Below are 72,089 nucleotides of genomic sequence, written 5' to 3' on the forward strand. Positions count from 1 at the left end.
TTCCTATTTTATAGTACCTACCTTTCAAGGTACTGTGAATTGCCTCAATAGTTGTGCTTATCTCTTGCCCACAAGTTTTTTGATCTTTCCCTTTACAGCATTGTCATATTTCCATTATGATTTCTTCCCTGGCTCCCACATCATTTGGAAGCATCTTAATACATAGTCACATAGGGGTTTTGAGGTTATTATTATTGCTCAAGTTTTATTGCATAGAACATATACTATTTGGCTTCAACTTCGGTGTTAATCTAGAATGATTTTATTTTTTAATGTGTGCTTATTTTCCTTTTCTTGTATGTTCTACAAAAATGTGCATTATGTTGAGTATAGTATTCTAAGTATATTAGGTCTACGTTTATTTTTTTTGTCTTGTTTTTTGTTTGTTTGTTTTGGTACTGGGTGCTTCCTTACCACTGAGCTATATCCCCAGCCCCTACCTACCCCTTTTTAAGAAATGCTAAGTTCTCACTAAGTTTCATAGGACCTCACTAAGTTGCTGAGGCTGGCCTTGAACTTGCAATCCTCCTGCCTCCGCTTCCCCAGACGCTGGGATTACAGGTGTGTGCCAATGTGCTCATCGAGGTTCTTACTTTTGATGATACTGTATACTTTAAAACATACTTAGCTTACCAAAGTGTAAAGTTTATAAAATCTTTATTCTCCGCTCAGATAACACTATTATGTTTACCTTTAGCAAATATAAATAGAAGAAATGCCATTTGCCCCTTACTCATATATTAGTATTTTCTGGTATTTTAAACATGTCCTTATAGTTTAATCTTAGTACTTGGAATTATTACTACTTTCTATAAGCAATATCCAGTTACATTTGTTCACATATTCATGGCATTTCTTGATCTTAGTTCTTTCTTGCATCTTGTGCTGGTTTTTATTTTTTCCTATTTGGAGTTCATTCTTTTGTGTGTGTGTGGTGTTGGGATTGAACCCAGGCAAGCCCTCTCCCAACTGAGCGATATCCTCAGCCCGAGAGTTTATTCCTTATTATTCCTTTTATGCCCAAATAGGTCTTCAGGAGGTCGATTCAATTTTTTTCTACCTCTGAGATCCTTTATCTCTTTTTCTCAACTACATTCTTACAAGAATGGACAACAATGGGTGAGTGGTTGAAGGTTGTTTTTCTCAGCACACTGATGTCATTCTGCTGTCTCCTGACCCCTGTTGTCACTTGTTAGAAGTCAGCTGACATAGGAGTCACTTGACAATCTAGCTGTGTCTTCTTTTTCCACTTTGTAATTTCCATTGTCTCTTAATTTTTTTAGTTTTGCTTAAGATCACTGAGAACTGAACAGAAAGCATGAATTTAAAAACAACTATACTATGAACCAGCAAATTTACAAAATGCACCAAAGCATGATGTGTATAACCAGGTATCAGTTCCAGGTTTTATTTGAAGGCTTTTTAGAGTTTTATGGTAAAGATAAGGCAACAGTTTTTCCATGTCAATTCATGTTTTCCAAGAATAACACCATCGACTGGCCTTGTATACTCCCTAGTTTATAAATTCTAACCAGTTTTTAACCAGGTCTAGTGTTACTCTTCCTGAAAACTTCTTTATGAATAAATTCAGTTGATGAAACCCTGCAAGTACCCACTCTACTTTCCCCTGTTGCGCCCAAGATCCTAGGTTCTTGTCTTCTTCTGCATATTTAATAAACCCAGCATTGAACTGCTGTAGATTTCCCTGGTAGTCTCTGAGTGGGTGCTTGGTGGTTGTGGAGGCCTCAGGGAGGTCTAGCCAAGACCCCCCACCATTAGGGTCCTACTCCTGGAGCTCATTTAGCACCTGTTCTACCGAAGGCCCTTGAGTTTCCCTGTTGGGACTTGCATATCTATGCTGATGGGGCAAGTTCAGCACTTTCTGTCATTCAGGGTTTGTCCCCCCTGCCTCCCGCCCCCAGGAATCACATCTCCCGGAAGTTCTTCACTGTCTTCTCAGAGTTGTTCTTGTTTCGTTTTGACTCATGAAGGTCTGCTAAAGCATTGCCTCTACCCATCCTTTCTGTCTATGCCTTTGTGTATCTGAAAGAATAAGTTCCTGGGGCAGGAGTCAGGTGTCGATTTTATGATGCTGTTTTCTTAGCCAGGCACAAGGACCAATAAGTAAAATGCCTCCCAAACCAATATTCTTTCTAGAAGAAATAATGAGGCTATGCATTAAAACCTTACAGAAACTTTCCTCAGTCTTCTCTGTGTTTAAGAAATTGACTTTAGGAAAGACTCTTTTTCCCACATTCCACCTCTGAGGAGCTGCTGATTTCTCCGTCAGCAGGCATGGGACAATTTTTCAAGATCCTCACAATATTTAGTATCTTCCTATTTCCTTGTTAATCCTTGACTAAATCCATAGAAATTCTGCATTATATCATATCTCAATGCATGATTAGACTCTACCCTGTTCTGTTAACACTGATTAACATAAGAAATTTGTCAGTGTTTTCTGCTAATTGGTATGAACCATCTTCCTTTGCCTGTCATCTAATCTAATAAAACTTGGTGATGTTAGGCAAAAAATTGGCTATTTTGCATCAGAGGAAGACTGCACTGAGCCTTCATAGATGAGATCCTACTTACAAAAACACCACCATCACTACCACCACCACCACATCTCTTACAGACTTCAAGCTGAGGTCCTCAAGAAACTCTAGAAGCAGATATTTCAGAAGGTGGGACAGTGGGGTAAATGGCTCTGGCTCCTCAGAATTAGCAGCTACAATGCTTCCATTTAAAACTATTGGAACAAAAGTGCCTCCTCTGAAAAGGTCAGTTGCCATTGGTTGTGATGTGTTTAGTCTCTTGGCTATTTTATACCTTTTCTGCTCTACTAACATGGAACCTTCATGACAGTCTTTCTGAACAGTCAATATTGTCATAGTCTTTCATTCACTTATTTGGATAATAAGGGACACACTCTTAGAAACTGACTCAAGATGAAATAGAAAATTTGAATTCATATATACATCAAGGAATTAAAAACTTTTCACAAAGATAAGTCCAGGCTTATCTTGAATTTTACGAGATGTTTCTAGGCAATCTGATACCATTTTCTTTACAAAGCCTCCCAAAAAAACATGAGAAAGGAATACTTTACAACTAGTCTATAAAGCCAGTATTAACCACAAGCAAAACCACAAAGACACCACAAAAAAAAAACTATGTGTCAATATTCCTTGTGAATATAGATGCAAAAATCTTTAACAAAGTGTCAGCAAACTGAATCTCACAATATAACAACAAAGGATTGTGCACTAAACCAGGATGGGGTTTATCTTAGGGATACAAGGTTTATTTAAGTCAGGGGGAAAAAAACCAATTCATGTAATATGCCCTACTAAAAGATGAAGAAAAAGCATTTGAGTAAATTAAAAAATTATGGTAAAAATATGCAACAAACTGGAAATAGAAGAGAACTTCCTCAACTCGGTAAAGTCCACCTACAGAAACCCTCAGCTGATATCATACTTGGTGGTGAGAGACTGTATGCTTCCCCCTAAATTCAGTAATAAGACAAATATGCCTGCTTTTACAGCTTTGATTCTGGGTTGAGCTAGGTATTCTAACCAGAGAATAAAGATAGAAAAAGCAGGTAAAACCATCCAGTTTGGAAAGGAATAGGTCCAGCTATTTCTAGATTACATGCTCTTGTGTATAGAAAATTCGAAAGAATCTTCTAAAAAGAACTCTTAGGACTTATAAAGGAGAGCAAGATTTCAGGATGCAGTATCAATACAAAAAAATCAACTGTGCTTCTACACCTTAGCAATGAATATTCAGAAGACAAAATGAAGAAAACAACTCCAGCTATAATAACATCAAAAAGAATAAAATACTTGGGAATGAATTTACCAAAAGAACTGCAAGGCTTGTATACTGAAAATATAAAACATTGGTGAAACATATTTTAAAACTAAATGAAATAAAGAGATATCCCAGATTCATGATTTATGAAGTACAGCAACTTGTTATGCTAAGATGCTAATAACCCACAAAATTGTCTAAAAATTCAACACAACCTCTTAAAAAAAATGTCATCTGAAATTTTCTTTTGACAGAAATTGACAGGATGAGCCTAAAACTCATATAAAAATTTAGGGACCCACAATAGTCAAAAATAATCCTGAGAAGGAAGAATGAAGTTGTAGGACTTGCACTCTGTGTTTTCAGAACTTATTGCAAAGCTATGGGGATAGAGGCTCTGTGGTTCCAACGCAGGGTAGGCTATAGTGATAGAATGGAATTTAGAGCCCAGACATCAGCCCTTACAGTCATGCTCCATTGATATTCATCAATGTGGCTTGGAATAGAATAGGTTAAACAAGTTTTTTTAGCAAATGGTGCTTAGATGACATACAGAAGAATGAAATCGATCCCTTTCCTCACACCACACACACACACACACACACACACACACACACACACACACACCAACTCAAAGGACAAATGGAAGACCTAAACCAATAAAAACCTTAGAAGATGGTATAAGAGTACATCTTTGGTCAGGCAATGATGTCTTAGATACAACACAAAACAGCATAAGCAAGAAAAAACCAAATGAGTTGATTCCATGAAGATTAATAACTTGTTGAAAAGATTGAACTTTAATGTATGCAAGTTTAAAAAATGGTATATTTTAGGTGATTGGGTGATTCTAGAATGTAGATTGGTGACTCTAGAATGTAGACTGTGGCAAAGTCATTTAATTGTATGACAAGCAGATGAAATAAGCTCACTGAAGGGGTGAGGGAGAAAAAGGTGTTTAGCAGAGTTGTGTGGGAAGCTGAAGAAGTCCATTAGCATGAATGTAAAGGTGCTGCTTATCAGCACGGCACTGCGTCCAGCATGGAGATTCCAGTCAACAATTCTGACACCACTCTGCATGTACAGAACATAATCGGAAAAATAAGTGCACGGCTGGAGGATGGTGGGAGACAGGTTTCCCACTACTGGGAGGTAGTTTCCAAATAACCAGTAGGGGAGGCTAAAATGATCCACATGGTAATGCATCATTATGAACTCATGTCCAGCTCAATATAGATAGTTCTGAGCACATTAAGAAATATTTATAGATATGTGAATAAGTTGGGTTAATGCAGAGGTATTTCTTATCTGTCAGCTGAGAGAGTCTACAAAACAATAGTATTTCGGTAAAACAAGCACATCTAGTACCTGATCTTGGCTTCTAGTACCATTTATTGACAGAAGGAATGTGGGCTCCTCTGGATGAATGAGTGCTTCTAAGGCCTTGTGCAGGGAATATACAAGAAGAACCTAGAGAATCTTGTAGTGCCTGAAACTATGGAAATGTTAGAATAAATAAATCCTTTCACAAAACAGGGGAATGTACAAGGATCACAGGATCCAAAGAGTTCTCAGTGGCTGAAATTTTCTTAATTTGCACAATATTAAATTATAACTCAAAGTATTAAATAAACACTCATACAAGTCCATAATGATATAAATACACAATTGAGTGAATACATAAATAAATGGGAGAGAAATAGGCAAATCTGTCATTTAGAAAGATTTCAAACAATAAATGTAGACCCTCTGCTCTCAAGGACGTGGTACTTAACCCCCTACTCTTATTGGTGTTTGGACATAGTGATTTCAGTATAGAAAGAGAGAAAATAGTAACTTGGTATACAAATATGTTCATTTTAGGAAAATTCTTTAAGATCTACATATTTCAGTTTTAAAAGATGGTAAGATGTTGAGTGCTTCAACATTAGGTGAAGGTGAGCTTTTTAAACTTAAGCATCCAGGTCATTCCCTTGGTATAGAAGTCTGTGAAGCATTACGTGGGTCTGAATTAGCAAACGCCAGAATAGTTTGGGCTTAGTTTGTTTGGCACGTAAAGATGAAACAACACTCTGGAGACTCCAGCTCCCTTACTTTTCCTTCTAGTTACTATCTTCTCCAAGATAAAAAAAAAAAAATCACCTATCTTTTGAAAATAACTGGCCTTCTTTACTTGTTGCTTTGAAATTTTCTGTCCTTGTTGTTTACATTATCATTACGTGTCCAGGTGTCCAGAATTCACTAGGCTTCTAGGACTTGTGGGTTAATCATTTTATTTTTTATTGGTTCCAAAAATATTCCGTCATTATTTCCTCTTTCTCTCCTCTGTCTGTAATTCTTGCCTTGCCCCCTTGATGCCCTACCCGAAGTTAAAATCCCAGCTGGAGTGGGAGTGGATAGAGGCTGACAGGGCATTTAATCTATGGCTAAAATTTCCTTATGTACATTATGCAGTTAAGATTTCTCTGCCGTTATGGGACAGGGGACTTTGTTATGTCTTTTTATCCTTGATTGAAGAAGAGTATAGAATTCCATCAAGGGCTTAGTTCAACGTGGAGAAGGTCTCTTCCAGGTATTTCTACCTCGTGTGGACTTTGGGCCTTGACTTCTTTCTCTTTCCCTCTGCTTGTGCTGGGAATCAGATTCCAGATGGGCAGTGTTGACAAACCAGCGGGAAGACATGGCAGCTTTGGTGCTCTTTAACATACCATGGCTACAGAACTCGCCCTGTGGTTCCAGCTGACTTTTGGTTTTTTAATACCTTTAAGATGGTTTTTGTTTGGTTGCTTTTTGATGTTAGCATTTTTGTTGATACTAACAGCCCAATCCACCATTACCTGAACCAATCTCTCTATTTTCTGTTCTCTGCCCTGATGTCTGTGGTTGAAGTGCATCCACCAGCTCAGTATTCTTAGACTCTGCTATGTGAAATATCTAACTTCTCTTAGGACTTCCCTCAAGTAGCTTTTAGTGTCTTCAGCAGTTTTTTGGGGGGTACCATGAGTTGATTCCAGTGCCCCATATATGCTAAATGCTTCACTCCATCATGGACCTACATCTCTGTCCCTCTTCACCATTTTTTGATATGTTGACTACCTTTTTCTCTTCAGGTGGATTCACACCTTTTACATGCTTTTACACTAACTTTAGTAGTATTTTGGGAAGAGCAGAAATAAGTGCCCATTTTCAATCTACCATGCTCTATCAGAAGCCTAAGTTACTAAAGCCAAATCAAAAACTAGAAGAACATTTGGCTTAAAATTCTAATGTACTTCTAGGACTATGAACAGAAACCAAACTGCTGTGCCTGTATTTTTCTTTTAGTATATCACTTTTAGTACATCGCTCACTTGTCTAGATGTTTTACCTCTTTTCCACCTGTGTGAATTCCTAAAGGTGGGTGTTGTGATGTATTCATTGTTCTGTTCCATAATGCGTCATAGAATGTCTTATCAAATATTATGGATTTCCTGAATGTTTATGAGTAAAAGACAAGACATGTGTATCCACAGTATTATCTGGATGGTGCTAACTAGGTGCTAAGAAATCTTTTTTTACTCTAAAATTGAAGCATACTTACAACCAAGAGGGCAGTAATTTCACCGCACCGAATGCCTTCTGGAGAATAGCCACAAATGTAGTTTCGATCTAGAAGGAAACCAAATGTGAGGAGAATGATTCCAGCTGCTGCTGCCACGGCGCTAAGAAAATTCATTACCCGGCTCACTTTCGCCTGAAATAGAATCAGAGCATAACACAATGACTTAGGCCCGTCCTGTGCTATAGTCAAAGCAATGAGAGGGTGGCTGGAGAGCAAGATTCTAGTCAGTGTCACAGTGTCACAAGCTAGCTTCATTTCTTTGGGATTCAGCCCTCATCCACAGAATAAGAGGATCCAGTGAACTTTTAATACATTCCTCCTCCTCACATTCTGCACCCACGATGATTTCCATTTGAATGGGGAGGGGTGCACTTGGGACACAGGGCTATGTGGGGTCGCTGTGTTCCACTGCATTTAGACCTCAGGGTCCATTAGCATTTTCACTTCAAGACTCTTGTGTCAAACTGAACATTGCATTTCTCTGCAATTTTTGTTTCAAGCCACAAACTTATAGGAGGTATTATTTTTATATATTTACATTTACTCCTATTAATAAGTCAATAAGTGGTTCAGAAATATCATTTATTGGTTTATAATTAATATCTAATATCTCTGAATCTTTGGGTAGACCTATTCTAGATATAATGAATCTATAAGTTATAATTTCACATTCTTTAGCAACACTTTTGATTTCTAGATTCTACTTCTGACTTAATTAGGTTTTCTACAGTATGTCTTTCCTGTGGGTCAAATAAGTGTCTGTCAGAGTGTCTGGTATGCAGTAGGCATTAAATATCCAGAAAGACTGAGTGATGGACTAGCAGGAATATGGAGATGCATTCTACCATTAAGCGGCTGAGGAAATTGAACCAGTTGCTTAACATTTCTGTGCCTCAGCGTCTTCACATTTAGAATAAGAATTCGGCTTTGTGACCCAGAAAACACTATTCTGGCACTCCGAGCCTACGATTCCATGAAAGAAGGAAGCAAATGCCATTTTGTGGTATGAGTACTTGACCGTTTGTGGAATTGTGGTCACCTAGGGATTTTCAAAATTATTCGCTAGGATGAATAATTTCAAAGTTGTTAGTTTTTAGTCAAATGGAAACATCACTCACCATGGATTCGGTGGTTATCCTTTTTAACGCAATGAGAAAGGCTCCAGACGTAATGAACTGTGGGAGAGAATAAATATCTTAATGAGGGCCATGGTTAGCTGACACTGGAGAGTCCTCACGGGATGGGTGTCCACACATTCCCTTTGCATCCTCCTCCTGAGTTCACATGGTCTTCCCAGGCCTGAGAAGGGGAAGCTGTCTGGATGACTGTCCACACAGGACAAAGGACAAAAACACTGCACTGGACATTGGCTCCAGGCTTCGCTACTTATTTGAGCATGAGATTTTCTTTTAACCTTACGGGACATTAAGCTTTCTCACTCATCTTCCTTTTACGGCTATTGTGGACTCAGCTTTGCTGTCATGACACACTAGGTGTCACATCAACTTATCACCAATAAGATCCGATTCCATCTTTCTTATAACCTAATCTGGGGTTGGTAGCTAATATGCTGTTAATTCTGAACAAAAAAAAAAAATCCCAAGAATTTTCATGAAGGTGAGCCAAATATGGTAGCATTATTGTCCAGTGGAAACTTCCAATCCCATCACAGCCCACCCATGTTTAAGTTTCTAGTCTCCTTGCTGGCATTTCTCCACCCCCCTCCCTGCACTCTCACCCTCTGTGCTTAAACTCTTGCAGTTCATAGAATACACAATGCTCCCCACACCTCCAGCCTTTTGCATTTATTTCCCCCTTGGCATGCAACAAGACACTCCTGTCCCTTGCTCCCGAAGCCCTGGATATACCTTCATCATCCTTTAAAACTCAGACTGGAAGTGGCTCTGGACAATGTCCCTTATGCTTTTTAGATGCTTTTCCTATGACCTCTGTCTTCGCTCATCACTCCATGGTAATTTGTCTGACTCTCCACTCACCTGGGACCTTGAGATTGGGGACTGCCTGTATGAGCAACCCCTAGACTCCACCCATTCTCTGGTGCTAATTAGATGCTAAAGTAACGTTTATTGAATGTGGTTAAATAGATCCTCCGTGCTCCCCTCTCTGCCTCTCCATTTATCTAAGGAGGAAGTTGTTCCTCTGCCTCTGCTTACCCGAGTACTTCCTATACCTGCGTGAGATCATATATTCATACTACTTTCATATGATCGGTGGTCAAGTTTTCTCCCTGGCCTGGACTGGGAGCCCTTTGAAGGACTCTCATTGTACTAACCTTTGAATCCTTGTCTTGCTCTATGGATCTACATTATATTAGCAACAAATTTTGAATAAATTAATGAACAAATAAACAACTACAAGGCCCAAAGAAATTTTCCCAGAGGAATTTCAAGACTTCAAGCTGGGAAAACAGTAATTCTGGTAATTTAATGGGGAAGTAATTTCATAAAGGCTATTTTTTTTCTTGGTCATATTTTTCAAAGCTCACTATACTCCTGAATGTATTTTATTTCATAACTAGGAATTCCCTGCCATCCTGGGTGTCATGGCTTCAAATTGAACTTGATTGATTATACTCACCAAAGCAGAGCCCCAAAACGGGTATCCTGAAAGAAGTATAAAAGGAAACCTTGGGTAAGGAGGTACCAAGGTGAAAAGAAAAATAATTCCAAAAGAAAAGTTTATGATTCCAATCAGGATCTGAGTAGCCTGTAAATGAGGGAAAAATCATAGTGAGAAAAAAAACCAAAGTGATGGGTTTCCCTTCTACTTACATCTTCCTTTGATTAAAAAGATTTGGCAACTTCTTGGACTTTTCCCTGAAGACCTTAAAAGAGCGTACTACAGGGATACTGCTACATCGATGTTCATAGCAGCACAATTCACAATTGCTAGACTGTGGAACCAACCCAGAGGCCCTTCAATAGATGAATGGATAAAAAAAATGTGGCATTTATACACCATGGAGTATTACGCAGCACTAAAAAATGACAAAATCATAGAATTTGCAGGGAAATGGATGGCACTAGAGCAGATTATGCTTAGTGAAGCTAGCCAATCCCTAAAAAACAAATACCAAATGTCTTCTTTGATATAATGAGAGCAACTAAGAACAGAGCAGGGAGGAAGAGCAGGAAGAAAAGATTAACATTAAACAGATACATGAGGTGGGATGGAAAGGGAGAGAAAAGGGAAATTGCATGGTAATGGAGGGAGACCCTCATTGTTATACAAAATTACATATAAGAGGTTGTGAGGGGAATGGGAAAATAAACAAGGAGAGATATGAATTACAGTGGATGGGGTAGAGAGAGAAGATGGGAGGGGAGGGAGGGGGGATGGTAGAGGATAGGAAAGGTAGCAGAATACAACAGTTACTAATAGGGCATTATGTAAAAATGTGGATGTGTAACTGATGTGATTCTGCAATCTGTATTTGGGGTAAAATTGGGAGTTCATAACCAACTTGAATCTAATGTATGAAATATGATATGTCAAGAGCTTTATAATGTTTTGAACAACCAATAAAAAAAATTAAAAAAAAAAAGATTTGGCAATTTACCTTCTCTTATGAAAAAATAAAAGAATAGTCAAAGTCCCTTTATGATGCTCACAGGTATGTGCTTAATTCTTCTGTGATATTTGGCAATTAGGAAAATGATCTAAGTCAATGTTCCTGAAAATGTGACCTATGGATGGCAACCTCAGCATCTTTTGTGAGCCAGAAATGCAAAGTGTCAGTCTTATCCTGTACTTATCAGAATCCCCAGGAGGAAACCAAGAAACCTGTGTCTTCATAAGCTGTCCGACTCCTTATCACATATGAGTGAATGTTGGAGGAGCACTCATTCTAAACTGCAGCACCAGCCTGTTTCAGGGAGAAGTGGACTGTCAGAAAATCCCTGCCTATGACCCATGCTCAGCCTGATGACGTACTGTCCCCCTCCCAGGCCTACAGCTCTCTTGGACTCTGTATTTTGTTTTGTTTTCCCTCCTGTGCCACACTTGTGATGCAATGCAACACCAAGCAGCAGCTTGACAAGTGGTAGGGAAGACCGCGAAAGTGACATAAAGAACAGAAACTATGGCATAAAGAACAGGAGTCTGTGTCCTCTGCCCTCTTTTACTTTCAGTCCACCTTCTCAGTCTGAGTGATCTCACTTGCTGCCATAGCAACTATCACTTTTAGTAGAGCCCTAAGTGAGAACATTTTCATGAAGCCTGGACCCACACTTTTTAAAATCATAGCTTTATAGCCATACGCAGTAGTTGGGTTCATCCTGACAAACTCGTCCATGAATGGAATTAGACTTCAGTTCATGATGTCTCCATTTCCCTCCCCCTTCTCTCTCCCCTTCCTTGTTCCTTTTCCTCTACTAGACTAGATTTCTTTTCACTCATCTATTAATTTATATTTGGTTCTTTTTACTTATGCATAAAGGTGAAATTCCCTGTGGTATACTTATATGTGCACATATTAAGATTTTTAAAGAATTCTTTCTTCATTGCCTCCCCTTTCCCATCCCTCCACTCTGCTTCTCCATCTCCTTCTACATTACTGATCTGCCCTTCATCTTTATGTCATCTCCCTTCCTCTTTCCTTTATTTTACTCTAGCTTCTGCATATCAGAGAAAACATGCAACCTTTGAATTTCTGAGTTTGGCTAATTTTCCTTTAGCATGATATTCTCCACTTTCTTCCATTTACTGGTAAGTGGCATAATTTCATTCTTTGTTATGGCTGACTAGAACTCCATTGTATATGTATACCACAGTTTCTTAATTCATTCATTTATCGACAAGTACCTGGGTTGATTCCATAATTTAGCTATTGTAAATTGTGCTGTTATAAACATTGAGGTGGCTGTGTCACCATAGTATGCCACTTTCAGATCTTTTGGAAAGATATGAAGGAGTGGGGTAGCTGAGTCACCATGGTAGTTCCATCCCTAGGTTTTGAGAAATCTTCATCCTCCTTTCCAGAGTGGTCACAGTAATCTGCAGCCCTAAAAACAATGTAAAAGTGTACCTTTTCCCCCACAATACTGCCAGCACTTATTATTGTTTTTATTCTTGATCCTGACATTCTGACTGGAGAAAGATGAAATTTTAGTGCATTTTTTATTTGCATTTCCCTGGTGATAGAGATGTTGAATTTTCTTTTCTTTCTTTTTCTTCTTTTTCTTTTTTTTAAAATTTGTTAGCCATTTGTGTTTCTTCTTTTGAGAAGTTTCTCAAAAAGTTTAGTTCTTTTGCCCAGTTATTGATTGGGTTATTTGGTTTGTTTTTTGGTGTTAAGTTTTTTGAGTTCTTTATATATTCTGCCCATATTAATCCTCTATTAGAGGAGTAGCTGGCCAAGATTTTCTCCCATTCTGTAGGCTCTCTCTTCACACTCTTAATCATTTTCTTTGCTCTGCAGAAGCTTTGGTAAGTTTAAAAAAATACTGGGTAAAGAGAACCCCAGCCCTTTTATTCCATTTTTGGGAGTGAGCTCTTTTAGGAGGACACATTCTGACTTCTTAAGACCGTAAGTATTATAGAGGCAAATACTGCTCTTATTATAGGAATCTGGGAAGTTCATTCACCTCAATAGCCACCACTCATTCATCTCAATTATTAAGATTTTCTAACAGGCTTTCCTGCACCCATCTTCTTTTTCCACGTGTTGAGTCAGTGCTAAAATAAAATTCCAAAACAACTCCAAATTATATTACTCTTCAGAATTGTTTGAATAGTTAACTCCTGAATCCTGTGGGCATTAGATTCACTCAGAGAAATGTTTTAAAGATAACAGATTTCTAGTATTCTTCCTCTTCAAAAATGTGGGTCAATGGTTCCACAATGAGGCACAGGAACTTGTTATATACTTTATAAAAGAAGCACTTTTAGTAGTTTCAGTAATTTTATAGGTTGGAAACTAATTGTCTATATTATCAAATCTCATAAAGAGGGAACATATAATTATTGAATATTGGGTCTTCAAAGTACCTTCATGGTTGCTTTTGCTTTTTATTATTTTTTTTTATTTTTTTAAGTATTATTTCATGTCCAGCACAGTGGCTCATGCCTGTTATCCCAGTAGGTTGTGAGGCTGAGGCAGGAAGATGGTGAGTTCAAAGCCAGCCTCGCCAACTTAGCAAGGCCCTAAGCAATTCAGCAATTGTCTCCAAATAAAATAAGAAATAAAGAGCTGGGGATGTGGCTCAGTGGTAAGTGCCCCTGAGGTCAATCCCTGGTACCAAAATACACAAATATATTATCTCATGCTTTTTATTGTGGCAAAATATACACAACATTTACCATATTTAGCATTTCATTTAAATCAATAGACTTTATTTTTTAGAAAAGTTTTAGGTTCCAGTAAAATTGATTAGAAACTTAAGAGGTTTCCTACATCTCTTCCCCTTCCTCTTCCTGCCTCTTCCCCTTCATCCCGGCATTTCCCACCACCACCATCTCACATGATGGTGGGACATCTGACACAGCTGATGAACCAACATGGACACCTCATCAACTATAGTCCATAGAGATCACATTAGACTTCATTTTGTGTTGCACATTCTGTGAGTTCTGGCAAAAGTCTGCCATTATAGTGTTACAATTTTATACACAATCATTTTCTTGACCTTAAAATCCTCTGAGCTACCCTATTCATCCCTTTCTGTCTCCCCTAGAACCTCTGGCTGGCACTGACTGATCTTTTCATTATCTCATAGTTTTGTCTTTTTCAGAATGCCTTATAGTTGGAATCATACAATAGGTAGCTTTTATAAACTGTCCTCCTTCACTGAACCCTAATGTTTACAGTTTCCCTGCATCTCTTCTTGGGTGGACAGCTCATTTCTTTTACCAATGAATACTCTTGCATGGTGTGGATATCCTGTGGTTTTTATTTGTCCATCCTGGTTGTTTCCTATTTTTTAATCTTCTTGAGCCTTTGAAGCCTTGATTGACCTCTCCCAGCTCTCTTTTGCCATTCCTAACCTGCTACCATATGCATTTGTTTAGGATGTGTTTCCCATTTAGACTGTCCTGCGTCCTTCCTCTCTTTTTATTTCCACTTGTTGAAATTCCATTACTTCTTTAGAGTTCATGTTAAATGCCAAAATGGCCATAAAATTGTCTTGTCCTTTTGGTTGGAAGTAACTATTCTCTATCTGACTCGCCATCACTACCACCATTTATAGCTCCTATTAGATGCTCCATTGAAAAGTAATTTGAATTGTTTAGCACAATTTTGGACTTCATTATAATTGAATAGATCCTAAAGCAGTTTACATTGATGGTTCTCTTCTTCATTTTACTTGACCATCTTTTTCTACTTTTCTATTATATTTTTTCTGAAAAATTAATTTCTTTTTTTTTTTATTCTTGGAGGATGAGGCCTGAGAGGACAAATGTTTTCAGATATGGACAAATTATAATCTCAAACATAACTGAATCCTCACATTGTCCTAAAGAAGGATTGGTTAAAAAAAGAAAGAAAATTAATATTTATGGCATGGGTTAGTTAGGTGAATGGAGAGATGAGTATTAATAGTATTAAGAGGATATTCTGCAACAGCTGTATTCAAATATACATGTAATTTTCATGCCAGGCTTTGAATTCTGATTTTTGATTGGAAAAAAATATAAAACTGGGAAAATTGCAATAATCCAAGACATAGACTCTGTCCTGTTGACTTTTTGTTGATTTTCTTTCCCATTTCTTCTCTCAGAAATCAACTAGAAAAATTTAATAGTTGGTCAGTATGCAGAATGTGCATTTCAAGAGCCTAGGGACCTTGACTTATTCATCTTGTGTTCTCCTCTTTGCAGAATCTCATGCGTATTGCTATAGAAATGTAATTCATACTCTCTGAATTGAGTGGAAATAAAATTTGGAATTGACTCCTACCTTAAAACATGTGCCACCAGATATTTCTATTCTTTCCCTCTGCCCCTTTAGTAGAATACACACAGAGAGGCAAGTCTTACCCCTAAGATCTTCAGTTTTGAAGTAAGTAATTTCTGCAAGAGGTTTTGAGATGCATAGGTGGTAGCTGAGAGGACATTTTCATGATATTCTGGTTGGTTGATCTCTGGAGGAAATACCAGAAACACAGGACTGTGTGTATCCCTTGAGTTCATGATGGTACTGTTGGTGTTTTCAAATGAAAAAAAATATTTTAGTTGGTCTTTCAGTCTAGACCATGTTCTTTTCCTGTTCCAGGCCTGTCTGGAGAGCTGGCATTGTTTACTTGGATTTGGAATTATAGAATCATAGAGTCACAGAGTCATAGAATCTCAGGACTGGGCAAGATCCCAAGAAAGTTAGAAAGTAAGCTGCCCAGGACTGTGGATCCGAGGAATTCACTAGTAGTCTTGGTTTGATCAGAAACACATGTCACCATGGAAAAGTCATATTCCCCCTATGCTGATCTCAGCTTTCTCATGTTTCTCTAGACCAGATCAGACTAGATGACCTATAAAGACATCTTAGTTCCCAACTAAATGGCAAGTAGAATAAATTTCTCATTTTCTATATTCATGCAGGTGGAGGACCAAGTCTCATAGGCTATAGATCTAATTAGCCAATTTGGGGAACACACATAGCATCCTTGTAGCCTATCACTGTTTTTCTTTTTTTCACCTGATTTTAGTAGCTTTCCCTGGGTAAAAGTCTACCCCAAACCTAGTGGCTTCCAACAACTACTATTGTTACTTCATTGACACTTCTATGAGCCATACAGTTGGTTATTCTAGTCCTGTTCAAACCCGGCTCATCTCTACCAACTTCTCTCACACTTGAGTGGTCAACTGATGGAGTGTCCAGAGTTGGATGAATTAGGATATCCTCGGTCATGTGTCGGACAGTCAGCAGACTCCTGGTTCTCTTCCAATTCACAGATGCTTTTCATCTGAGTCATATGCTAGTGTTCCCTCGGCCTACACAACTGTGTAGATAGTCCAGGTTCAAATGTAAGGACATAGACTCCATGTCTGTGTGGAAGGATCTGCACTGTCAAATTGCAGGGATATGGATAAAATAAAAGGAAGAATTTTTTGTTTGTTTGTTTTTACATACTGTCTTGTCATCTCTGGTATTTCCCATAGAGATCAGATCTTTATTTGAATTTCCTACTGTCAGCAATGTAATCAACTTCGAGGCACTTACCAGTGAGAACATTTGTAAACACTGCTCATTCCCTTAAAATTTCTTTTCTTTGAATTTACCCTTTACTCACTCAATTTTCCATGGACATAGAATCCTCCTGGCAATGATCTTTCATAAAACTACCTGATGTTAGGCTAGTATTCTCTGAGTTTAGCAAACTCTCCTCCAAAACACTTCATAAGGTATTATTTTACCCTTACTACCCATGGCTTAGCTGTACTCTGTGTTATTGGCCAGGCTATATGGGCAATGACCAAACAGACTCCATTTTACCCTGAGACTTCATATCATGTCAGGAATACTTCTCCCATGGGAAAACCCCATCTTTGTACCCACTAATAGTTACCTACCATAGCATACTTGGCAACACAAAATGGCAATTTTTATACAATGTAAAAGTGTTCTCTCTTTGGTTCCCATTTTTCTTGGATAATGTACCCTGTCAGAGATTGGTTGTCTACACATTAGTAACCATTCTCTAATTTGTCCTCAACTAGGGTCATCTTGACCTACTTCCATTCTGCATGTTTGCTGCTATGCCAATCCGGAAAGTCCCGTGGGAAATGCCAATGTATCCATTGCATTGTTTCGCTAACTGCACGATTCTGCTTCTGTACTGCTTGCTTTCAGGTATGCCAACCCTGATGTGGTTTTTGCCTTTAAATACCCTAAAATGTTGATGCCCCAGACTGTTTTCTGCAGAGACAACTTGGTCCTGTAGGAAGCAGTCCTGGCCAGTCGAAATAAATACTCTTTAATTTGGACAAAAGTGGGACTTGGTGTGTTTTCTTGCCCCACACTTGCCCCACAACATTTTAGACGTTTTCTGGTTTATTTTCCCCCCTCCCTAAGCATGATGACTAGAATAACATTCTCATAGGATCTGACAAATGAAGAAAGATAGCTTATTTATTATGTTTTAATTCATACAGGCCAATTCTGGTGATGCAGTAAGACTCAAATTTGGGAGTAAAAAAAAAAGTCTAGACACAATTCCAAGTCCTTTTATTTTCTAGGTATAGTATTTAGGCTAAATTATCTATGAACTTGCATATTGATAATAACTTATGTATATATTACCTGTTACATTTCTTATATGGGATAATAATTGTCTTGTAACGTTATTCTGAGTGAATGATAAAGTACTTGGACTATAGTAGATGCTGAATAAATTCTACTAAAATAAAAATAAAACAATAAGTATTATTTCTATTATTACCATTCTAATCCTAGTGGCCAAATACTTCATCTTTCTTTGTATTTCCAAAGTTCATTTGGGTTGGCTTCTTTTATCAGCTACAGGTAGTTCCAGGAACTTAACTATAAGAACATTGAAAATATCACTATGCCAGCCTAGAAGCTATTTTACCCCATTTTTCTATTTGGGATTGACTGTAAAACTCTATAGGCTTCTGCTAATGAAACCTTAGATGTGTTTACAAATGGATGACATGAATTTGTTTACTATTTATCTTTATTCCTAAATCCTTAGACTCCTTCTTATTTTCCAACTTTCCAAAACCCACTCTTTATATGGGTATTACTCTACTCTGAAGGTGGTTTATGGAAAAGTGTAAAATATCTTTGTATTTCTTTTAAAAATTTCCCAAATCAAGGTTTTATTTCAAGCTTCTTACTACTAGCTATTCTAGGGAAGTTATGATGTCCCAAATGATCAGACCACAGTCTCTGATTCACAGTCAACCAAATTAGTCTTTCTCATAGTTCCAAGAAAGGCTCTTTGTATTCTTTCTCTCCTATCTTACTGCAGCTGGAGTTCATTTTTTTTAAGTTTCTCATCTTTCTCTGTTTTGCAAAAGATCTCCCCTTTAAAAAGATCCATCTCCATACTGAAGAGTTCTGGAGGACCAACTGTCACTTGCTTAGGAGTCCCCAAATCCTCTAGGTTTTTTTTCTTTTAATTTAAATTACAAATAAATCTAGATCTTCTCCTCTGAATGATAATGATACAACCTGGCAAATCTCTGGATATTTCCAGATATTTATTGGAAAGGGCAGGTAGATCTGAGAGGAGGAAAGAGAAAAAAATGGAGGATAGTTGATGGCTTTTGATAACAATCTCTTCACAGAAATGAAATTATGTTGGGCTGAGAAATTAGGAGTGAATACAGGTGTATGAAAGGGACCTAGAGCAACACTCAGGACATTACAGGTGATTGTATTTTATCACAGCTGTACCTCTGCCCTTCCCTTACCCCTACCTTCCTGTCTCTAGGTGTGTGTTGTTCACCCCCCTCCACACATCCTGTCTTAATTGTCACCTTCCATCTGGTTGAACACTGAGTCAACCTAGGGACTATATCCTTGACACAAGTTCAGGGAAGGAGAATAAATGGGAGAACCGGAAACATCAAAACAGGAAGGATGGGGGTGAGTTTTATTCCTGACTCTTCTGATTCTTGAACACCTCTAGATCCTGAAAACTTTTTTCTAGTTGACTTTCTGACTCTCTCTAGGACACAAAGGAGGAGGCCAAAAAATGTTGGCTCCGCAGGAAAGTAGTCTATTAAGTGTTAAGTTCTAAAATGAATTGGCGATTTTAAATTGAAACACTAAATATGACGACAAAAGTTGACATGCTATTTATTCCTTCACTCCCAGAAAATTCTGATATAGTATTAACATGTCATTTGTTGTCATTTTATTCTAATAAGAATGAATTCTTTGGAGTTTTCTGCGTGCTCTTCATCTTCTGGTGAGCGAATTAGATGGCAACCACAGTTGAGAACATAGGAAAGACTCTGTTCTTCTCCTTCATTTAGCTTCTCTTATTGGGGGCAGTGTGATAGTTGGGTAGATTCTGCCTGTTAGTCAGACTCTTCAGATTGCAGTTGATCTTTTGACCAACATGAGCTAGAAGTTATATTCAAATCTTTGTATGAGTTTGAGCTAGCTGAAGCATAATGCTGTACCTCTTGTTCTGAATCTATGTTGGACAAATAGTTTAAATCTGTGTCTTGTACTAAACTGTGGCTAGAAGAAGGTTGGAAATCTGGGTTCATTTCTTCTAGTTGCAGATTCGTTGGTTTCCCTTCTTTGATGTCTTTTATTGGCTTATCTTCTTCTAGTGCAACTTTGGACTGAGTCTCTTTTTGGTCTTTACCTTGAAATTGCCTGCTTAGGTTATATTGGGCTGGAGTGCCCTGGGATGGGATTTCCTGGCACAGACCTTTCTGCTTTAGAGATTGTTTCTCTAAAATCTCTAGGGTCTTCTGGTGTAGGGCATGCTGCTTTTCTGATTGCCAGTCTCGTGCTATCCAATCTTTGTTTCTCCTACCTTGACCTCTCCAGTCTTCAGATTGCTGGTTAAAGTTTTGCCAATTCTGTTTTCTACATTGCAGAGATGGCTTTGGGAGGAATTGCCCATCTTTGTGTTCCTGGCTTGAGGTGTCCGAATCTTGGTACATCTGCTTTAAAGTTTTCCTTATTTGAACTTTCAGGGTATTGGCTTGCCTATTTTGAGATTGTTCCTTTGGGGATTCTTCCTCTTGAACCTGCTGATCTTCAGCTTGTTTGACTTGAGTTTGTTTCTTAGGGATTTGCTCCATAGCCACCTGCTGTTCTTTATCTTCTCTATGTTTGGATTGTTCCTTCGGGAATGGCTTCCCTTCTGTCTGAAGATGTTCAGCTGACTCCTCTGAGAATTGCTCTGTGGTTTGGGTATATTTAGCTTGCTTTTTTAGAGACTGTCTCCTTGCAGATAGCCAGGCTTTGATTTTCTGGTCTAGAGATTTCCGTTTTAGAGACTGTCTACCTTTGCTTTGTAGGTCTAAAGAATATCTCCTTGGGGATTGCTTGCTTTTTCCTGGCAGTTCTAAGGAAAATCTCTTTCGGTGCTTCCCATCTTTGGGTTTATGGAATGAGAAAAAGTGTCTTGGGTGTTGGTCCTGAGATTTCCATTCCCGGATCTGTTCCATGACTTCTGCTCGAATGTCTCTATATAGCATTTCTAAAGATTGTTGGCGTTGAGGGGGAATGCCTTGTGGTTCAAGATCTTGGGATGGCTGTTTTATCTTAGAGGACCTTATGGAGTAGGATGGGGTGGCTTGCGCTGACAGAGCATTGTAGACCATGTCTTGCGATGTTGTTTGTGTGGATGTTATCTCTTGGAAAATTGTGTCTTGGGATGGTCTTTCTTCGGTGAGTACATCTTGAGAGGGCATGTCTTCAAATGTCAGATCGAGAGATTGGCTGATATGTGATGGTGGGGTTGCATATAGCATAACTGGCTCAGGAGGGGCTTCTATTAGTAGAGCCTGAGATGGCAAGTCATCAGCAGGCAAAGCTTGGACTGTTTGCACGGGCGGGGCTAGAAAATCTTTGGTGGGTAAGGCTTTTTTCTGAGGTAACTGAGTTTCTGTTTGGGTGGATTGTGTCATAACATATTGCATGTCTTGATCATTCAGATTATCCTCCTCTGGAATAGGTGCAGAGGATGTGCTCTTACTACCCTTACACTTATTACATGTTGGTAACATGCAATGTTGGACTAAAGGACTTTTTAAAACCCTTAACTTGAAGAAAGAATAGCCTCCAATAAAAACAGTTTGTCTGTTTAATGTCCTATCAATCCTAGGAGATTCTTCTTGAAGCTCAAATTGTAATACAGTATTTTCTTCTGGGTTAAGTTGTTCACTATTTGGAGTAACATCTGAAGGTAAGAAAAACACAACCTATAAAACCAAGGGGAGTTGGCAGCATTAATAAGACAGAATCATCTTTGGTGTTATTTTATTTTGGCATTCTAAATTATCTTTCATCTCTGACTTAAGATGTTAGGTTGGAAATTACATCTGAACGAGGAGTCATCAAACAAATACCCACCCACCTTTACCATCAACTTATTAGTATTGTTTTGGACAGTGATAACCCCTTATTATCTCAAATACTGAACCAGGCCATTTGACTAAGATTGCTTCAAATATTTTCCCCATCCTTGATATTACAAACTTCTAAGACATTTTAAATCACCTCGTCAATATTCACATATAAAGATTTAATCTATAAAGATTTGTTGGTCATATGGGTGAACTAGATGCTGTCCATCAAAATGACTAAAGGTGAGTTTTGCCCTTAAGGTGCTCACAATTGTAGGTAGAACAACATATAAGTAGATAACAATAAAACCATTCAGCAAGTGCTATTATTATAGAAATAGACACTTGGTGCTTTATGAGAACATAGAAGATGACCTAATTCTGAGAGAATAAGTGCATGCTTCATAGAAGAGGTGATATTTAATCTACATCTTGACAGATTAGTAGAGATTCCTCAAGCAACAGATAAAGTAAGACAGGAGACGAAGTCCAGATCACAGAAATAATGAAAACAGAGGTTGGGACAGAGCACAGTGTGATGGCATGTGGGAGGCAGGTAGATATTGTCAGATGGTGTGCTAGGCTAGAGAATTAGGATTTGTATATATGTTGTCTGTATATACATTGCTCTTGTTGAGAGATCTACTGGAGGTTTTTAAACAGCTATGTGACACCGCCTGATAAAACCTTTGATCAGTGCTTCCCATTCTTTTCTGCGATGATATGCTGCGACTGCTTATGATGATGATGGAATTGTCATTGCAACCTGGCCTGCTGATTTTTATCAGCCCGTTCCCATTCTGAGGTTGTTCATGGAGTCAGAATAGACTACTTGTTCTATGAAGAAGTGATTGGAGCTCAGTGATTAAATGAGTTACGTTGGCCTAGTTGGTTAATGGTAGACCAAGAATGAGAATCAATACATTCTCTTACTCTATATATTCCTAGTACCCATCCTCCCAATTTGTTTTCTACATTTTTATTTTATCTCTATTAGCACATTATTTATATGAGGATACATGGGACTTCTGTATTTTTATTAATCTCCACCTAGATTTTTGTTTAATTTGCTGAAAGAAAGTTTTGGAGACATGAACTATAATATCCCATGTATTCAAGCACTTAAGTGTTATGATTTAAAATTGACTCATTCTTAAGCATAACTAAGTGATGATCAAAGCACTAGAGGAAGTTCTAAAGTCATCTCAAGTCATTATTATAACATCCCTAGGAGGTTATTATCCTTATTTCCCAAGACTAGTGACACACAGTTGTAAACCCACACATGGCAGCAATGGACTGAAGAGGGAAACCAGAAAGAAACCACTGCAAATATGACCAATTCATTTTCAAAAAGAATGCCAAAATCATTCCATGGAGGGAAAAGATGGTCTTTTTTAACAAACAGTGCCTGGAAAACTGGACATCTACAAGCAAAAGAATTAATTAAACAAACAACATGCATAAAAATTAACTCCAAATGGATCAAAGACTAAACTTAGGAGTGAAACTTATAAAATTCAAAGAAGAAAAACTTGGGAGAAATATTCATGACTTTGAATTTGGCAATGATCTCATGGATATGACACCAACACAAAAGCAAACAACTCAATGAAAAAATGGAAAATTTGCTATAAGAGATTTTTCTCCAAAGAAAATCTGTACCCACCCAATAAACATATGAAAATTTGCTTAAAATCACAAGTTATTAAAGACATGCAAATCAAAACCACAGTGAGCTACCACTTCACACCCATTAGGATGGCTATTATAAAGACAAATAAACAAAAAATAACCAGTGTTGGTGAAATTAGGAGTGACTGGAATCCTTGTGTACTGCTGATGGGAATGTAAAATGGAATAACCACTGTGGGAAATAGTTGAGCACTTTCTCAAAAGTTTAAACATAGAGCTACCATATGACCCAGCAATTCTATTCTTAAGTCTATCTCCAAAGCATGGAGTTAGGCTGATATTTGTACATTATCTCAAATACTGAACCAGGCCATAGCACATTATTTACAACAGGAAAAATGTATCTTTCAACAGATGAATGGCTGAGCAAAATTTGGTATATGCACAATGGTATTTTACTCAGCCATAAAAGGAATGAAATTTTCCATATGTATTACAACATGGCTGAACCTTGAAAACATTATACTTGTGTAGTCAATTAGGCCAGATGCAGGAGGATAAATGTTGCATGATTCCACTTACATGAGGTACACAGAAGAGGTAACTTCATAAGATAAAACAGACATTACCAAGACATGGAGGGGAGGGGAAGAGGAGGGATTTAAAGCTAGTCTGTTTGTGTGGGGAATGATGAAAAAGTTTCGGGGATAGGAAATGCTGTGGGTCATACAGTGTCATGAATATATTTAATGCCTTGAATTGTAGACTTACAAATTATTTAAATAACATTATGTAATGTATATTTTACCATGATAAAAATTATTCTAAAGTTCTAGAAATTGAGATATATGATTTTCATTTTTTAATTATATGATTTTCATTTTTTTCTGTTTTAATATTTTTAGTTGTTATATAATATATATATATACACACACACACACATACACACACACACTTTCTCTCTCTCTCTCTCTCTCTCTCTCTATATATATATATATATATATATATATATATACACACACACACACACACACACACACACACTGTCTTTTATATATATATAAAAGACAGTGTGTAATGCCTAGAAGCATAACCATATTGACCTGTGGGAAAAAATGAACTCTCAAAGAGACCTATTGAGTAAGTGGTCAGTTTTCAATAAAGGGACTAAAGTAATGGAGAGAAAGAATTGCATTTTCAAAAAAATGATGTTAGAACAATTGGATAACTCCATGAGGGGTTGTATGCATTAATTCTACCATTACCTCACAACTGGACACAAAAGTCAACTCAAATGCATCATAGACCTAAACATAAAGGCTGAAACTAAAACTTCTAAAAGAAAATACAAAAGAAAGTTTTATCGTGTATTTGTTACAACACAAAAAAGACTAACCAGAAAAATAAATGTTAAACTGAACTTTATCATGTTTTCTTTGGAAGAAAACATTAAAAAGATAAAAGGCAAGCAACAGGCTGTGAAAAATCATAGCACTGGCATGTTAAACCCACTAGACTAGCCAAATTATTAGTACTAGTGACAAATTCAAGTGTTTGTAATGAGAGGGAGCAACTCTACCTATCGTGTATTGCTAATGAAAAAATGGTACAATTGTTTTTGAGATGTGTTAGTCATTTTCTTACTTTCTTTCAAATCCTGGGTATGAAACTCTAAGAGAAGTGAAATTATATGTCCATATAGACATGAATGCAAATCTTCATAGCAATTGATTGATATAATAGTTTAGAACCTTAAACAATCCAAATATCTATCAAAGGTAAATGAACAAGCCGGGCATGGTAGTGCATGCCTGTAATCCTAGCTACTCAGGAGGCTGAGGCAGGAGGATCTCGAGTTCAATGCCAGCCTCAGCAAAAGTGAGGCAAACCTAAGCAACTCAGTGAGATCCTGTCTCTAAATAAAATACAAAATAGGACTGAGGATGTGGCTTATTGGTTGAGTGCCCCCGAGTTCAATCCCCAGTCCACCCCCCACACAAAGGTAAATGAACAAATTTGGATGTACCCAAGGTTTCAATGGACGCAACAGCATAGATGAATCTCAAAAGCATGTTTCTGTGTGAGAGCAGCCAGCCAGAGAAAGTTCTCTGAGCTCTCATGTCTATGACATTTGGGAACCTCATAACTAATCTAGGTGCTGAGGACATCGACTGCAAAAGCTTCAAAAAGTAAAACTTTTAGGCCGAAAGGATTGCACTGTCTTGATTGTGATGGCAGCAACACAGGTGCATACAGTTTGTCAAAGATCACTGAATGATCTTTGTAGATTCTACTGCCATGGAGTTGATTAAAAAAAAACAAAAAACAGAAAAAATCCTGCCAAACACAGAGCCTGGACTGGTATTTATAACTTAGAGAGTGGGCTGTGGAGCTGAATCCCCGAGCCAGACTCTTTCGAAGTTCTGTGATCCTGGAGAGGTTATTTAACCTCTTGGTACCTTGGTTCCTTCAAATGTTAAGGTGTTCTCATGGTGTTAGTAAAATTAAGTTGATGCCCAGTGATTACGATAATGACTGACATATTAAACATTTAGTCAATATGATGATGATGATAAATGGTAATGCTATCGATATTTTTTTTCCACTTCTTCTCTGGCGAGAGAATGGTCTCATACCTTCTTATTACCAAGTGTAAGCTTTCTGTATCCCAGTAATATGGGTTCCCATGAAGTCTGACATTTCATATGTTTTGGCAGGAAGATAAGGAACTGTGTATGAGCAGAAATGACAGAATAGCAGATAGGGAAAGAAGGGAAAGCAGAGCCATCCTCAAGGTGGGGGTGCCTTTCAATCCTAAGGTTGTCCCTCACTGATCTTCCCAAATTCACAAGTTTCAGTTCAGCATCTGAGCTCTACACTGCTCACCAGTCGACCAGAAGTCACCTTAGAGTGTCCCCACAGGACTCTGTTCACACAACAACATTAAACGCACCTCATCTGAACTTGTCCATAACTTGCTTCTGAAGGATGCGATAGTCACAGAGATGCCAAGCTCTGCTATGGTGATAATTAATAAGATTGACAAAATTCCCTGCAAATAAGGAGGAGAAATGAATGGCAATTGAAATGAAAGCTGTATCATTTTAAAGATTTAAGTCCAGAACCTCTTACACCCTCTAAAAACAAGTTTGGGTAAACTCGTATTTTGGATGGTCTTGTAGCCCTTAGATATTGCGTAATTTTCATATCTTTCTGATAAGGCAGTGGTAACAAATTCCAGTACCTATGGGGACCAGGATACCATCTTGAGCAAAACAGGAGGGGAGACGATAGGGAGTAATGGTATTCATAGAAGGCATCCATTACTCGATTCCAGCCAATTGTTGCCATGTGGAAATCTGGGCACTGTGACACATGATTTTTTTTTAACTCTCCTAAGGAAGCTATATATACACACTTTTTGAAGTGAAATGATTTTCCAGTTATTTGTTCACTGGTGTCAGTCACAGAAAACACATCTGCAAGCTGAGTATGCTCAAAAATCAACATTTTACACACTTCCCTTTAAGGGAATGTTTAGATTGAGAGGCAGCATGGTGGAGTATGGCATCAAAAAGTTTAATCTCTTGAGAAAGAAAAACTGGGTGCAAGGTTACACTTCCCCTTGGGCAAGTGACTGAACCTCTCTGAATCTTGGTATCCTTGCAATATATCCCAACACTTAGATATTTACTATTTGTTTATAAAATTCAAATGGATGAAGATCCTACTATATACAATTTTTTTGGTATGTGGTGCTAAGGATTTAACCCAGGGTCTCAATGCATTGTAGGCAAGCATTCTACCACTGAGCTACATCACTACTGCATGTAAGTTATTGGGTTCAGTGATGGACCATGAGAGATTTGATCCTGGTTTTATGAAACTTGCATAGTTGTAAAGGAGGCAAATGCTGATAATTAATTAGATAATTGCTTGAGTAAATTGTAGTGGGTTCTATGAGAAGTATGGTGGGTCATACACGGTTATAAGGGAATATGTGACCAGGTCTGAGAGTGGAGGTGTGGTAAAGAAGGACTTCTTTAAATAAATGATGATTGAACTGAGATTTAAGTCTGAAGGCGAGTTTATTAGGTAGATGGAACAGGGTGAACACTAGACTGGAACCATTCAAAGCAGGAAGAAGCTGGTCTTATGATCCTGGGTGAGTGAGATTGCAGGAAGTGGCTGGTGTGTGCAGCAAGAAATTACAGAATAGTAGATAGGAGATATATATATATATATATATATATATATATATATATATATATATATATATATATAATTTTTTAAAATGCAGGCGCAATGCAATCTAAGTCTTTGGGAAAATGTATGATTGTTCTGTGACCTTAAAATTAGGTCAAAAATTAATTCTTCCAGAGGGAAGTGTGGAGGGGAAAGGAATAGGAGAGAAAGTGGAATGATTCTATCATAACTTTCCTATGTACATATATGAATACACCACAGTGAATCTCTATGTCATGTATAACCACAAGACTGGGATCCTAATTAGAATAAGATGTATTCCATTTGTGTATAAATAAGTTAAATTATACTCAACTATCATGTATAACTAAAAAGAACAAAAAATAAAAATTAAAGAGAAAAAAACAGAAAAAAATTAAATTCTTGATGTTGATATTAAATGTAAAAACATTATAATGTAACTTTTTTGTAATGTAAAACTAGTATTTAGTTCACTGTAAGTTAAAACATTAAAATCTATAAATTACAGTGTTTTAAAAAATGTAAATAATTTATCAAGAGTAGTTTAAACAGTATTTGCCTTCATCTTACTTATAATAAGCAGTGAGCATCTTTCCTATGCCTTGGCATAGGAGCCCCAAATTTTTATCAGTTTTGCTTTCAAGGTCTTGAAATATCTCTGAGGGTTTGATGTGAAGGGTTTTTATTGGCATCACTTCCTCTGAGGTATGTTCATCTTTTGTTACAACCACTTTTATCATTTATGCCAATAGGTTCACCTTCACTAAGTTCCTCTGTCTTTTCTAGAACGGCCTCTGGAACAGCAGCAGTATCATAATTCCTTCCCAGCCCACTCTATCTTCTAGAACACTGCATTTGAATCCTCCAGAATTTTTTGGACAGTAGAAATGCCTGTATCTTAGAATCTGGGTGTAAATTTCATAGTAGTGCCTTTATCTGAACTTGTAGCTTTACCAAATAGATTAATATTAATCAATTCATGCGGACTTCTGAAATAATGAAACCAGTCTTTACTGGAAGTAAAAATCTCATTTTCAGTTTCATTGTAATTACCACTTTCTTTCAGTGCAACAGCTAACCCCAGTGTTTGGGTCTGAACGCTAGCTAACCAAACTGGGATCTGTTTTTTGATTAGTCTTCAATTTTGGCTGTCAATGGCTTCCTATTCCTAGCACAATTTAAATTAAGATATGGAAGCAACTAACTATACCTTCAATATCGTTCCCACAATAGCTTCCTGCAGGCCCAGATCTCAACTGTCTCTGCTTTGCAGTTGCCACTTTTGAATCTTCTAATGACATCCAGGTTCACTTCCAGTGTTATTAATTTTCATTTCTTTGTGCTCTGCTATCTTTGTTGACCAATTTCTTCTTTGGAGTATCCATTTCTATAAACTGTCAAATGAGTTTAGTCTCTGGGAGACGAGAAGGCACTAAAACTTGCACTTTGCTCTCTGCGAGTGAACTAAATAAATTTTCAGTGACCAATCACCATCAGCCTTTGAAAGAAGCAAAGTGGCTGATCTCTGAGATCTGATGTACATCCTTTATTTGCAAAATAATTCGTGAACTAAAGAGCTAGCAGCAAAATTCATATAACTATTTTCAGTTACTACTATGGTAACTAAAATTTTAAGCACTTACTATGGTAACTGATACTTGTGCATATTAAGACTACTTGTACCTAAAAAGAAAAAAAAAATCCTTATTTCACAAACGTCAACATTTAATCCTTTATTGAGAACTATTAAACAAGTTTTGTCCTGGACCAAATAAAAACAAAGCTTCTCTCAAAGAGTGCTAGTTTCAAGACCAAATTACTTGACAACGATAGAAAAATGTTTTAAGATAATTTAATGAAGAACAAATTAGGATTTATAGATGGTCCAAAAATATTCTTTTGAGAATTGTGACTCCTTTTTTCATTTCAATAATGTTGAAGTCTTCAAAGAGTGAAGTTCTTATTACATATAAATCTTCAAACATGATGAATGATGTGCTCTAAGAAAAACAACCTTTAATTTTAGTCTTTCCCTGAATATTTAGAATAATTATCTTCTAAGATCCACGTCTTTTCCCATTATCTCTGAGAGTCAATTCCTTGATACGAATCTTTTTGGCTGGAATCTCATTTCCTGGATTCCCTCAGGGTAGCAAAGTATCTTTCAGAAAAGGGTTCTTTGAATTATGAGTCGGAGCATGCGCACTTCGCTCAAGCGCCTCTGGAATCGGTTTGAATGCCAGCAGCTCCTACCTTCTCTCTGAATCAGAGAGCCGCAATCCCATCAGCGTGTCTCAGATTCTCCTTAATTTGGGCTCCTCCTCTCTGCTTGGCATTCTCAGAATGGGCCTCACACAAGTCGTGATGGCCCCGGATTGATCCCAAGTAGGAGAACCGGGAGGAAAGCAATCCAGTGACAGCTAAACCCACTAGGCCAAGATCTTGCATTCAGTAATGGATGACTTTTTCTTTCCTTCCTTAGGGAGGAAGATAGCTTCCAATGGCATTACTCCACTTGCATCCTAACTGGTTCCAGTCTCCTTAACTTTCTAAGTCCCAAACCTTCACGTCGCAGCTGGTGGAGATAAGATGAACTCTCAGGACTTACCTGAGAAACTGCAGGGAAAGGCCTATTGGAACCTTGACATGGTTAAAAATAATTCCATTAATTATTTATGAGGTAAATATTTAAAATTGTATCTCTGTTTCTTGGTAAGGAGGATATATCTCATTTGCCTTATTAAATAAAATTCTTGCAAATTATATAAAACCATGTATATCCTAACACTCTTCAAATACCCCACTTTTAAACTGCTTTTTGTTTTTATTGTTCACTTAGTAAAATTTTTTCATCATTTTTGTTCTATATTAATGATGAAAAAATAAATCTTTTAAAAAGGCAAAATTGAATCCAATTGATGTTAAATGATAATTGTAATACCTAAAATGATTGACCATCGCCACTGCACTAGGTACTATTTTAAGTAATCTTCATAACAATTCCATACAGTAGGCATTATTATCTTCATTTTCCACATGAGAAACACTGAGACTCAGAGAGAATACCGTTTTAGATCAAGGTCATAGGCTTACATGAAATAAAGCCACAGTTAAAAATCCAGAGACATTTGATCATAAATCATTTTAACCGTCATCCCACAGTGTGGGATGGGTCAGTTGACCATTGCTCTCAAAGGTCAGTTCAAGTGTTGGCACTGTTTCAATTATTGTGATAAAAATCAGTGCATCAGCCCGGTTTGGTGGAGCATGCCTGTAATCCCAGGTTGAGGTTGAGGCTGGAGGATCGAAAGTTCAAAGCCAGCCTCAGCAAAAGTGAGGTGCTAAGCAACTCAGTGAGACCCTGTCTCTAAATAAAATGCAAAATAGGGCTGGGGATGTGGCTCAGTGGTGGAGTGCCCCTGAGTTCAATCTTTGGTACCCCATAACCTCCAAAAAATAAATAGATAAAAATCAATGCATGGTTGCATCATGGACTCAGCTCAGATAAGATTGAACAGCCCTCATTCAAAATGAGATCACTTACAATGAAAAATGTTTTACCGAGGACACATGATCCATCAAGGGAAAGCATCTGGCAGAACTTGTGTTGGTGTGTGAAGCTGATGAGGATGAGAGCAATCCCAGCCACTGCCACCGCGGAACTGATGACATTCATGGTAATGATACCTGGGATCTGGAAAGCAGTTTAAAAAGTAACAAAATAAATAAAAACCCAATCAAACCAAAAACACCTTGGAAGAAACTCTTCGTGGTTTTCACTTTCTACACACCTCTCAGGGATGAATTACTCTAGCAGGTCAGGGTGGTAGGAAAGGTTGATAAGATAAATTCTGATTCATCAAAGTCAGAAGATGAATCAATTTTAGAATCAGCCAAGGATATATTCTATGTTTATGTTGAATAAAATGGTCATTTTATCTCAGTAAACCATCATTCATAATCTCTGAGTGGTGTAGTGTATTAGAAAATATCTCAACTTGGAAATTAGACTTGATTTTGGATCCTCATTTTGTAAGAACCTTGTACGAATTACTTAGTCTCTTGGAATTTCAATTTCTACCTTTTAAAATGAGAATTACATTGCCTACCTTTACAGTAGTATGCATTTATTCATTTATTTCATAAACATTTAGTGTGATCCAAATATGTGTCAGGCTGCAGAGATCAAAAGATCATGGGGCTTACATGGAAATCTCCACAAGATTCAAACATAACCCACTAAATCACTAACATATATTTGAAGATGGTTTGAACTGGGATTTAAAGATGTCCTTTGTTGATCTCAGTGTCGGATATGGAAGGAATACAAAGTTCAATTCCTTTTATTCAAGCCCATTATTTTTGGAGAGGGAGGAGGAGATATACATACACGTTTGAGTTCCTTCAAAAGAAAGGAGGGCATCTTATTCTTTTCTTCAAACCCACTCTCAGCACTGATCTTGTTCCTTTAAAGGCCAAAACAAAACTTTCATTTTAAATGTGGCAGATATTTCCTGTGTCTGTATTCATAGCATTGTGTGTGTCTGCTGTGGTGGGAAATGCTGATACGCTTATACATCATGCCCTTCCTGGGGCTTAGTGTGGCAAGATTTGAAAGCATACTTATGACTTCATGTCTACCAAGTCATTTTTATTGCAAGTGAACTTTTTTTATTTGGTAGAAAATGCAAAGGGGCATACAGATATGCCATCTCTCCCAAATTTCATTTCTCCATTCTCTCTTTGTCTCTCATATGATAGTTCATAGACTGAGGTCTCTGGATATGCAAACCCTTATGTGTATTGTGCTTTGTAAAGAGCATACCCAGTTCGAGTCTCATCTGATCCTTATTACAGGTTTGCAGTGTAAGGTGCTGCATCTCTCATTCCCATTTTACAGATGAATGAGATTCAGAATTAAGTGATTGTGAGTAATCTCATTGTTAGAAGAGCCAGGTCCTCTGATGCCCCCCATGCCATCCCATGCCCTGCCATCTGCATAGCTCTCCTTGAGTCAGCCATAAGTTTACCTTCACCTTAATATAGTTCTCAGCTCTGGAAATAAGTCAAGACTGAGAAGAGAACAGCACGTGGAACTTCAGTGCATTGCTAGTGTTTATTTCCACAGGAAGAGATGGGGGTGTTCATCCCCTTAGGACTTCTCTATGGCTTATAACTATTCCCATAGGAAGTTGGTGGAGAACCATAAGAACAGAAATAAGATGGCTTTAAGCGAAGCCCACATCTTCAGGACTTTAAATAAGATCAGAGTGGTTAGAGGGGAAGAAGAGGAAAATTCAGTATCAGCATGCCTTTAACTAAATCCTAGTTAATTCTAAACAAACAAACAAAAACAGAACAAACAACCCTAGAAGTTGGTACTTTTCCTTTCAAGCTGACACAGCCATGGGTGGGGTGCCTTGATTCAGTCCTAGAATCATGCAGCATCAATGCCCAAACCCTTTACCTCTGGACCCTGGGCAATCCTGAAGGAAAAGTCTCTGTTCGTATAGGAGGTGGAGTTGGGGTTGGAAAGCGGGAATTACTGGGTTCCTTGGTTGGTTTGGTTGGAGAAAGGTTTCTCAGTCTTGGTGCTGTAGAATTTTTAGTCTTTTTTTTTTTTTTTGACATGGGAGGCTTCCTAGACATTTTGGGGACACTCAGACACTAACCCTGGCTTCTACCTCTTAGATGCCAATGGTACCCTTACCCAGTTTGGACAACCCAAAATGTCTTCAGACATTGTGAAATATTTCCTGGGGGTGGAGAAAGGACAAAATTATTTCCAGTTAAGAACCATTTAGTTACATGGGTATAAAATGATTTCCATTAATCAACATTTTGAATTTACTTGATCAGAGAAATGTTAGCTAGTATACGAATGTGGGACTAAGTGGTGGCATTGACAAATAGGAATGATGGAAATTGCAAGTTTGATGTATAAATATCTTCCTGAGACACATCTCAATACTAGAAATATTTACAAGAAAGAAGCAAATAGAAGATAAATTACATAGAAATCACAAAAGTGACTTACCTGGGTATTTTTTAATTTCTCATTGATTACTGTGACGCTTCCTGTAAGAAAAAACTGTCAAGAAGACAGGAGACAAAAGTTAACAGGTGATGTATCTGACCACTTTACAATACAATTTCCTTTGGATTTACTAACTATTTGTCTGTGACTCTCCCAGACAATACAGTCTTTCCACCTGAGTGTTAAGGATATGGGGGATAGGTACCAATGTAAGCGTAATCCATGGTGGACTTACTCAGTACCCACACAGGCTCTCTGCCAGTGTGATCTGGAAGAAGCAGGCTCAGAAGACACCACACAGATATTTGGCTCAGCTGGTCTCAGAAAAGAAAGGAATTCCTGGACTTTGGGCCTGGAAGAGGGGAGGAGAGGCTGTGTGTGTTCTGAGTATCAAGGGAGATTTTCTCAGAAAAGACCCCCTAATTGCTCTTATGGAGACTGAAACCTAGTATAATCAACCCAGCCACTTTTTTAATTTTCAGAAGCATGAAGAGTCTAGTACCACCCAGGAAAAGTGAGAACTCTGCGGCCCAGGGTGGAGACCCTTATTGTTTTAATGCTCAGAGGATGAGAACCTCCTCTGTGGGAATTTACATTGGCCTGTGAGATTACCTGGATCTTAGAGTCCAAGGACCATGAGATAAGAAAATCACCTTGGTGCCTTCCTCTGCTTCACCCCCATCCCCATAAGATTTCCAAGAGCTGCCAGCTTTGCCTCCAAGTTCTCCTCCAAGCTGTCTGTCTGTCCTTATCTCCTCTGCTGTTCAGCTAGTTCAGGGTACCATCTTCCCTTGCTGAATTACTGCAACCTCCACTTAACTGATTCTCCCAGGTTTGCTGTTATCATTCTTGGATTCATCTCCCATTAAGAAAACACAATCATATCTGCAAATGTCCCTGCCCTTTCAGAACAACCAGTGGATTTTCCTTCCTCTCCATATTCAAGTTTCCATCCTTAACCTGACCACAAGAGCAGACACAGCCTGACTCCAGCTTCTGTGTGACCTCAGTTGGACGGGACAACCATAACTCTTGGTCTTCTTTGGGGTGATTTCCTGACCTCAAGCTCTCAGGTCATGCTTTTTTGTTACCCGGGAACACTTTTCTTCAATTTCAGCAGTGAGTACCTGTGTGGAAAGCACCTGGTATCCCCAGGTCAGATGATTTCTCCACTAAAACCTCCCCTAGCTCCTGGGAATTCTCTTAGAGCATTGAGCACAAATGTAATAACCTATGCCACCTCTCTAACTTTTGCACTACAAAGAAGACAGTTATGTGTTCAGAAAACCTTTTTCCCATGCAGAGTGGATATTTAAAGGACAGCAGGCCAAAACCCCATTGCAATTCATGTGTGCAGATTATACGGAGTCTCCCGGAATTCTGTTGTGCAATGGGGAAGTGGGGAGCTGGTCCCTTTGATTTTCTGCAGTAGAGCATGTGTGTTTGAAAAGCATGCCCAACATCATATTGTTTGTGTTGGGAAAGTGAGAACATGACCAGTCATTTCTGAAATGCCAATGACGGAAAAGGCATGTTGTGTTTATGCTTATCAAAACTAGACAAGGATGCCAAAAACATTCACTGGAGAAAGGAAAGCCTATTCAACAAATGGCTAGCAAAACTGGAAATCCATATATAGCAAAATGAAATTAAACCTCTCTCACCCTGCATAAAAATCAACTCGAGGTGAATCAAAGACTTAGGCACTAGAACAGAGACCCTGTGGCTAATAGAAGAAAAAATAGGCCCAAATCTTTATCCTGTTGGCCTAGGATCTGACTTCCTGAAGAAGACTCCTAAGACGCAAGAAGTAAAATCAAGAATCAATAAATGAGATGGATTCAAATTAAAAATCTTCTTCCCAGCAAAGGAAACAACTAATAACATGAGGAGAGAGCCTACAGATTGGGAGAAAGTCTTTACCACATGCACCTCTGATAAAGCAATAATCTCTAGGATATATGAAGAACTCAAAAAAACACCAAAAGCACAAATAACCCTATCAATAAGTGGGCTAAGGAACTGAACAGACACTTCACACAAGAAGAAATACAATTTATCAACAAATATTTGAAAAAGTGTTCAATATCTCTGGCAATTAGAGAAATGCAAATCAGAAGTACTCTTAAGATTTCATCTCACTCCTGTAAGAATGGCAATCATCAAGAATACAGGCAACAATAAATTTTGGTGAGGATGTGGTGAAAAAGGTACACTCATACATTGCTGGTAGGACTGCACATTGGTGCAACCACTACAGAAAGCAGTATGGAGATTCCTCAGAAAATTGGGAATGGAACCATCATTTGACCCAGCCATTCCACTCCTTGGTTTATACTCAAGGGACTTAAAATAAGCATTTTATAGTGATGTATCCACATGAAAGTTCATAGGAACTCAATTCACAGTAGCTAGACTATGGAACCAACCTAGGTGTCCCTCAGTAGATGAATGGATAAAGAAAATGTAGTATATTTACTCAATGGAATATTACTCAGCTTTAAAGAAGAGTGAAATTATGGCATTTGCCAGTAAATGGTTGGAGTTGGAGAATATCATGCTAAGTGAAATAAGCCAATCCCACAAAACCAAAGGCTGAATATTTTCTCTCATATGTGGATGCTAATTCACAATAAGGGGGAGCCACTAGGGAAGAATAGTGTTATCTTAGATTAGGTAGAAGAAAGTGATGGGAGGGGAGGAGAGGGGATGTGGAGATAGGAAAGATAGTAGAATGAAACAGACATTATTACTGTATGCATATATGTGACTGCATAACCAATATGATTCTGCAACACCTATACTCAGGAAAATGAGAAATTATATCCCATCTATGTATGATATATCAAAGTGCATAAATGTATTCTACTGTCATGTATAACTAATTAAAACAAATAAAAAATTTTTTAAAAGAGAGAGCATGGTTTTCCAATACACACTGGTCTCATTTTTTCCTTATTTCATCTGTTCATTGACTGATTCATTTAGTCACTCATTCATGTATGCATATTTTGCCTTAAGCAACATTCTAGATTCTGAGAATATAACAAGAAGTGAAATGGACAATGTTCTTGCTCTCTTTGAACCTATATCCCAGTGTCGAAGCTCTAGTGGTTCTGTCTTTAACCATGTGGTGCAAGATTGGGAACCATAGCTGTGGAGATTGGTTAGAGGTAGCTATAATATACTCAGAATATTATTGATATCTCTAGGATTAATTCCACGAGTAGCATTCATAATGTTGTCTCTGGGGCCAAGAAGGAGGTTCAACTCTAATAATCTTAAATTCTCCTTAAGCTATGAGAGTCTGTGATTCTAAGAGCACCAGCTATAAATGTTTGAATTAGTACCTCATCTCAAACTGAGTTTCTCCATTTGCAAAGGAAAAAGTAAGATATTTTTTTCATTTAACCTCCCAGATTGGACGTGAGGAGCAAATGATGTTATTATACACCCACGGGCTTTGGAAATGTAAGCAGTGAACACCTGGGGGTGGGGTTAGTTATTCCTGTGATAATGGAAGCACAATGTCCAAATGGAGTCATTTTCTTTGTCGTGGAGGGCACTTGCCTTTTATGGTCTTCTGGGGGTAGGGAGGGAACATATTTTTTTTTTCTGAAATCCATTATCCTAGGACTTGAATAACTTCAGGTCACACTTTATAACCATTTCTCCAAAGATCCTAATCCACAGTACTCACAATAAATGCTCCCCAGAACGGATATCCTGAGAGGAAAACGAGGGGGAATATTTTAGATAAACTGATGTAACCAAATAGAAGTACAGTTCCAAGGCCCACCATGATCAGAGCAAGCAAGATCTGGATACCCTGTGAAGAAAAAAGGTACCTGAGGTTACCAGTGCCCCGCCCCTCTGGTCTGTCCCTGAGCCACAGTGCACTTCCCTCCTCTGAATACCTTTCTCTGTAATTGCCCCCCGCCCTCAGGTGCCCAGGAGGCTCAGCTCAATCATCCCCACTGCCCCCGTCATTCTTGCCTGAGTCCTTGGGAATCAAATCCATCACTCGTGTCCTTTATTATTTCCTGGATTCCCTGGTAACACAAACTTCTCTCCTCTCAGACAGATTGGAGCACATGTCTGACCAAAGCTACACTGAACACTCTTTGAGGACACGGACTTCAAACTGTTTACTTTAAGCATTCTCCCATCTGTAGCAGGAGAGCGTATGATTTTTCCTTACCATCTGCCCTTTCACATTTTTTCACACATTAAATACAGTGATCTCTTGGTATCCATGGGGAATTGGTTCCAGGACACCTGAGATACCATCATGCGAAGACACTCAGGTCCCTGAGGTAAAATATGTATCATTTGCAGATAACCTGCACCCTCCTCCTGTGTGCCTTTGTCATCTCTAGGTTACTTAGGAATGCTATATACATAGTTGTCATGCTGTATGGTTTAGGGGACAGCAAGAAAGAGAGTCCACTGGTTCAGCACAAGCGTATTTTTCTTTTCAGAGTATTTTCAATCCCTGGCTGGCTGAATCTGTGATTGTGGATCTGAAGGTATCAAAGGGCCATTTGTATATGCTTTTGGAGTTCGACTCATCCCTGTTTCCTGAAAGTTTGTGGAATGTACTGGGGTGATGTGGTGTCTTCTCACCCTTTCATCCAGGGGCCTGGCTAGAGGTCATTATAACCCACTCAGCCTGTCAGGCACATGCAGAGAGATGGATACCATGGTGGTCTTAGAGGGGCAGTGGCTCCTCTTGGGGTCAAACTTCTCTGCTACTATTTGTGGTTTTGTGCCCAGGCCATACCTCTCTGGCAGCACACTTTAGTGACTTTACTATTGGACAAGGATATGGCTATGTATGCAACTCTCCCCGGATGTGTTTATGATGAAGATTTTTTTTCCTTGTGGGTATGTTTATCTGTATCTCACTGTAGAGCTTTGAATAAAGATTTCAAAGGACTCCTGACACCTATACAAGCACAAAGGGAAGTCTAACCTCTCCTCTAATGGCTTCTTCACTCCCAGGGAGATGGTCACCACCACACACTAAGGTCACTTCCTCAAGGAATGTTTAGAAAAATTGCATTTATGTCCTGCTTCCCCTCTGCTAGGGTTCAAAGACCAGTACCAACTCCTCATGAAATAGCTCTGGGGTTTCTCAGGACTAGAGGTGTTGTTAATTAAAGACCTGTTTCTCAGAGTTAAATAAACCCTCAAAAACATTTCTAAGACCTGAGACAAACTGTGTGTTTTGAAATAGAAGTTTTATTTTGCATATTTATCAAAATATATTGACTACATGTTGGTTCTTATGCTGATGATCCAATTCTTTTTCAAAATAATTAATTCACTAATTAGTTAATTTATTTTTCTTTCCACTCTTATTTACTTGGTGCATTATAGATGCACGTAATGATAAGATTTGTTGTTATGTGCGTGTGCATAACATAACGATATATTTTGGCCATCCAAATCCTTATACAAGCAAATGCCCTAGAAGCACTGCTCAAGACTCAACAAGAAGGATACACCAAGGTGAAGGATGAGGGAGGAAAGACAAAACAGAATGGACTCCCTCCTTGAAATCATCACACAATGATGCCTCTGCAGATGTACATGGAGAATGGACTCTTTTCTCCTCATCAGGAAGACCCAGGATGGAAGAAAGCTTACCCCCAAGATTTTTGGCTCTCCCTTTAGGAAATCCAGCAGAGAGACATGAGGCCCGAAGGGAAGTGCTGCCAATACAGTTTCGTGTGGGTGTACAGTGATGACATCGGCCCCTCTTTTCTCCTGGGATGACTCCCCCATGGTTCAGTGGTCGAACGCATGAAGAGACTGAGTGAACATTGCAGCCACACCTTCCCCACCGGTGTCACATGGAGTCCATAGTAAGGAGCCCTGGGAGACTACTGTGCCCAGATGCTAGAACCACAGAGGCTCAGTCTCTGAGTCATAGAATCTTAGGATTCTAGAACATAGCCAGCCCCATTATCTTCTTGGAGAAGGAAACAGTTTTTAAGAAAGCTTTTTCTCGGGTCCATTTGTTTATAAACACATAGTAACCTCAAAATAGATGCTTTATGCAAAAACAAGGGCTTGTACTTATATAAGTTTGTGACCTGTGGCATATCCACTGTGTTTCAGGCACCCAAGAGTTTGTTTTGTTTTAACCTGCATTAGTGTTTATTCTTCTAATAGTTCTACGGAGCTAACACTGAGAATAGAGAGGTTAAGTTGCTCAAGGCTACACACAAAGGAATAGTAAAAGGAGGCAAACTCTACTTCTCTGAGTCCAAAATCTATTGTTACTACCTTATCAGGCTTCCATTCTCCTTCAAGAAGAGTTTCCCACTTTCAGTTGATAATTGTCTAATGGTCTAACCACGTACTTCAGTACTGAACTGTGACTCTATTTTTTCCTGCTTTTATTGAGGTATAATTGACAAGAATTATACATGTTTATGGGGTAAGTGTGATGTTTTGACATACGCCTGCATTGAAGAATGATCACCCTCAAGCTCATTCCCATAGCCATCAACTGACATTGTTTTTTTTCCCTTGTGGTGAGAACATTTAAGATTTACTTTCTTTGCATTTTCAAGTTAAGTGAAAAATCACCAGTAAAAGAAGCTACCAGATAGAGTTATCACTTTAATAGAGAATATTTTCACTTTTAGAAAGACTCATAAACTAATTTGATTTAAGTTCTTCCTGGGTAGTCTATACAAATACTAATTGAAGCAACATAATGTGCTATTTGAAAGTTTGCTTTCCCTGTCAGTTCTTTATGTTCCTATAACTGTTATGGTTTTAATGACTAAATCGTGAAAGAAAATGGTTTCACATAACCAAAAACAATATATACAAATATAATCTTAAGTATTCCTTAGCTGCAGCAATGGTAGATACCAAGATTTCTCAACCTTTGCACTTGCTGCTATTTGGAACCAATCATTCTCTATGGTAGAGAGTTGTTCCAGGTATTGTGAGGCATAAACAGCATCCCCGGCCTCTACTCATTAGAAGCTAATAATGCCCCAGTAGTAGCAACCCAAACTTTTCTCCAAACATTGTCAAAGTCTCTTGGAGACAAAATTCCTGCTGGTTGAGAATGTTTGCTATATAGAAATCTTTGAAGAATTTCCTCCGTACTTTTTTCCTTCCCCTTGATGGAATATGTCTTTGCTTTCTACACCCAGATTTCAGAAAAGATAAGTATTACTCCATACATAATTTTTCTGCCCATGTTTATTCAGGTAAATTTTAATTTGTGTTCTTAAGGTGCAGTGCAACATTTTAAACTAAAAAAAAAAAAAGAAAATTGTGGGCCAACTTTATATTTGAAGTCTAAGCAGAATGAATAAACTGTCAAAAATCACATGGAAAAGTGCACCCGGGAGGGGCTGTAGCCACCTACTGCTACCAAGCCACATGTTCCTGACCAGCCATTGTGCTTATTTGGTGATCAGAGAATTATCCTTTAAGCATTTTCTAACTTGACATGTTTATTTATTATTCACATATAGATATCTTACTTACATGTTAGGAAACTGGATGGGAGATTGAGTTGAATAATAGCATATAGGTATGTGTGTATATATAAATATACATATTCTTATAAGAATATAAGATGTTCTTTAAACCGAATGTAAGCATTCTTGAAAATGTATGCAAGAATTCTTTAAAAGAATATAAGAAATCCTTCAAACTGATGGGAAAGATTTGTCTTCCTGCAGAATACCTGATTTGGAGGAATAAATTCTTGCTGTTAAGCAGTAAAAGCTTATATATCTATCTTGGGTACTCCAAAATGCATCTAATTTTATGTCTTTGACTAGGTTATGGTTTTCAGCTCCACCTGCTACTCTGGTCTTTCAAGCCCCTTAAAGATGGGCCCTCTGCTATTTCAATCTGGAGACTCAGACCATTGGCAGGAGTTAAGTTATTTACGGAGAGGTGAAGTGGGAGCATCTTAATGGACAACTACAAGGACGGTGCTGGTCTTTAGTTGAAATGGTGTTTTCTCCTGCTTTCTGACTGCACTAGACCACCCTTCCTTGAGTTTGATAAAGAGCATTAATGTGCCAACGCTTAATACCCAGCTACACTGCTCTAAATAACTTACCTTTCTGCCTGTGCTACCATGTCACCCTCCCAACAACCTTGGGAGGCAGTTTCTGTCATCAGAGTCATTTAAAAACACGGAAACCAAGAGGACATTACTGCTGGTAAGTGGGGGAGCTGAAATTGGAACATGGTTGAAAGGTGAACTTTTATTGTCTTCAGATTCCAGGAAATAACCCAGTGAGTCTTACATTTTTATTACTTTATGACTAATTTCTACGAATTCGATGACCTAAAAACAACACAGTTTTTAACATTGGTGTGGTTTAGGAGTTGAGGCATGGCTTAGCTGGGTGGCTCTGCCAGGTACTAGCAGGCTGTATTTTCGTCTGGAGGCTTAATTGGGAAAAACCTACGTGCAAAAACATTTGGGTTCTTAGCAGGATCCGTTTCCTTATGGTAGGTGACTAAGGGCCCTGAGTTGTTGCCTGGAAATTAGAGACTGTCCTCAGTCCTGAGGATGTCCTCAGTCCTTTGATCCTTCAACGTGGCTGCTTGCTTCCAGAGGCCAATAAGGAAATTATTCAAGTGATGGTTGGCTAGAGGAGGGTAAGGACTGGACAGGCTGTGACAAGGATCTGAGCCTCTGTGATTCCGTTGCTATTTTGGTTTACCTTTTTGGGAAACCTGCATTTTCTTTTTAAAATCCAGAATCAGAACTCAGAGGTTCAGTGTATGTATAGTTCTAATAAATGTATCAACCATCTGCTGTATCTTCTTGGACTTGGTTGAAACCATCCTTTCTTGCCACGAGCTCATTAGACCTTCCTGTTAATGGTTCTTGGCTAAGTGGTTTCCAAACTGAATGAGTTAGTGAGGTAGAGGAAGGCATCAAGAACGACTCTGAAATTTCTGATTTGAGAAACAGAGTAGATAGTCATGCCATTTGTGAAAGAAAACCTGGCTGAAGGAGGCCAATGGGTGGGGAAGGATTAAAAATAAAATATGGGGGCTGGAGTTGTGGCTGAGTGGTAGAGCTCTCGCCTAGCACACGTGAGGCCCTGGGTTCGATACTCAGCACCACATAAAAATCATGAAAGTAATCATGTTAAGTAACTTTCTATTTGCAAATTGACAAATCAGAGCTGAAAAATCTCAGGAGGCTGTAGTGAGTGCGTTAGTGTACGTAGCTTATGATCAAGAGAGACTAGATATGCAATAACAAATCCATAAAATATGTCGAGTGTGAGGTGGTAGTAATTACTATGAAGCAAAATATGCAAGGGAAGGGAAAAGAAGGTTGCAATTTTTGTGTATGTGGGCAGGGGAATTTACATTGAGGGTGAAAGTTTGAACAAGACGAAAGAAGTGAGAAAGCGTGCGGTGGAAGTTCTTGTTAAAAAGTCATTCCAGACCGAGGGGCCTAAAAGTGTAAAATTCCTGAAGAAAGAGCATGCCAACCACTATGGGGAGGCTGATGTGCTTACAGCAAAGGAAGCAAAGAGGAGGGTGGTCAGAGAGGAGCTGAGAGGCCAGATCCTGTGTGGACATGTAAGGACACCGGCTTTTATTTGGAATAAAATAGAATGGAGTTAAGCATAGGAAAGATGTGGTCTGATTTTAGATTTCTTAAAAAAATTCCTGCTGTCTGCCATGTGGAGAACAGACAGACGTATGGGTGCCCTGTGGGTCAATCACCGCACTAATCCCAGGGGGAGAGTGTATCTGAGTCCTCAGGAAGAGGTGAGAAGCCATCAGACTCGGGGTGTGTTTTAAAATTAGGACCAGCAGGTTGTAATGATGGGTTCACTATAGTGTGGAAAGAAGTAGAGGGGTTAGGGATGACTCTGGGGATTTGAGGAGATGGCTTTTTACAAGGAATTTTACTATGAAGAAGGAGTGACAGGTGCAATGACTAGGCAGTAGCAAGAAGGCAAAGGTAACTTTTAAAAAACTTTATTTGATTATAACAGAAAAAAAAGAGAACACACATTAGAAGTCCACTCAAGAAAAAATATTGCAGTAACCCAGAAGCTCTCAGGCCCCCTTCCAATGGCTACCCCCAAAGTAAGCCCTGCCCTGAATCTAACACCATATATTAGTTTTGCCTTCATTGAGACTTTATGCATATGGAATCATGCAGTATGTACTCTTTTATTTGTGGACTTTTTCTTCCCTTCAAAATTATGCCGTGGAACTGTTCTATAGAGCTGCGTGCGCTTGAACTTTGTTCATTTGTGTCGCTATGTAGTATTTTATTGTCTGAACACATCACGTGTTTTATTTGTCCATTCACTCTTTATAGATATGTGAGTAACTTTCATTTGGAGATTGTGATGCATTCTATTGCTATGAACATTTTTGTGTTTGGAAAACCTACATATGCATTTCTGTTGCACATTTCCCCATTGGATGGGACCCAAGGACTAGACCCAGGAAGCAACATTAGGAATATATATATATATATATATATATATATATATATATATATATATATTTAAATACATGACAATAGTGGAATGCATTACAATTCTTATTACACATATAGAGCACAATTTCTGTATCTCTGTTTATAAAGTATGTTCATGCCAATTTATGCCATTATACATGTACCTTTTTTGCATTACAATTTTTAATACACATATATACCACAATTCTTCATATCTCTGTTTGTATATAAGGTATGCTGACACCCAATTCAAGTCTTCATACATGTACTTTGTATAATGATGACCATCACATTCCACAGGGAGGGAGAGCAATGGAGGATTAAATTAATATTAGGAACGCTTATGGGTTGTCATGTTGTTTTTTCCCATACAGTAATAAACTTGATGCTATTTGTATATTTCTAAGTTGTTATTTTGTCTAACACTTAGAGGTGGCAGAACATAATGATTAATTGTAGTTTTTAAATCCAAATATTTAAGAAGAATCATTTAATGAGACAGAAATGAGTCATATATTTTTAAAGCATTTAAAAAATATTCTTCAAATTCCTAATGTTTATATTTAAGCAATATGAATGTGAACATAATATAGAAATAGGGCCTGTATAGATAGTCATATGACTTAACTAACTCAGGCTAGCACAAGAGTACACAGAGAGAGAGAGAGAGAAATTATAAAATATATAAAAATTTATAATATGTATATATATTATAAAATATATATGAAATTATATATATGTATGTATATAAAAGACTTTCTGCCCAGTTGCCTAGAGAAGTTTATGAAGTTTATGGTCATTGTAGAAGACTGGCTAATATAAATTTATTGATTTGGGCTTTAGGAAAATCATTTTCAGAAGAAAGAAAATGACTCATATTGAAAGTACAAAATGAAAGATTTTTAAGTTTATTTCAGTATCTAGTCACAGAAAGTCTAATCTAACTGTGCCAGAGGCATTGGGTTTCTCTTCTGAGGCCAAGAGTAACTCATATTCATGACCTTGAAGACCTCTCTTTGACATGTTGAATATGACCTTGTGACTGAGGCAAGGAAAATGCCCCCTAGAAAAGATAAAATTTGTTAATAGCTTTTAAACTTTGATTTGGAGGGCTTTTTGGATATTTATTTATAATACATTCTCCCTAAATTTTGTACAATAGTAAGTCTCCCCAGTTTACCATAGTATGTAATTGAAACAATACAAATTCAAACAAATGGTACTCTCCAGTCTACTAATCATTTCACTGTTTTCTAATAGGATCGATCACAACTAATCACAATTCATTCAAACTCCACAAAATCTTCCTTTTCTGCTGTAGCTTTTAGGCAGAAATGAAAACATTTAAAAGTTATGATATCAAAAGATAATAGAAAGTAAGGAGAATACCAGAAAAACATAAACAGAACAGAGAAGTTCTAGTAAAATTTTATTGCATCAGCAAGGGAATCTGGCTATGGAGACTCACTAGGTAGGCCAATGGCGTTGTTCAGCCCATAGTTTGTACCACTCATTCACCATAAAAATTTTATCCAAATCTTGGTTGTTGGATAAAATGAAGGGTTGGGTCAGGTGATTTGTAAAGCCAACTACCTTCATAGTAAATATTTCTCTACTGCCCTGAAGTCTTCAGCTGATCCCAGAAGAAACAAAGCAGCCTCATGAAGAAGCCAACTCTTTGAACCCTTTCTTCACTATAAATGTTATTTTTTTTCTATTTGCATCTCATGATCGATGATCAACTCTTTTCTCCACCATCTTTTGGGTTTGAATCATCATAGCTCAAACTTGAAACCCAGCAGCTATCATGTGAGATGTCCCAGCCCAAGGTTGTTGGAGTAGACCTGTTTCCACCAGAATGCAGAAGCATATGCAGCTAGCAAAAGCTTCCTTCAGCACAGTGAAAGTGAGCATCACCAGAACGCCTTGCAAATCAGGACATGAATGCCTGGTACCTGACACAGAGCCTTGTGCCTGATTGACAGGAGGCCAAGGATGAAGGCTCTAATGATGAAGACAATCAGGGACAGAGAAAGTTGCCTTCTCTTTCAGTGTCTTAACAGAGGAAGGGAAGTAAGGAGCGGCTGTTTCATCTAGAAACCTTGGCATCCCGCATAATGACAGAGAAGAGTGATCTGTCATTTATCTCTAGTCATTTCCTCATTTCTTTTTCATCTTTGGTACTTTTTTATTCACAATGATATTTCTAGGTGTGGTTTGATTTTGTTTATGCAACAGTAGTCTCAGTCTGAAATCTCATGTCTTTCTTTAATTTTGAAAACATTTTTAGCTATTTGTTTTTGCATGCTAACTTTCTCCCATACCTCTCCTACTGGAACTCATATGAGACGAATGTCGGATCTTTCCACGCCACTCTGGGCTACATGTCTTCTAACCTCTTGTTCATATTTATTTGTTTATTTAATCTTGGTGGGTTGTATTCTGTGTGATTTAATCAGATCTGAATTTCATTTTGCTGTTCACATTTTCAGGTATATTGAATTTGATTATAACTGATCTGCTTAGTTTTTAATCTATCTTCAATAGACTAATTTTCATTTCTCATCATGCTATTTCATTCTTTTTCAAATCCATTTGTCCTTTTTTTTTTCTTCTTACCGTATGGTTATTTCATTTTTGGTTTTGATTACTTTTTGTGTCTTTGACTATTTAAAACCTATTTTCATTATAGCCGTGTTCAGATTATTGCATTATCTCCAGTTCTCAGCCTACTAACTTGCACGTGTGTTCCACCTGCCACTGTTTTCATGTTTTGAGTTTTCTCTTATGCTTCTTGTGATGTTTTTATTACTAGATAATTTCAGTGTGTAGGTGGTGGTAGCCGTGAGATTCTGGGATGTGTAAATGTCTTTTGAGTTGGGTTTATGGCATTCTGCTAGAACCTTAAGCATTTCACAGATCCAAGGGCAGTTTTTAAATTAATCCTTTTATTTGAAGTTCACCTATCTTATATGTGATTATGAATTTGCATACTCTACCCGCACAAGGCTTAGTGAGCTCACAGCAGGGTTTCAGGAAACCTCTTAGAATATTGAATAAAAATTTTCTCGCCTTATTTTTACGAAGTGGATAAATATTCAGTTTTAGCTTCCAACATTTTTGCAGGGTACTCAGTATCGGCTCCTATGAACCTAGCAAACCTAAAATTCTGTTCTGGGTATTCACACTCCCTGATCCTAACCCCCAACACCAATGCTATTATACCGTCTCCTGGGCTTTACCTCTCCCTCTTTACCAGACCTTCTAGGCCCAAATATAGTAATTATGTATTTGAGGTTAAGGTTCAAGTTTTTTGTCTAACTTTTTGTCTATCTTAGTATATCAAACACAGACATGCATTTGAAGAAATTAACACTGTATGGCTTCTCTAATCCCAAATTTACTGATGATTGGATGATAAGCATCCTAAGAGGTAAGGGCTTCCAATCCCAGGAAAGGGATCCAGAAGAGATCATCTCAAATCCAAGTAAAATTCAAGTAAAAAAGATTTCTGCTTCTAGTGAGGAAAATAATGCCTGTTCAGTGAAGAAGGACTTTGAGAAGTAAGCCTTTTGAAGTTGGAAGCCTTGTGATTTTGAAAAGAGTAGCAGGGGACTAGAGTCTCCATTGTCCTTTCTTGATTTCCTTCCTTGACCCTGTGTATGCCTCCCCACATCATGCAGTCTGCTCCCAGGGCCTCTTTGCAATCATTTTTTTTCCCCTGTCCTCTGCAGACATTCAGGCCAATATAACTAGAGACTGCTGAAAAAAGCAGAGTTATGCAAAGGAGAGAGGCGGAGGTTTCACATGACAGGACATTCAGTCTGAAACTACTTACTGTTAGACTGACACGGGCCAGGAGACCGTCCTTGACTTCATATATTAAATAGTAGTTCTCCGAATAAGGCAACACAGATAGACATTCCTTTTGTGAATTGCAACGTTGAAACGCAGTCCCTAGGGCTGCCAGGCTGTGGTAAGTGAGGGGTAGGAGGCCTGCCCAAGCAACAACAGAACTTCCTGCATTTGACATCAGGCCGCTCATGCCCTCAAAGAGAAATTCTGCATTGGGCTGTCATCACAGAACCACGCTATTCTCCCTCTGTCTAGTGCACTTCAGGGGTGTTTCCTTGGGTCTCTGACCTCCTCTAATCTGTGTCCTCCTGGTGGACACGGGCTGTGTTTTAGTCACCTCTGTATCCCCCTCACTGTGGAGTTTATCACGTGATATAATTAGTAAATACTTATTGAATGTGAGAATGCACAAATAATTCCCTTTAGGGAAATGGAACCCAGAGGCAGTGCTGCCTGGGCCACTGCCAATGTCTCCCTCGACTTTCCCGACCATCTCAGAATCATTATATTGTCTTGAGGGCTCTTAGAATATGGCTTGGTCTTCCTTCTCTGGAAAACCCAGTCTGTGGCTTTGCCTTATGTAAAGGAGCAGCTTTAGAGAACTGGTAGAAGCAAACTGGAGAAGCTGGAGACCTGCCTACAGGAGGATCTGACATTTGGAAACTCTCCGTGGACAAACAGTTGACCTTCAGTTGACAACCATATACCTTCAGTTTCTCTCAGAGGAGGACTTAGTCCCTGTGTCTCTTCATCCACTCACAAACAAAATAATGATCAGGCAACAGCCAATTTCCTCACAAATCATGGAGATGTACTAGGAGGGAAAAGTCTGTGCTCCTCTCAATAGAAACCCTTCCTTCTCCCCTGACACATACCCACGGCCGTGATTTAAGGGAAAGCCACTTCTGATTCAAGAAGACACAGGTCTGGTTGGCCACCATGAGGATGTGTGGTGGTACCTGAAACTATTCTGTACTTCTGATGATTGATGTTGCAGTCTAAATGCAGAAGTAGTGGGTGGAGTCTTAAAAAATTGATGGCATTGGATGAGGTCAGAATGTATCCTAATGAAATAGTCCAAAATATGGAAAATACTATTTGCATTTAAATGAGACTCTCACTGTTGTTTAAAATGGCATAAAATTTGAAAGAAAGTAAATGTTAAATAGTGGAAAAATGCATATGTTTTAATATAGTGCATTACTAACACTGTCATGTCTATAAAGAGTAGAAAGTAATCTAGAAAGATGATCCACTTAGCTCTGATCAGAAAAACAAACTACAAAAGTATGTATTTGCTTTCATTGCCACCAAATTCATAAAATATGATCATAATGATAATGACATAATATGTAAAGAACAAAGATTAGGTTACATATTAGTATATACAGAATATTTATTTATTTTCTATTTCATATGTATATTATTTATTTGAGCTTTTATTTTCCAACTTTGCTATAGTGAATTGAACTTATTTTGAAATAAAAAATAATTACTAATAAAATAGAAGTAAGAAAAGTAAAAGTAAATATTCCAAAAATACCTATAGTTATTTTAGAGTGGTTGGATTATTATAATCTAAAGTTGATTCTTTAGATATTTTTTTTATTTGTTCTTTTTAGATATACATGACAGTAGAGTGTATTTTGACATATTATACAAACATGGAGTATAACTTCCCATTCTTGTAGGTGGTACATGATGTCTAGTTACACTAGTCTTGTATTCATATATGAACATAGGAAACGTATATCCAATTCATTCTACTCTCTTTCCTATTCCCATCCCCCCTTCCTTTCATTCCTCTTTGTCTGATTCAATGAACTTCTATTATCCCTCTCCTTTGTATGCTTTTTGCACCTTTGTCTAATATGAGATAACTGTATTGATGTGGGTTTATCTCTGTGCCTTCTATTCTGTACCATTGGTTTTGTGTCAATATGCTGTCGTTTTGTTACTGTAGCTCTGAAGTATAATTTAAGGACTGGTATTGTGATGCCTCCTGCTTCACTTTTCTCACTAAGGATTGCTTTGGCTATTCTGGGCCTCATATTTTTCCAAATGAATTCTGTGACTATTTATGAAAATCACTTGAATTTATTAGTTCCAAGTTTCTGATGTACAAAATGGATCTAATGATGTCTAAGTGGTAGGTTTTAAGGATTAGAGCTACGATGATCTAGTTCCTGGAATTCAGCATGAGTTAATAAACTTTTATATTATTAACTAAGCCAATATGAGCAAAGGAAGCATTGTGTATGGGACAGGACAAGCTCTCTATGTAAGGAAGGAAAGTGGAGTAGTATTTACCCAACGTTTTATTGGAAAGAAAATGAAGGTGAGGGTAGAGGGCTGAGCAGTGCAGGTCTAGCATAAAGGTACAGTCCTGGGAGACCCGGGGTGGGAATGTGCTGCAGTGAAGCAAAGATGCAGGAGGTAATGAAAGGAAGCTGGAAGTTGGGGCTACAGGAGGGGAAATGAGGTAGTTACACTTAGGGCTAGAAAGCAAGTTCTATGCAGATGGTTCATCTCTCACCTGTGCTGCTCCCAGAAATGTTTGCAATTTTCTCCCCATGGCATATTTCTTACTCACATGGATGGACTGTGCCAAGCATGCTTTCCAGTGCTCCCCTGAGCCCTGCCTTTGATTTTGATCCTACGGAACAGGCCATCCTTGGTATAATGGAGAAATGCCTTCCTGTTCCTGCAATCTCTGATCCCAAGGAGGTGGATACCTACAGGTCAAACCTTGGAAGCTAACCGAGATCATGGCCCTTTCCCACATCACCAGCACAATGCCAAGAGACCCCCAAACTACGGTGACTACTGACAGCTTCTTTCCAAAGGTCATCATCATCCCCAAGACAGAGGAAGCTGGGCACAGTAAATGAAAAGAAAAAATCCTGAAGAGTGGCCTGCAAAAAGAAGCCCATCTTACCCACAGGAATGACATTGTGAATGTACCTAGACTACAGACATAAGGTGGGTCTGGGAAAATATTTCGCATTTTTTCTGGCTGACCCCAGGGTAATCAGGACATGGAATGGAGCTTTCTGAGAAGACTACACACTCCTAAGGCCTTTGTAAACTAATTAAAGCCACTAAGTCTTTTCCACTAGAACATCACACAACAAATAATTCTCTTCTAATTGGACCTTACTATAGTAGAGATTTTTTATTTAATCCTATGACTTTACTCTTCTTGAGAGGATGAGAATCTGATTTCCTTGCTCACTGTTACAAGACACATAACCACCTCCAGAGTTGTGATCTAAACTGAGGTACCTACCTGATCATTCAGCTGGTTCCTGCGTGTTGTGGCCAGTGGGCCAGCTCACTGACCTCTGGGGAGCTCTCAGTCAGAGTCTCCCACTGGCTCTTCCTTCGAGAACAATCTCACTGCTCAGCTTTCCAATTGTTGAGACTTCCTGTCCTTTCCTCAGATAAGTATTTAGGATTACACAGGATATGAATTTTGATGTAGTTATAGATGGTTGATATGTGAAAAGTGACTCTGCTTCCTCTTTCTAAATTTTGAGGTTGGGAAAAATGTCACAAAACAGAAATGACACATGAGAAAACGAGGGATGGTCCCAGTTAGAACTCATTTTCTGCATTCCTATGTGGAGTTGGGTAAGGCAATCTGTTTCTCTTAGACTGAATTTTCTTATTAAACAGGGGACAAATAATAATAATTACATCATATGGTGATTGAGAGAACTATCGAGAAAGGATGTAAAGAGGTATTGAAAAGTGGACACTGACCTATTGTTAACATAATTGCTAAATTTGAATTTGGAAGAATTCCAAAACTTTCAATTTGTAATCTTCCCACATTTACTCTAAATCCATCTTCCTGTGCATTGACTGGGATATCCTCAACGCTTTTCCAAGAGTCCTAATGCTCTAGACTGGCCTGTGGCTCGTGATGTTGAGCCTGCTTCAAGGTGCAGTCTCTGTGTTTCCCAATTCCCTACTCTCCACCTCAAGTTGAGTGGGAAGCTCATAAAGTGGAAGGCATCTTAGAGACGTCTTCAGCCATCGAAGAGTTACCAATGGCCATTTCTCAGGTTTTCTGTAAACTGAAAGAATCTCTGGACACTCACTGTCTAGCTGTTACTCCTTGGGGCTGCCTCTCCATCCTCCATCCCTTTCTTCATATATGTTTTTTGATGGAGAAATAGGTCACAGAACTTTTGGAAGTAGAAACTGTCACCAGCTGGTTGGAAAAAGGCTTTAAAGAAGTCTCAAAAGAACATTCCAAACAAATTTCTGCAAAAGTAGAAGCACGTCTGGCTGATGCAAGCAAAAGAGTCACAGTGCAGAGGCGAAGGTAAAGGTGGACGCAGGAGCATTATGGTGGGCCAGTTAAACTGCCAGTGTACTTGGAGCTAAAACTGTTGCTAAGGCAAGTTAAACTGGAGACCAGGCCTGAAGAAGCTCTGAGCAGACGAAGTCAGTCAGGCCTGACAACTGACCTAAGCCTGGCTTCATTTGCAAACGTAAGTGAAACCTAACTTGAGCTGTGTTTGTAAATGGATATACGGTAATTCCCCTTATCCGTGGTTCTGCTTTCTGGGGTTTCAGTTACCTCTGGTCAGCTGTAGTCCCAAAATGCTACTGGATAATTCCAGAAATAAATAATTCATAAGTTTTAAATTGCCAATCTGAGAAGTTCTTAAAGTTCTGTGGAATATTGATAACAAATGGTAAATAACAGGTTAACATGGGCCCTGTAGGCAAGAACCACTGGTTTTGGAGATATGAACTCTGATTCTGGGTCATAACTCTGGGTAAGTCAACTGTGACTCTGCATCCCAGTTTCTCTGCCCCTTAAGTTCTCAGAATGAATGAAATCAGAGGCTCTCTAAGATCATTCCAGCTATAGAGCTCAATAATTGTGTGAGGACTACATTTTATTAGTGAAGAAACATTTTGAACTTCACTTTTCATATTAGGATAACTTGAGGTTTATTTTGCTATTTGTGAAACAATATTTATTTCTCCTGGAAATGCCTAGGTTAGTCACTGAGAGGATGTACTCCAATACCAAAGCTTAAGCAATTAGAAAAGTATGCTTATCCAAGAAATATGAGGACACGGACTATAGAACTAATGAACACAATCCATGATATCATTAATATTTTGAGCTTCTTCTATTTTTTTCTCAGTTATTGTTATGGTTTGGATATGAAGTGCCCCTCTCCCCACCCCCCTGAAAAATTCCCCTGTTAATGTAGGAAGGCTCAGAGATGAGAAGGTTGGATTGTGAGAGCTGAAACCTAATCAGTCCATCCTAGTGGGATGACAACGGTGGTGACTGTAGGCAAGTGAGGCATGGCTGGAGGAGGTGGGTCACAGGGGGCGTGGCCTGGAAGGGTACATTTCCTATGGTCCCCAATGTACTTAAACAGTACGGTGACAGAATCCCATTTGAATTTCTAGATTCTTATGGGGGAGACAAGGAAAGATTTGGAAATGCAAAATAATAAAATAAGGTATGCAATATTTATATCAACAAAAAAAATCTAAGGAAAATTATTAAATACGTCAAAAGGACTCATTTCTAATGATGCGGTATTGTCAAGAATCTTTACGACCAAACAACAAGATATACAAACCAAAAACCTTTACAGGAATATACGAAACTAGCAAAAACAACAATAGTCATTTTTAATAAATACCTTGCAGGTTTTGAGAATTGTAAATAAAAATATATGATTTAAATTATAAAATGCTTGAGTGGACCCAAATTAATGGAAACATTCCTTTTACACATACATGGTACATTGGGAATAATTGATCACATATCCATCTCAAAGAAAACCTCATTAAATTTAAAAACAGCAGTCTAGATCACATTTAACGATCAATTGTAATAAAGCTGTACATAGATAATACACTGTGTCATATATAACAAACTAGAATAAATTATATATAAAAAAAGATGGGGATTGTGGACTGGGGCTGTAGCTCAGGGGCAGAGCACTTGCCTAGCATGTGTGAGGCACTGGGTTCGGTCCCTGGAACCACATAAAAATAAACAAATGAAATAAAGGTATTGTCCATCTACAACTAAAAAAAAAGATCATACAAATATTTGTTGCCATGATAAATATAAATTCAGACTCAATGAAAATTCAGATTTTTGTTCTGTTAATAACAAGATTAAAATTCTAGCATTCACATATCAGAGAGAATATTCGACCTTTGGTTTTTTTTTGTTTGTTTTTGTCTTTTGGATTAGCTAATTTCACTGAGCATGATAGACTCCAGATCCATTCATTTACAAGGAAATGTCATAAAATCATTCTTTTTTAAAAGCTGAGTAATATTCCGAAGAACAAATACAATTTTAAAAAGATCAAAAATCTATAGTGAATACAAAATGTGTAGCTAATACAATTTGTTCATATTGAAACAAAAATACAAAACACTCTAATTCACTTAACTTAAAATTTGAAGAATTCATACAGAGAAAGATGCACTTTTTAAAATTAAGAAGCCTAAATGGAAACTTGACTGAAATGACATATTTCTGGTTGTCAGTTATTCCACAGTTTATTTTAAATGTAATTTACTTTCAACAAAATCCCTTTGGGAACTTGACTTAATGGTTTTATGCTCATATCCAATGAATATGAATAGCCAAAAGCACTTCAAGAAAGAAATGTTGAAGCAAGTAATGTGCTATCAGAAATTAACGTGGAGCACACAGGAAACAGCAGAAGTCATGCGTTACTGGTGCTGAAATAGCCTGAATGATACGAAAATGAGAATAGAAAGCCCAGACAGCAGCCATAAGCACAGTATATGGAAAATATGAACAGAGAGCTACTGAATATATTCTGCATTCATATACAAATATACATAATCAGATACATATATGCAATCTGAGGTCTTATTATCATTTATTCAGTTAGGTCTGTGTGTGTGTGTATTTTACATTTATACTACTTATACTATACACCAGAAGATGACAGATGAAAAGAATCATAAAATGTTAATTTTTCAACAAAGAGATCTATTTTCTAGTTGTCATTTCAGAGTTTGAAAGCAATTTCTAAACATAAAAAAATGTGCTTAATGGCTAGGAATTTCAATAGTTTTAAATTCACATAAAACCTAATAAACAATTCAAAAGGCAAAGCCAAATTATAACAAGGGACAAAATTTTTAAACAAGTGATAAGAGAAAGAAAGGCAAAAATTAGATATGTAATCAAAAGCTCAGTCCTTGTCCCAGATGCCAATCCAATAAGGAGGACATGATTTTGGAAAAAAGGAAAAAGAAGGTTTATTGCTTTGCTAACAAAAGAGAAACACAGGGGACTCCTGTGCCAAAGGCGTTGATTCTTGCCATCAGGAGGGGCAGGAGTTGAAGTTTAAAGGAACTCTTCAAGGGTTATATTCCAGGTGTGCTCTGGTAGGGGGTCCCAGGTGCCCAGATGGCCTGTTAGGATTCACTTGTTAATTTGGGAGATACTCCCCAGATCCTCAGCAGGCTTCTCCTTCCTATAGTGGGTGTGTTCAAGGGCAATTAACTAGGGGAAGAAAAAGATAACACTGTCTCCCTAATCTTGCTAGGGAGGGGGATAGGGGAGAAGAGAGAGAGAGAGAAAAAAAAAAACCTTTTAAAAAATAAGCCTCAGAGCAAGGAGGGCTATATTCAGAAGGTGAAGGGATTATAGATAGATAGATAGATAGATAGAGTGCATGATCTATAAAGTACTGTTATAGATAGATAAAGTACATGATCAAACATTTTCAACAACAACAACAAAAAGAAATGTGTATGTATTTAATAATAAAAATGCTTCCAAAACCAAATTATTTATAAGAGAAAACAAATGAAAAAAATGATGTGCCTTAAAATGCAAAAGTGGGTTGTTGGTAGAGAAAAGCCCCAGGAAGAATCTAGACATAGAAGTTCTAGAACAGAGGAAGCTGGGACAGGAGACACAACCTTGGAACTTTTGCAAAATGAGCACAAAGAAGTTGGAGTCCATGTTCCCAGGAAGACTCAGTGAGAATCGATAGACAGATAGAAATATGGCAGTTTTTTGATTTGTTTTCTTGGCAGCCTGGGAAGTAATGAATTTGAGTCAAATTCTGAAAGCCTGGGTTGGGGGTGGGGGAATGAGGCCCATCAGATTGCTTTCCCTGGTAGACTCTCAGGAGAACCATAAAATGTTCTGTCTGTCCATTGGCTCTCACCTGGGGTTCTCCTTTTAGAAGGAAACCCCATGAACTGGAGGTACTTGGCCCAGATGGAACAAAGGTACTTTGGAGGCACAAAGGTACTTCAGTCTCACATATCCAGATGTGGCCCAACCTCCTGCCATGAAACACCAGAGCCAAGCTTCTCAACCTGCTAGGGAGAGATGATCTAGCTAATGTCCCTTCCATTAGACTCTGAAACCCATCTCTATGCTGAAGATTGTTCAAGAATCTCGGAACAAAAAGTGAGTCAACCTTATCTCCCTGACTCTCTGAGTAGCTAAGTGTCTCCTGCAGTTTTCTGAGCAGGGAGCAAAGAGTCTACTACCACAGGTTCATCTGGCCTTGCTCTTGACCTGAACATACCTATCTCCTGACATGAACGTATCTTTTCCAAAAATAGTTTTATGGGCAGAGAGTATGCCCTGTTAATATTTAAGAAACTTGATATAGTTCCTGGTATAGATGTTCCAGCTGGATTATGGTAGTGCAGGAATGACCCAGACTAGCTATATCTTCTTGAATAGGAGCCAGACAGACATTCTTAGAAGGATCTATAAAATAGGTTAGGTTGCCAGTTTAATTGTCTAAAATCTACTCCTGGACTCCATAGAATTGTTTTCAGGCATATTTACCCTGATTTAGATTTTTGTTCAGTTATTTTTTAAGTTCAGATGCTCTCTCCTTATCTTTAGCTCCTGAAAATATTTTCTCCTTTATTAATAACTACTTTCTTATTTTTTATGGGTCAGTTGTCTGCCTGGCACAGGCTGTGGGCTAGTCTTATGTATTTATTTAGTTAATAACTATTCAGTAACAATAAGTAGCAATAAGTCATAGCTCTTATGCTAATTTCTAGGGAATCATTGATGTAATAGTTGGTTCTCATGGTCCTTATCCCTCACAGGATTTGTGTCTGGGGAGATAGAGAGGAGAAAAAGGAAACAATGTAATGTGCCTCTTGTAATGTAGTTATGAGAACTATGAAAAAAAAAAGAGACAGGCTATGAAATCACAAAAAGAGGAATATCAACCCCAGCTGGGAACAGCGTCTCTAAGGGACAGATCTTTTCTGGGATCCAGGAAAAGTAGGTCACTCAGGTGGTGGTTTTCACACGAGTGTGGGGACTTTAAGTCAATAGCCAGAATTTCCAAAATGAATTATTCATTTTGCTTGCTATAACATTTGAAAGTGATTTTAAAGGAAAGAGAGAAGAAATTCAGGGAATCATTGTTTCAATTGCAAACATCTGTGTCATTTCATCCAAAAGGGAGGGATGAATCAGAAATGAGAAGGTATCGGAGAGCTATAAAGAAAGATGTGGGGGGCGGTGGGAGGAGAGTTAAGGTGAACTAAGGAGAGAGGGAGCCAAGTGAAAACTCCATTTCTTCTTCCCAGAACGACGAGGACAGAAGAGTTTCTTCAAGTAGAAGAATGAATGAGGCCCTTTGATCCCAAATCTATAGGGCTATCTTAGGAGATAGTGCAAACTGTGTGTGTTTTGTTCAGGTTTCTATACATCAATGGTGACAAAAAAAAAAAAATGGTGGTAGGTAACAGAAATGGCCATGTCTTCCATTCTCTCCCCATGCTTATGGTTCCATTGGATGCAGCGTTTCCCATCAATAGGTGGGCATCTTTTTCCCCTCCCCTTGAATGTGCCTAGCCCTGTCACCTGCTGTAGACCACAGAATGCAGCAGAGATGGCAGTATGGGTCAGACTTGATATGAGGTGCCTCCAAGAGCTCTGTGTTACTGCAGGAATATTCAGAGGCAAAACGATTAGGTTATGAGATCTATAACCCAATCAGTCCATCCCATCTTGAATGAATTGATGGGATAGTGACTGTAGCAGGCAGGGCATGGCTGGAGGAGGTGGTCACTGGGGGTGTGCCCTGGAAGGGTTCATCTTCCCTCTGGCCTCTTTCTTTCTCTGGTCCCTTCCCCTTCCTTCTGCTTCTGGGCTGCCATGAAGGCAGCAGCTGCCCTCCCCCATGCCCTCCTGCCATGGTGTGCTGCTTTATCTTGGGCCCAGAGCAATGGATTCAGTTGACCATGTACTAAACCTCTGGAACCATGAGCCAAGATAAACTTTTTTTCCTCTCTTTCTTATTGGCAAAATAGTGTACTGTGCTAAATATGCTAAGTTCAAGTCTAAGCCTTAAGAAGTCTGGTCTACTTCTCAGAAACTGCTCAGCTACCTTGTGAAGAATCCTGAGTTCATGTGATAAAGGACCTTATTCAAATTGGCCAGTTTCCACATCTATCTCTCAGATAGACGAGAGAGCCAGGCCAAACTCAGAAAAGCTGCCTTCCTTACCCATGCTTCACCCCCAATTTTTCCTTCTCTGCCTGAGTACACAGCAACATCACAATGACCACTTTACTCTAAAGACCACTGAGAGAGTGCAGAAATTCACTCCATTCCTCTAACTCATATGAATGAGAAGTGGAAACCATTTTAGGAGGCCAAGGTTGAGCTTCCTGACAAAACCTACTGATAGAACATTGGTAGAGTTGCCGAATCATTTACCAAGTGGTTTCCCACTCCTACATCCTGTGAGCCTCATAGGAACCTAGAAGGAATGGCCATCAAGTGTTTTGGATCCCATTTTCTATATGGCTAGACACATAGTGGGATTAGTTGACATACCTTGGGTGGTGTAAGTGGGCAATGTTGGAGCCATACTCAGAATTCCTGTTTCAAACCTCCCCTTCCATTTTCTTTCTCTTTCTTGCCTTTTATTACTCTTCAACCAAGTATGATTTCTTTGCAAAATTTCAAAGAGATTAATAATTAGCACATTCTATCCCAGTTATCAAAAGAGTTTACAAAAGAATAAAAAGTATTGACATTGAGGATATCCTTTACAACATATTTAGTAAGTAATTTGTGGACGCTTGAAAATAAATGAATGGCATGAGACAAATATAAGGTGTTCTTTAACATTAGTCACTTAAAAATAAAAGGAATTATTGTACACAGAGAAGTTCTTGAGACAATGAATTAATCTTCTGCAGTGGTGGAAATAGTAAGTGGACAGGAAGGTTTCCTACACAGAGCCTGCCTTGATTTCAGCAAAAGAGTTTTAGTTATAGCTAGAGTAAGATGTTTGAGAGTAAGATGGAGAAGTGAGGGTTCAAATATAGCTCAGCCGTGTGGATTGTATCTGGCAAACATTCCACAAGGAAGTATGTATATTAAACTATATGGAGTTATGGGTTTGAATCTTCAGTTGCTAAGTTAAGTTCTTTTCATCAAAAACTTAATTGCTGATCTAATTTGCAAAGGATCCAAAAGTTGGAAGTGTAATGATAGAATCAGATTAGAAAAAAGAAAGAAAGAAATAATGACTCCAAAGAGTTGGTACAATGAGAATTGACCTGCAGATCCAATTCAATCTGATAAAACTAAAGTTCCAAACTTAGGTTTAAAAGCCAGCTTACCTGCACAAACATGGGGTGGGACTATAATTTAACTTAATAGTGGTGAACGTGAAAAAAGTCCTGGGGTTTTTTCCTTGTTAATTAAATGGTGGAGAAAGAAGAAAAAGGCACTCCAAGAAATCTACCTTCACCTCCGCAGCAGTGTAGCGGAATCATTTGAGAAAACTAAAATGTCCTAATGCATGGGACCCATTATCAGATATTCTGATTTAATTAATCCAGATTATGACTGGGGAGTTAAATACATTCAATTAATTTGTTAATTAATTAAATTTTATTGGTTCTTTTTAGTTGTACATGACAGTAGAGTCCATCTGGGTAAAATTATACATGCATGGAACATATGTGATTCTAATTAGGGCCCCATCCTTGTGGATGTTACATAGGTCCCCAGCTGATTCTACCCTGTATTCAGACTTGCTAGTCACTGCCCTAAACCCATAGATATTAAACTTCACTGTTCCTCAGACTCACTTGCAAGGGCTTATTAAAACATGGATTGTAGCCTCAGAGTTTCTGACACAATAGATATAGGGTAGGTCCCAGTATTTCAACCATTCTGGGTGATACCAATGCTACTAGCGTGGGGACCACACTTTGAGAACCACTGCTCTAGGTGAACCTGGATCCTCCCAATACAACAAGAGACTTTGGATTCTACTGTCAGTAATGAGTCATGAGGCACAGGGCCTGCCCCTGCACCTGCCTTCTCTTCTGAGCAGGATTTATGCCAAAAGCTTTGGCATTGTCTTTATAACTTCATATTTGTTGCCAACGGGTGGGGCCAGGTTGCACGATAAGCTACTGAAGCTACACCCTTTACCTTTAGGACAGGGAAGAGGTTGTGATGTCATGAGGCAGCTTCACGTTGCTAGAGGAGGTAACAATCTCAGTTCAGAACCTAGCTTGAAGTCATAAATCCTCGGGGACAAGTTGTCCCAGGAATGCAAGTCAGATGTTTTCCCAGCAAGAATAAAAAGAGTGCCATGTCTTTGGGAATAAATTAGGATAGAGGAACAATGGACACAGGAATCCATCCATGAGCCACCATCGAACTGAGCAATGTTGGAGTCATAAGTGGTCTCCGGCACTCAGTGGGAACCAACTGGTTGGAGAACGCCTGATTCACGTGGCGCCCTGCTCCCTGCTCAAGGTCTAGCATAGCACAGGAGATGGGAGTGACCTTTTAAGAGCCAAATAGCCTGCTTACACCCACTCCTACCGCTCCCTTTTGATCTGTAGCACTGTGAAATAAACGTGGGCTCTTTCTCTTGTTAGACAACTACACCTCTGGTTGGCTTAACCCATCACTGCCCCTGTTCTGAAAAATATATTTCTAGGCTTTCATGTTTATTTCGTGGCACGACTTTCATAGTTTTTATTTTGCAGCCCGCCCGTCCCTCCGATTGAAATCCCTTCCCTTGCCCCCACAGGAAATGAGTAAAGAAATGGAAATATCAAACCCTGGCTTCAGGGGGTTTCTCCTGGCGCTTATACCATGACCTGTGCAGTATCAGGGGCAAACATATGAAAAGAGTGCATGACCTTCACGTGCTCAGAAAGACGAGCACACCTTTAGCAGATATTATTAGGTAGATTGAGAGGTGTTTGTAAAGAGAACTGAGATCGACAAGCACTTGGAGACAGAACCTACTGTTTGCTCAGCACTCCTAACTGTTGTCATCTACTAGGGTTTTAAGATATTCTTGACCCACCTGCAAACTGCTGGCAGGGTGCTCTCTCTGGCACATCCCCTGAACTACCATTTATGTCCCATCCTTTTGTGCCCTTTTAGTGTCTTTGGTGATGCTCATTATGTTAAGTTTATTCAATCTGGTAGAGCCACGAGTGGAAGAATGCATCTGGGCTTGGAACCAGAAAATCTAAACCCAAATCCTGGTTCCTGCACTTGTTGGAATTTTTAACCAGGTTCCTGAGGTTGGGCAATGCCTCAGATGGCCCTGGTTTGCCCTTGTGTGAATGCATGATAAACCAGATGCACATCAGCTTCTTTTCCATGCTAGAGGCAAGGGTAAAGTCATAGAGATGCTCACTGAGAAGTTGGTTAAGTAAATACACACACACACACACACACATACAAACACACACACATGAATCATAGTTCTAATGGAAAAGTACTGGGACTGGATTGTACCAGAGAGATGTGATATATAAGGTATAAATATAGAGGATTAGAGAAACAGGGGAACTTGGATATTGTTGTACATAGTTTCCTATTCTTGAAATATGAAGAAAATTTTGTTCCAGAGAAATAAAATGGCTTGTATGTTATAAAGGTAATGGGTTTATATTGGATATAGTCTGCTTGATATTGTTTCCCTATTATCTACTTCCTTTCCTCAATATTAAAGGTATATATTTATTTGTACCACAAGAGGGAGTCAGTGGGCAAAAAAAAAATTGGTTCTCCGAATTCTTGCCTAAACCCAGTGCCTTCAGGGAGCTTATCAAGAGAAGTTGTCCTAATGTACCTCTAGCATTGGGTACAAGATCTGGACTGCATGTCATTTCTACTCCATATCATTTGGGGGTATAGAAGATAAATTAACTCATCCCTCTGAGCCTTGGGTTTTTTTCAGCTAAGATATTATTAGGTATATCGAAAGGTGTTTGTAAAGATAATTGAGATTGATATGAGCATGAAGACAGAACCTACAGAATGGGAGAAAGTCTTTGCCACCTGCACCTCAGATAGAGTGTTAATTTCCAGGATATACAAAGAATTCAAAAAGCTTAACACCCAAAACAAAACAAAATAATCCAATTAACAAATGGGCAAAGGAACTGAACAGACCCTTCTCAAAAAAAAAAGAGATATAAATGATCAATAAATATATGAAAAAGATGTTCCACATCTCTAGCATTTAGAGAGATGCAAATCAAAAGTACTCTAAGATTTCATCTCCAGTCAGAATAATGGAAGCTATCAAGAATACAAACAACCAACAAGTGTTGGCGAGGATGTGGGGAAAAAGGTACGTTCATACACTGCTGGTGGGACTGCAAATTGGTGCAGTCAATATGAAAACTAGTATGGAGTTTCTTTGGAAAACTTGGAATAGAACCACCATTTGACCCAGCTTTCCCAATTCTTGGTTTATACCCAAAGGACTTAAAAACAGCATACTACAGGGACACAGCCATATCAATGTTTATAGCACACGATTCACAATAGCTAAATTGTGGAACCAATCCAGATGCCCTTCAGTAGATGAATGGATAGGGAAACTTTGGTATATATACACAATGGAACATTACTCAGCATTAAAAGAGAATAAAATCATGGCATTTGCAGGTAAATAGATGGAGCTGGAGAATACAATGCTAAGTGAAAAAGCCGATCCCCAAAACCAAAGGCTGAATGTTTTCTTTGATATGAGGATGCGACTCATAATGGGGAAGTGGGGGGGGGCATGGGAGGAATGGAGGAAGGGTAAAGGGAAGGGAAGGGAGGGGAAGGGAGGGGGTAGGAATGATGGTGGAATGAGTTAGACATCATTACCCTAAGTACATGTATAAAGACACAAATGGTGTCAAAATACTTTGTGTACAATCAGTGACTTGAAAAATTGTGCTCTATATGTGTAATATGAAGTGAATTGCATTCTGCCATCATGTATAATATAACAAATTAGAATAAATAATTTAATTTTTGAAAAACTACACTGAGATTTCATCTCAGTCCAATCAGAATGGCAATTATAAGAATACAAGTAACAGCAAATGTTGGTGAGGGTGTGGGGGAAAGGGGATGCTCATACACTGTTGGTGGGACTGCAAACTGGTACAACCCTTCTGGAGTGCAGTATGGATATTCCTCAAAAAAAAAAAACAACTAGGAATGAAACCATCATTCGACCTAGTTATCCCACTCCTTGGTACATATCCAAAGCATTTAAAATCAGCATACTATCATGACACAGCCACGTCAATGTTTATAGCAGCTCAATTCACAATGAGTAGATAAAGAAATTATGGTATATACACACACTGGAATATTACTCAGCTATAAAGAAGAATGAATTTATGACATTTGCCAGAAAATGGATGGATCTGGAGATTATCATGCTAAGTGAAATAAGCCAGTCCCCAAAACCAAAGGTTGAATGTTTTCACTGATATGTGGAAGTTAAACCACAATAAAGGGGAAAGGGAAGAAAAGAAGTTGTGGAGATAAGACAAAGGGGAACAAAAGGAAGGGAGGGGGATAGGAATAGGAAAGATAGTAGAATAATTCGAACACAATTTTCCTATGAACACATATAAAAATACCTAAGTGAATCCCACCATCATGCCCACCCACAAGAATGGAGTCCTAATTAGAATAATATATATGTCATGGCTCTATAATTTTATCAAAATGAATTCTACTGTCATGTATAACTAAGAAGAACCAAAAATAAAAGTAGAAGAGATAACTGAGATTGCATGTTAAAAGCTTGACATGAAGTTGATTCTTGCTGATATGTATTTATGATGATAGAATTATAATACTTTAAGAGTGTTGTGTGTGTGTGTCTGTGCCTTGCACCACCACCCCACTCTGTATTCTAGAAATTGAAGAAGAGTCTATTGGACTTTATCTGTCATGTACTCTTGTCTTTTCTCCTTTCTTCAATTTTATTCCTATTCTGAAAGATCTGAGCACGTATAGGATGGAGGAGAATATGGAGAGCGAGGGGGAAAAAGGATTCATCTGCAAAGTTCACCTGATCTCATATGTTCCTTATCCTGAAACATAAAGCAACAGAACAAGACTCAGATATGGGAGGGATTTTAGAGTTAACAGATCAAAAATAATCATAATGAATACTCTAGGGCCAGAAAAAATGGGTACTATAAACAGAGAGATGGTATGTCTAAAGCAGAATTGACGGAAGTTCTAGAATGCTTTTCAGTGTTTGTCGATTGACTGGACACAGCTGAGTAGATGATCAGTGAGCTTAAGAACCTGTCAGTAGCAACTTCTCAAACTGAAAAGCCAAGAGCAAAAATGAATGAAATTTAAAAAAATGGAAAACTGTCCCCTAAAACTGTGGGACAACTGCCAAAGCTGTAGCACACATTTTTGTCATTTTTCCATCACTGTGACCAAAATACCTGACAAGAACAACTTAGAGGAGGAAAAGTTTTGGGGGCTCATGGTTTCAGAGGTTCAGTCCATGGTCAGCTGACTCTGTGTCTCTGGGCCTGAGGTGCAGTAGAACATCATGGTGGCAGGGGATGGTGCAAGTCAGAGGCTCAACTCATGAAGGCCAGGAAGCAGCCAAACAGAGCAAGGAAAGAGACAGGGAAAAATACAAGCCCTAAGGGAATGTCCCCAATGACATACTTCTTCCAGCCACACCCACCAGCCTACAGTTACCACTCAGTAATTGATTCAAATTATTGATGTAGCAAATGGATTAATCCACTGATTAGATCACAGTTCCTCTAATCCTTTCACTCTGAACATCCTGTATTGCAGCGTGACCATTTGGGGGACATGACATATCCAAGCCATAGCACACATATAATGGAAATACTATGAAAGACTCTAAGATAGAAAGGAATGCAAGACATATTTGAAGTTTAAATAACGATGGCGATCTTTCCAAAGTCTGTAATAGATACCAAACCACAGATGTAGGAAACTTAAAGACTTCTATGCATAATAAATATCAAAATATTCACACCTAGGCTTATCAGGTTCAAACTGCAGAAAACCAAAGACCAAGAGAAAATCTTAAAAACAAACAAACCAGCCACACAGAAGGGGGGAGGGAAAGCTGAGCTTATTTATAGAGGAAAAGGAAGAAAGTTACATTGGGCTTTTCTTCATAAATTATCCAGCAAGAAGAAAGTTGACTTAAATATTCAAAATGTGGAAGGATAAAGGCTCAGCACTATCCACTCTTCTCTTGTTACAGGAGACACTGCTGAGCCTTGGGATTCTTCTGCATGTGCTGCTGTACTACAGACAGTTCAACTCAAACTCTCCCAGGGTAACAGTGTCAGCATGTTCCATGGAGCCCAGTGTATCTCTAGGGTTGGGCTTTGTGGACTGATCTCCTTGTGTTGGAAAAAACAGTCATGATATGTAACAGTCATGGGATGCCCATGGCAGGTGGTATTGATGGGAAGGGAGGTGGTTCTCAACTGAGCTGGTTCATGTTGACAGTGAGAACATCACATAGGGAGAGTCCACCAGGTGTGGAATCACTGGAGATCAGACTGGTTGGTCATTAGAACTTACCTCTTTCAATTTGTCACTTAGAGGATGAAGAAAACCCCACGAAGTCCCACTCTAATCATATTGAGTTTAGAGGCTGAGCTGAAGTTAAAACTTGGGTCGTCTCATTCTCAGTAATGTACCTGATTGTCTTCAGGCTCCTTGCTCCCCAGACAGTGTTCATGGCAAAGAGTTCTTACTAAAGTGATAAGGGTTCCGGCTTCTGTTTGTCCTGATATCCCGCGTTGCCATTGACCATTGTGCTCCTTCTTAGAGCTTAATCTTACTACCCTTTTCTTAGGAACCAGAACGAGAACTATGATATTGTTGAATCAAGGTCCATTGGCCTTTCAAAATGTTTAGGCAAAATTTTATTTCATCTACTAATTTGCTAAGGCAAATGATACTGAATGACTACTGAAAAATAGTATTCGTTCCTCACTATTGAACATGCTATAGGAATCTTGGAATGGCTTATGATTCTTTATTCAGAATTTGGAGAAAATGATACTGCGAAAAATTTTATATCAAGTAAACTGAAGTTAGACTTGAAGAACTGCTATTTGATTTTATTTATCCTTTTATGGAAACTATTTTCCTGCCCCAAAGTCACAAGATCAAATTCAGTGTACCATAAACATGACTTTATAGCTCTATAAAATGGAAGTGTTCAGAGAATATTTGCCAGAAACCGTGCGTGATGGTTATTGTCAGTGAAACTCAATGTTCAAAATAAGTGAAATTAGCAACAAGAAATCGTAGGGTTTGAAATGCCTGTGAACCACAAGGAAAGCATTTCTTCTATTTTAACATGTATAAGAACCAGTGTCTGGGGTTAGGGGTTTAGAACTGTAAGAGTGCTTTCTTAAGAATCATGTTTTTCTTTGCTATGTTTTTGCAGGACCATCTTGTTTTGTGTTGGGTAGGAGATAGCGATAGTTCTCAGTTCCACCCAAACCCCTTATAACACTCAACCTGAAACACCTTCCTGTGGGAGGAAACTGGGCCATCTTGTAACCACAAGTGAGAAAGCTAGACCACCACCTGGGAAATTCAAGTGTGTGAAGGGAAAACCTCCAGTCTTGGGGGTGCGCAATAGCCCAAGGGACTGACGTAAAGTTAACTTGTTGCTATTTAACATATCATTGGCATTTCAATTTGCTCCCCTTCCATGCGTTATGGAAAAAGAAACTTACACATGAGCAGTAGGAAAGAAATTGTATAAAATTCAATTGTCAATCAAGGTGCCAACCAACCCAGATCCACCCCAGGCAGAAGGGAGAGAACTAGCGTCATGCTAGGTGAAATAAGTCAATTCCCCAAGACCAAAGCCCAGATGTTTTCTCTGTTAAGAGAATGCTAATTCATACTGGGGGGTGGGATGTAGGAAAGAATGAAGGAACTTTGGATTGTGCATAGGGGCATAAGGGGAGGGGTGTGGCTGTGGGGAGTGGGAAGGATGGTGGAATGAGACAGACATTATTACTCAATATACATGTATGATTACACTACTGGTGTGACTCTATACCACGTACAGCCAGAGAAATGAGAAGTTGTGCTCCATGGGTGTACAATGTGTCAAAATGCATTCTACTGGTCAAATAAATAAATAAAATTAACCACCACCACCCCCAAGTACAACAGATTTCAACAGCAGACTGGATCAAGCAAAATTTTAAACTTTGTGAACTTGAAAACATCTTGGAAAATTAGTCATAAGGGGGAAAAGAGTGGAGAAAAGCATAAAAAAATGTGAAGAAAATCTAAGGTACTGGTGGGATACCATTAACAAATTTTCACATTATGGGAGTTCCAGTAGGAGAAGAGACAGAAAGGGATAGAAAGTTCTTAGTCCTCCTTTGATATCAAAGCTCAAAGGTACTTATGCCATTAATGTAGATAGCAGATATGAGATCTGTATCAACAGATCTGTATAAACTTGTAAAGCTATGAGAGATTCTAATTCAAGTTGGCAGAATGTAAACTGGATTTAAAGTGCGGTATTAAAAAAAATTAAACAAAATTCAGTTCATCTGGGGGGCAACTAAAATAAATGAACGTTTTGAGGAGTCAACATTAAAAAGAATATAAAACACAGAATTATAATTCTACAAATTGTTTTATTTTGTTCTTTTCATACTAAAAGTGTTATCTTTTTCAGAGAACAACAGCTAGATGGTCAAACTCATGCTTAAGCCATGTGCATACTTGATCAGAGATGTCATAGGCTACTATGGCAGCAATAGCTTATAAACCCTCTTATATTAAATATGAACATTTTCCTAATACTGATTTTAAGTCACATCCCATTAATCTTCCTCATTAGCATGGGTTTGTTTTAAATATTCTAAACACCTGAAATAAACTATAAAATTTTTACGAGTAGAGACACTCTGGTTAATGATCAAACTGGTGTGGCCAGAGGAAAAGCAAGTGTTAATGAATATGAATGCAATCCTTACTAACACAAAATTGAACTATTTTCTCAATTAAAAAGCTAGTCATTGTATAAAGACTCATTTTTTTTCCACACCACAGTGAAAGGAACTTGAGTAATTCACCAATTTTGTTTTCTACTATTAGCCTTAAAAGATACCCTACTAAAAACTGATATCAGACACAACAGAATGACATTTGCACAGAATGTAATATTGTAGACACAGTACTGAGGTTGATTGTAACAGATTATGAAACTCTGTGTATCAAATGGTTGTATCTTAGTTATTTAGACAGAACATTGGTCCAATAGCATAAAAATAGAGAACACCATTTGGAAATGTCTCTCATTCGATGTTCAGAGATAAAAGGGTTAACCATTCTTGCCATTATTTTCTGCAGATAAGTCCTTGTTCATACTGAATCACCAGTTCTGGCATACTTCCAAAGTATTCCCAATAGTCCAGTTTTATTTCTGTCCAGGAGGCTGGATGCCAAGGACCATCAAGCACAAGTGCACATAAGCAGCAAGATTACAGTCAACACACTCTGAAAATTGAAAATGGCAGACATAGTGAGGCCATCGATGCCCCAGCCACGTCACCCTTCCAGGCCCAGGGAGGAAGAGCAAGACCAGGTTCTTTCTTTTACTCCAGTTTCTTCTTTGACTTTGAAAGGTGTTGTATTAATTATTGCTATGCCACCAACTTGTTCTAATTAGGGGGTGGGCACTGGAAATCGAACCCAGGGCACTCTACCACTGAGCTACATCCCACACTTTTTTTTTTTCTTTTGGAGACAGTATTGCTAAATAGCTGAGGCTGTCCTCAAACTTGTTATCTTCCTGCCTCCACCTCTCAAGTAGCTGAATGTACCACCAAGTTCAGGGAAACTCTATCACAGAACTTTTTTTTTCTTTTCTTTTTTACTCTTTATTTCAAGACAGGCTTTGGCTAAATTGCCCAGGCTGACCTTTAACTTTCCATCCTCTTGCCTGTGCCTCCTACATAGCTGGGGTTAAAGGTATGCGTCATAGTGCCCTGATACCTTGTTGCCATTGTGTGGACTTTCACAATGAATCTCCAACAGTGTAACATGCAAATAACATGTTTAAATTGTATAGTTTTCTATGAAAATAACATGGAGCCGTATGAAATTGTGAAAATGGGCCTTCAGAAGGCTTCTAAATGCCATTAGATTCGTTTGTGTGCATTAAGACCTTTCAACAGAGTTGGGCACACAACACATCCTCACGCTGACCCCCACAAATAGTCACCACTATTATTTTCATATGAAAGACTGTAAGCCATGATCACTGCTTTTCAGCAAATTGCACAATAGATAGACACTCCCATATTAGGGACAATAAAAAAGGAACTAGTCATTCTCAGAAATTCTCAGCACAGCCTTTCGGATTCAGAAAAAACACCAGAAAAAAAAAAGTGCAGATTTAATCTGAGTCAGGTGTGAAGTGGGAGGAGGTGATTCTAGCTTCACACAGAATCGAGGCACTTCTCTGGAGCCTGGACCCCATCAGACACAGCACATGCTGCAGGCTGGAAGAAGGTAGGTCCAGGGACATCCTTCCTGGGCTTTTGGACTGATGGATTTTCAGTTACTGGTTCTTAGACTCCTAGGAATAGGAGAAAGAATGAGACAGCTCACATAGCACATACCGGTACTGTGGATCGGGGAGGGTTGAGTCCACCCTGAAGTGTACATCTGGTGCATTTGAGGAGTAGGTTTGCAGCACAAGATGAAGATGGTCAACCACCTCCTAAAGTCCAAAGCTGGGTGTGTGTCAGTAGTTTTAGTTATTTTTGTTCTCTAACTTTCTGGGCTTTCAAAAAACTGTAAGCACATATTTTCAATGTTTGATTAATCAATTTATGTACCTTTAAAACACTCCTTCTTCTGTAGTTTTCATTCTCTGTCTCCAAACTTGACATTTTTATAATGTGACATTTAAAGAAAAGATCTGCCACATGCAGAATCTGGTGGAGAGAGGGCTTGGGGTTAAGGCAGGGTCCTCAGCCAAATGCACTTACAATGGTCCTGCCGTAGTCTGTGGCCTGGCTTAGTTCTCCAGTGGTCTTTGTCACCATGCATGGCACACCCAAGCCACAAACTGAAGTTGCTCATGAAGAACTATGCGGATGCAAAATTCTTAGAAGATTCTTAGCTTTGTGGAAATCACAAAGAAGATTGGGGGAAACTACCCAACGCACTCTCTTTTTAGAGAGATTAAAGAAACCTAGAGAGGGGAAATGACCTGCCCAGAATCAGACTCGTTAATGAAAGGGCTAGGACTATACTGGATTCTAGTCCAGTCTGTCTCCCTGCCCAGGTTACCATTTCTGTATCACCACCATTTTCTTCTTCAAAAAGAAAAACAAAAACATCCAGATGCAGGCCTCTTTTGGGGTCTATATTTTATAAGTTTGTCAAAGGTGAGTCTAGACCTTTAGACCACTCTTTTCATGCCTCCTTGGAGATGGTGACCCATGAGGGGTGTTAATATAAAAATAAGGACACAAACGATTGGTGATCATGCATTTCCACAAGGATTTGATAGCCATTAGGAGATGGAAGAATTGCCCATGTATCTCTATCTCTGTACCAGGAGCCCAAGTAAGTACACTGTAACCACCAATGGTCTCCCAGAGGTCACAGGCAATGCGGCAAAGTAAGTGTCAGATCTTCCCCAAAACCTGGAAGAAATGTTGTTCATACTATCCATGAGTCTGCATTTTGGGTTTTCTTGATATTTGAAAATGAAGACATTGATCATTGGAGTGTAGACATACATTTTTGTCCTTGGGGAGCTGACTTGTCCTGGGTCAGGACATGTGGATTTCTGTGATATGAAGGTAGGAGCTCCTCCCGTGGCCAGAGTCTCTTAGAAAGACATAGAGAGTATCAGCCTTCAGTGTCCAGAGCCTGACCTGTCTTGGCAGAGAATCAAAGTCACTTGAAAGCAGGTTTTGATATAATGTCTTTGTCCTGGGGAAGCCTGCCATCTTACTAGAGAGGCTTCAAATACAGAAGAGCCACCAGAGGTGTTTATAAATTTCCTAAATCCTCTATCTGAAGATAGACCCCACAGGCAGAGACCCCACTGCATAAAAGAGAATAAAATAAAGTACACATTCACTTAGACTGAAAAGAATCCTCTTTAGTTACTTCATAGCCATTTTGCTTCTGTGGTGTAACAGGGAGGTAAGTTGAGTGATTCATGTGCGGGGGGAGCTGTGTCTGAATGGAGGCAGACTGCGTGATACTGTCAGTGTACTTACGAGAAGGGTCAATGTTGGGGTGGGATGTTCTGCTTATTGTTATGAAGCAGACAGAGATGCAATTCATAGGGAAATTCCTATGAATGGGACCGACATGCCGAAATGCCCCAATATAAGAATGAAATTGTTGTTTTGGAAAAAACTAAAATAAGGCCAATGCATTAGAGATATCAAAAATAAAAAGGAGAGATAGCAGAGGGACAGGTGACTGTAATGTCAGATACTTAGATAGGCTGAGGCAGCAGGATCCAAAGTTCAAGGCCAGTCACAGCAACTTACTGAAACCATGCCTCAAGGTAAAATTTTAAAAGCCAGTGTGTTGGGGCAGGGGGGTGTTAGGAAAAAGAAGGAATGGGATAGCTCAGTGGTAGAACAGTACTGGTTTCATTTCCCAGGACCACAGAATAAATAAGTACATGAGAAAAGAAGTTCAAAATAAGGTCAGAGTAACAAAGGTGGACAGAATCAGCTGAATTTCTCTTATCAACAACTTTAAAAATGCTTAACTATTTATTAATAGTGTAATGCAAAGGAAGTGTTTTAAAGAAGAGGGTGACCAATAGGACCTTACCCTCCTCCCCATGATGTATATTTTTATATCACAATTGACTTTTTTCTACATTGGGTGTTCCCTTACAACTTGCGTCACCTTAGTTATTTTTGACCATTTTAATTTTTACCCAGCATATCGGTGATATGAATGATGTATACACCACCATGATAGTTTATTATGAATGTGAATATATGTCTACCTCTGCCAGTGGTTTTTTATA

General features: G+C 38.5%; 3 protein-coding genes across 3 annotated transcripts in view; 1 reads left to right on the forward strand and 2 right to left on the reverse strand.

Annotated features, from left to right (window-relative positions):
- Window positions 1-2,591: 2,591 nt before the first annotated feature.
- On the reverse strand, window positions 2,592-15,571 carry Ms4a5 (membrane spanning 4-domains A5). Its single transcript, XM_046444521.1, has 6 exons — window positions 15,419-15,571; window positions 10,019-10,147; window positions 8,539-8,595; window positions 7,403-7,552; window positions 5,462-5,528; window positions 2,592-2,752 (listed from the first exon to the last, which is right to left on the reverse strand). The coding sequence occupies exons 1-6, from the start codon at window positions 15,569-15,571 to the stop codon at window positions 2,592-2,594; spliced, it is 717 nt and encodes a 238-aa protein (XP_046300477.1).
- Window positions 15,572-19,426: 3,855 nt separating this feature from the next.
- Ms4a14 (membrane spanning 4-domains A14) lies at window positions 19,427-39,125 on the reverse strand. Its single transcript, XM_046444522.1, has 6 exons — window positions 38,988-39,125; window positions 37,036-37,164; window positions 33,336-33,389; window positions 30,843-30,992; window positions 26,025-26,123; window positions 19,427-21,292 (listed from the first exon to the last, which is right to left on the reverse strand). Exons 1-6 carry the CDS (start codon window positions 39,123-39,125, stop codon window positions 19,427-19,429), a joined length of 2,436 nt encoding a protein of 811 aa, XP_046300478.1.
- Window positions 39,126-69,404: 30,279 nt separating this feature from the next.
- LOC124093261 (membrane-spanning 4-domains subfamily A member 4A) overlaps window positions 69,405-72,089 on the forward strand; it is a 23,645-nt gene continuing 20,960 nt past the window's right edge. Inside the window, exon 1 of the mRNA XM_046445660.2 lies at window positions 69,405-69,586. Coding sequence (XP_046301616.1) covers window positions 69,567-69,586 — 20 coding nt within the window. The 5' untranslated portion in view covers window positions 69,405-69,566. The remainder of the gene's footprint in view (window positions 69,587-72,089) is intronic.

Source organism: Marmota monax, unplaced genomic scaffold (assembly GCF_021218885.2).
Source record: "Marmota monax isolate L192 unplaced genomic scaffold, Marmota_monax_Labrador192_F-V1.1 WCK01_AAM20220418_F8-fsc00038, whole genome shotgun sequence".
Taxonomy (NCBI): Eukaryota; Metazoa; Chordata; class Mammalia; order Rodentia; family Sciuridae; genus Marmota; species Marmota monax.

Excerpts from the sequence above, each read along its gene's own strand:
- Ms4a5 (XM_046444521.1), bottom strand. The coding sequence starts at position 15,571 with ATGAACTCAAGGGATACACACAGTCCTGTGTTTCTGGTATTTCCTCCA. Across the intron at positions 5,529-7,402 it reads GTGAAATTACTGCCCTCTTG|ATTTGCCTATTTCTCTCCCA; the intron begins GTTGTAAGTATG and ends TCTAAATGACAG. Across the intron at positions 2,753-5,461 it reads ATTTATATCATTATGGACTT|TTTTAAATGGAAGCATTGTA; the intron begins GTATGAGTGTTT and ends TTGTTCCAATAG.
- Ms4a14 (XM_046444522.1), bottom strand. The coding sequence starts at position 39,125 with ATGGGGGAGTCATCCCAGGAGAAAAGAGGGGCCGATGTCATCACTGTA. Across the intron at positions 33,390-37,035 it reads CGTTCTGGGGAGCATTTATT|TTTTTTCTTACAGGAAGCGT; the intron begins GTGAGTACTGTG and ends TCTTCTTGACAG. Across the intron at positions 26,124-30,842 it reads TCGGTAAAACATTTTTCATT|GGAATTTTGTCAATCTTATT; the intron begins GTAAGTGATCTC and ends CCTTATTTGCAG.